Source organism: Nicotiana tomentosiformis, chromosome 1 (assembly GCF_000390325.3).
Source record: "Nicotiana tomentosiformis chromosome 1, ASM39032v3, whole genome shotgun sequence".
In the NCBI taxonomy this organism is placed as follows: domain Eukaryota; kingdom Viridiplantae; phylum Streptophyta; class Magnoliopsida; order Solanales; family Solanaceae; genus Nicotiana; species Nicotiana tomentosiformis.
The window spans coordinates 115833112-115905200 of record NC_090812.1 but is presented as its reverse complement, the minus strand read 5'-3'; the positions used below and the strand labels follow the sequence as shown (position 1 = coordinate 115905200).

Sequence of the window (72089 nt, the reverse complement as noted above, 5' to 3'; positions counted from 1 at the left end):
GTAGGAGAGTTAGAGAGCATGAATAGAGATTTTGGTACTCTAGTAGTTTGGAGATTATATTGCAAAATATCCCCCTTGTTGCGGACAGTGGAAGTATCTTTAGGATATAACCCTGAGGCTTGGACCTTATTTGTCTAATTGTGATATTTGTGATACGACGTATATGCGAGGTGACAAGCATATATGCGGGTTCTATTCATGAAAAATGACCGGATTAGACTGTAGGTTTCTACTATGCCTTGATTTAATTGTGTTCTCTCTTTGATACATGTTGGGCAGATTAATTGGGTGTTGGAATGGGATCTTTACCGTGCGATCGTGATTATTATTATGCACATGTGGCAAAATAAGGGTGGCTATTCTTGATTATGCACATGTGGTGGAATAAGGGTAGTTATTCTTGACAATGTACATGTGACAAAATAAGGGTGGCGTTCTTGTGATAAATGTGAATTAAAGGGGTGACATTTTGACTTAAGCAAGTGAATTATTTATGTCTTGCTATGTGCTTTACATGGTCTCCTATTGCTTTTAACATGCTACTCTATGCCTTTATTATTGACTGATGTTTATTTTGTCAAAGATGATATACTTATGTTGGGTTGATAACTCTTGTTTCACTGTGTTGATAGTGCTACATCTCATTATATTCTTGTTGCCAGTTATTTGGGATATTGCACGGGTACTTTGACTAGTAAGTATTACATGATTTGAACCTCGTCACTACTTCATCGAGGGTAGTCTTGATACTTACTGGGTACTGATTATGATGTACTCATACTATACTTCTGCATATTTTATGCAGATCCAGGTACTGGAGGTAGCGGACCTCGTGAGTGAGCTCGTAATATCTTCGAGAGGATTCGAGGTAGTACTGCATGGATGCCGCAGACCCTTGGAGTCACCTTCTATTATTCTCAGGTTATTGTATTACTCTCAAATAGTATTGTACCTATTGAGACACGATATATTTTCTATTTAGAGCTCATGACTCAGTATTGCCGGGTTTTGGGAATTTGTCTTATGTACTGATATTTTGGTTTTGTTGCAGTGTCTATTCTGCAGTTTATGTTAGAATTTCAGAGTTATTATTTCTTCTATGTTTTGTATCATTGTGTTATTGGCTTACCAATCCTTAGAAGCTAGGTGCCATCACGACCCCTTTGGTATGATTTGGGTCATTACTAGTTTGTATTAGAGCTCTAGGTTCATGGGTTCTACGTGTCATGAGAAAATCTAGTAGAGTCATGCACATCGATATAGAGCCATCTATACTTATCTTTGAGAGGCTACCGGTCTATTACGAAACTTCACAATCTTTCATTCCTTATCATGCGGATTTGTTATTCCAAAATTTGAATCTTTACTCTTCTACTCTCTTACACATGGTAAAGGCACATACTTCAAGATTGACTGAACAGGCACCAGTGCCCCCAGTTAGAGCCGCAAGAGGTCGGGGTCGAGGTAAAGGACAAGGTGGGACACAGACCGCAGCTAGAGCCCCTGCTAGAGCAGTAATGGTGGAGCCATCAGTAGCTCTAGTTGATGAGTAGAAGCCTGACCATGTTAAGTAGGTGGGACCTGCTTATTGCTACCCCTAGACTTTAGGAGACCTTGGCTCATTTTATGTGTATGTTCGAGAGCTTGGCCCAGACAAAGTTAATTCCGGTTGCACCAGCTACTTCATAGGCTGAGGGAGGAGCCCAACCTCCCACTGCACATACACCAGAGCAGTTAGCTCATATTTATTAGATACATGGTGTTATTATGGTCTAGACAGATGTAGCCGTTCAATCTGAAGTAGGTCCAGTTTTGTCTGTTGAGGGCATAAGATGTTGGAGATGTTTTTGACACTTCGTCCTCCTCAGTTCGGTGGAGGGGTTTCTAAGATTAGTGTCATCTGATTCTGCGTACTTTGAGTTTGGTAGAGTCGAACGAGGTCAGCCTTATCACTTTTCAGTTGACGGGGTCGGCATTCAGATGGTGGAAGACTTACGAGACGAGTATGCCAGCTGGCGCATCACCACTTACATGGTCCGGTTCTCTGATCATTTCTTGGGGGAGTGTATTCCATTTACCCGTAGGGATGAGATGCACAATGAGTTTGAGCATTTGCACTAGGGGGTATGGCTATGTCCGAGTATGCTATGAGGTTTACATAGTTATCTCACCATGCAGCTCTTTTGGTTTCTGGTGAGAGAGAGAGAGTGAGAGTTTGTAGATTTGTTGAGGGACTCACCTACAACCTCAGATTTGGGGTGGCAGGGGAGATGGAGACTAAGACTGCATTTCATCAAGCTGTGTAGAATGCTTGAAGGTTAGAGCATATCCGCAGGCATAATATGAAGGATAAAGAGGCTAAGAAACCTCGTGGTTTTGGGGCATTTAGTGGCTCCTACTCTTGGAGGATATGTTGATGTCATGCACTGCTGATTTTGGAGGTCAATGGGACCAATTTATACCTTTAGCAGAGTTTTTCTACAACAATAACTACTAGTCGAGTATCTAGATGGGTCCATAATATGCCTTATATGAGAGCCAATATCGTTCTCCGATTGTTAGTTCGAGCCCGATGAGCTAGGCTATTGGCACAAACTTGTTTCGTGATGCATTGGAGAATGTAAAGTTGATTTAAGAGAGGCTTTGCACAGCGTAGTCTAGGTAGAAGGGTTATGTTGGTATAAGAGTCTGCGATGTGGCATTCATGGAGGGTGAAAAAGTTCTTATTTGAGTTTTGCGTATGAAGGGCGTGATGAGGTTCGGGAAGAAGGGAAACCTGAGCCTAAGGTACATTTCTCCTTTTGAGGTGATGGAGAGAGTTGGCGAGGTTGCTTACAGACTTGCCTTTCCTCCCAGTATTTTAGGAGTTCATCCGATGTTTCATGTTTCTATGCATCGGAAGTATCATGAAGATAAGTCACATAGCTCAGACTTCAGCACAATGTAGTTGGATGAAAATCTATATTATGAGGAGGTACTGTTGGCCATTTTGGATAGGCATGTTCGAAAGCTGATGTTGAAAGATATTGCATCGGTGAAGGTCCAGTGGAGAGGTCAACCAATCATGGAGGAGACTTGGGATACCGAGCATGATACGCGAAACAGATATCCTTATCTTTTTGGCACTCTAGGTATGATTCTAAACTCACTTGAGGATGAACGTTTGTTTAAGAGGGGGAGAATGTAATGACCCGACCAGTCATTTTATGTTTTGAAGCCTTGTTTCCCAATTTTATAATACTTATATGTTTAGTTGTTGTTTAGTGACTTGTGGGGGTTGTTGCTTTGGTTTCAAGAAGATTTTGGAGTGAATTGGAGCACTTAGTTCCTTTGTTGGAAGGTTAAGTTATAAGAGTTGATCAAGGTTTGAATTTTATGTAAACGACCTCGAATTAGTTATTTGATAATTCTAATAGCTTCATATGGTGAATTTGGACTTAGGCGTATGCCAAAATTTGAATTTGGAGGTTCCTAGGGTTTTTTGGCGATATTTGATGAAAGTTTGTAATTTCAAGGTTTAGAGAGTTCCTAAATTTGACCAGGGTTGACTTTGGTGATATATTATTCAAATTTTAGTTTTGGAAGTTGGAATATACTCATTTTATTATTTTAAACTTGTGTGCAAAGTTTGGGTCTATTCCGGATTGGTTAGGCTTGAAACAGACACTTGATTTGAATTTTGAATGTTCATGAACTTAAGAGAAGTTCAATTAACGTTTGGGCATTTGATTCATTGTTTTGATATTATCATATATGTTTGGAGACTTTGTAAAGGTCTGTGTAGTGTTTATGGACTTGTTGGTTTAATTGAACGGGATCTCAGGTGGCTCGGGTGAGTTTCGGACCACCCGGAGCAATTTGAAAGTTACAAGTTTTTGTTGGTGTCTAGCCCTTCTTCGTGATATTGGAGTCCCATTCGTGAAGGGTTGTCGCTGATTAGCCTTCGCGTTCGCGCTAAGGAGGCCTCATTCGCGTAAGAGGATGACAGGTTGGGTGATGGCTGGAGCTAAGCCTTCGCGTTCGCGGGAGGCTGATCGCATTTGTGTATGCCAATGTAACTTGTACATCACATTTGTGGTCTGGGTTCCTCATTCACGAAGAGTTATTTTGGGGCAGTGTATTTTTGTGCTTCGTGAATGGAAGGCAGTATATAATGACCCAGCCAGTTATTTTGAGTGTTGTAGCCATGTTCCCCTATTTACTACTTATTATGTGCTCAATATTTGTTATGTGACTTACCGGGGTGGTTGGCTTAGTTCCGGGGATGTTTTAGAATGAATTGGGACACTTAGTCCCAAGGTTAGAAGCCTTAGTTGAAAGAGTTGACCGGATGTTAACTTATGTGTAAATGGCTCCGGAATGGAGTTTTGACGGTTCCGATAGCTCTGTAGGCTGATTTTGGACTTAGGAGTGTGTCCGGATAGTGATTTGGAGGTCCGTAGGTGATTTTGGCTTGAAATGACGAAAGTTGGAAAATTAGAAGTTTGAAGAGTTGAGAAGTTTGACCGAGAGTTGACTTTGTGGTAACCGGACTTGGATATCGGTTCCGGAAGTTGGAATAAGTTTGTTGTGTCATTTATGACTTGTGTGCAAAATTTGAGTTCAATCGGAGTTGATTTGATAGGTTTCGGAATCGAATATAGAAGTTAGAAGTTCATAAGTTCATTAGGCTTGAATTGGGGTGCAATTCGTGTTTCTGATGTTGTTTGATGTGATTTGAGGCCTCAACTAAGTGTGTATCGTGTTTTGGGATATGTTGGTATGTTTGGACGGGGTCCCGAGGGCCTCGGGGATGATTTGGATGGGAATCAGATTGGGATTGGGATATAAGAGAATTCTGATGCTGCTGATATCTGGTGCCACCGCACCTACCTGGATTTGATCGTAGGTGCGGAGCCAGAAAATCGGCCAAGTAGTCGTAGATGCGGTATGGGTGAGCTGGGGAATTTGCGCAGGTGCAAGGAGTATTCCGCACCTGCGAGCTCGCAGATGCAGAAGGAGGGTCGTAGAAGCGGAAGGGGGCTGGAGAGGCAGGTCCGCATAAGTGGAAGTTTTCTCACAGAAGCGCACCCGCATATGCGGGCTTGGGACCGTAGGTGAGCGAAGTCGGGCGTCCAGCATTTTTCCGTAGAAGCGTCATCGTAGGAGCGGAGAAATAGGGCGTAGGTGCGAGCCTTCTGGGCAGAATTTAATTCGAAGGGTTTGAGGCTTTTTCTCATTTTTACACTTTTGAAGCTCGGTTGGAGGCGATTTTTGAGAGGGGTTTCATGCGATTTCTTGTGGTAAGCCACTTTTGATCATTTTTAGCCATTAATATTGAATACCCATTGAATTTCCCACCTAGTTTATGTGTTTTTAAGGTGAAATTTTGGGAGTTTTGGGATAGGGATTGGAGAGTAAGAGTTGGCTATTTGACTGGCGATTTGTGTCAGATTCCAGTAATTTTGGTATGGTTGGACTCGTGGTTGAATGTGTGATCGAATTTTGTAACTTTTGTTGGATTCCGAGATGTGAGCCCGGTGTTGACTTTTTGAGTTGACTTTGTGAATTTTGTTTAAGAACTTAGCTTTATCATCTGGAACTGATTCCTATAGCTTGTGTTGATTGTATTGAGTTTTTGGTGGCTACATTCGAGTCGTTTGGAGGTTGATTCGCAAGGCAAGGGATTATTGGAGTAGAAATTCGCACGGTTTGAGGTAAGTAACACTTCTGTACTTGGTTCTGAGGGTATTAATCCTTGAATTACGTATTATGTGGTTGGGATTGAGGTGACGCACATGGTAGGTGACGGGCATGTGGGCGTGCACCATAGAAATTATGATCCGGCCAATTCTGTGGTACTGTGTCGTCATCAAACCTTGTAGCTAGTCATGTGATCTCTATGTGTTAGAGTAATTGAGCTGCAAATTCATGTTAGATTGCCATATTGGCTTATTATTAGCAATTGGGTAGGATCCGCCCCTCCGGAGTCTGACATACCAGTAGTGAGCACAGGTACTGTAAAATGCTGATTGACTGAGTGTGATGAGCGAGAATTGAGATGGTCAGATTGAGTACTCAGAGAGTGAGAGTACGTGAGGTTTTCATTGTGTTACATCACATGTGATATGCACATGGGCATGTAGATATAGAGATGTAGTATTCCTTATATCAGTCATACTAGGCATATTTTATCTATATTGAGCTTAACTGTTAAACTTGGAAGCATGTCTACATTCCGGTACTGTGTACCAACAGAATATGAGTTTCTCTGAGATATTATTGTCATTTTCATACTGTTATACTCTGTATTTGGACTATATTTGTTGAACTCGTCATTGCTTTCAGCCCAAAGGTTAGTCTCGTTACTTATTGAGTTGGTGTTGATACCTAATTTTTCTCTCATATTTTTAAAATATATATAGTTTCAAAAATAGTATATTTGCATCATCATTTAGTATATAAACCTATACAAGCTTGTTTTTCATAATTTTCCATAATTTTTAAAAGCTTTAAATTAATTTCTTTTGCATTCTATTGTATAAATATCCAATAATTATCTTTAAAATTATTTTTATGATGATTTAATCATCCAAACTTATTGTTTACACCAACATGTATGTTTATAACATTTTACTCCATTTGTTTATAATTACATTTGCATTTTTAAGCTAATTGCACATTTTGCAATAATAGCCTATATTAATGTATAATTACATTATTTGTGCAAAAATAATTTTTTATATTTTTATAATGCCAAGTTATTATTTTCAATCATTTTAGTACACAAATAATATTTTTGTTATTTATTAATTACTTTTATAAATTATTTGTTTGATAAATATTAGGTATTTAAAAACAAGCCCCAATTTCTAAACAATTTCGGACCAAATAAATAGCCCAAAAATCCCAATACCCTAGCCCAATAACCCCAGCCTAAACCAACAACCCCTTAACCCAAAAACCCGATCGGTACCCGTTAATTGACCCGCCCCACTCACTTTTTTAATCCTGGCCGTTGATCTCTCAAGATCAACTGCCCTTGTTATTTCTCTCCCTTTTAATTACCATCCCAGAAACCCTAACCCATAATCCCATAACCCCCCGCCCTCATATTCTATCAACCTCCCCTCCCTCTCTGAAGAACCCTAAACTCGTCGCCCTTAAAATCTTCTCCTAATCCCACTGAATATGGGATTTGATTATCACTTCTTGCCATATTCGACTCTTTTTTTAGTACTGGCTGTTCTCCTGTAGTGCTTGCCTAAACATGGCAAGCAGATCTCTTCAAATCGAACCAAAATTTGTTCAAACCTATGATTTTGAGTATTATTCTGTCAATATTCATCCTATGCTACTGTGAGTCCGATTATTTGTTTATATTCTATTGATTTTCACTTTCACTAAAAACTAGGGTTTACAGATCCCTTAAATTAATTTTTTGAGTGATTTGCATGTTTATTTACCTTATTTGTTGCTTAAATCACTCTGTCTACCTTGTTTGATGTTCGATTTTACTACTATATAAACCCTTCCCCCATTCCCTTCTAAGAAGGACTTCAATCGCTAAAATCACTACTGAAAAATTAGGGCTTTACTATGTGTTCTTTCATTCTCTTGTTTTTGGTTCTTGGCCGGCTGAAAGCCAAGGCCACCGGATTTCCTTCTTTTCCGACCTTTCTTGGGTGTGAGCACTGCCGTGGGTTCTTTGAAACCCTGGGGAACTTGACACATCTAGGATTCTGGGTCATATTGCTGTTGTTTTCTTGTTTGTTGAGCAATAACTAGTTAGTTTCTCAACCTTCGCAATGTTTATTCCATTATGTTCTAATTAGCATATCTAAGTTTTCTGAAATTGCATGACTTGATATAATCCCTTGACTCTCTTCATGGATGATTCTTCCCATAGAATAAACTTCTCTAGCATTGTCTCACCCCTAAATTGTTGGTTCTAAAAAATGTCTTTGGATCTAACTTAGGCAATTTGGAACGTTTGAAGCATGTTTAGCTCAATGTGTTGACAATCTGAGTGTTTGCATTGGCTGTGTGACCTAATCCTGTTTCCTGCCTGATTCTGAATTTCTTAGTGATTGATTGATGTTATTACTATGCTCTAATCTATTAAAGCCTTCACTCTAGTTGTAATTTGCTCCTATGACTATGTTTGTCACTTAGTATGTTCTCACTCTGCTCAATTCTGTACCCCTAGCAATTAAGTGGAACCTCTCAGACAAGTTTTGCCTAACTTATGACTCTGCTTGCCTCATTAGTATAAGTTGTATTGTTTAAGCCCTAGTATATAACATAACTTGATCCTTAGGTTTGAACTTGTTGATTTAATGATAATTGTTTGTCTGGCTGGCCTAATGCCTCTTTGCTCATTAACTTTGTAATCCCAGAAGTTTAAGACTCCTTGCCTCTTACAAATATACCCTTCCCCAATGTGTTATGTGACAACTTGCAGCATCAACTAGTTTCTTGAACTCATGCACCCTCTGTGTTGATATGTCCATTATGTGGTCACTTTGTAGTGTTTGACTCCAAAAAAATGTATATGCACTTTTCTAAACCTTGTTACTTTGCTACTATTTTCATTGGTTGTTTCCCTGTTCTGAGTCCCTAATTCTTGTTTGACTGAAAGCCAAGGCTTCCTAACACCTCTCTATTAACCTCCCTAGTGTGAGCACTGCTCGAGGTCCACTTTGAGACCCTTGTGAACTCTGACACACTAGGGCCTAAGGTTCTTGGCCACTTTCTTCTTGACTGCTCAATTCTGTCCCTCTCTATGCCTACTGAATAAGCTAATTGGCTTGTGTAAATGACTGTTTTCTGAATCTTTTGATCAACTATGGTTGTAGGATATCATCCAAGTTCTCTTGTGGTTTCTGGGCTGTGTTGAAACCTGTATGGATACAAAACTGAAAGTCTGGCTGGGCTGGGTACACTTTGGGCCTGTCTTAGTCCCACTATAGTTATTTGTATCATTTGTTTTGTAATTTTATTCAGTATTGGGCCTGTAATAATTTTGTAATAACAATTCGGGTATTAGTAAAAATTGGACAAATGGGTCTATTCTAGTGTTTGCATGAAAAAGGTAGAAATTCTGCCTATAGGATCTGAGTGTTTAATTTGTTCAACATGCTTTGCTTCTATGTGTTTTGTTAGATAATATGACTATAGGACATAAATAATCTCACATGTTCTCATGTTCCACTCTCACATTATTATGTTCCTACTATACTGCAACACAGTAATTATTCGTTCAAATTTCTTCATGTTAGATATCATGCCTATAGGATTACGTTAAGTAATACATACCTGCTCTTTATAATATTCACATAGATGTCATGCCTATAGGACTGTAATCGAATTAGCTACTATTACTGCCATTCCCACTAAATTGCTCGCCTAGAAAGCATGCCTATAGGAATGAAAGGATAAATAACTAGTTTCAATTGCCAATTCCTAGAAATTTTGCCTATAGGATCCTACTGCTTGCCTAAAAGCGTGTTGACAAAAACAAACGCTGGCAATTTTGAACTACCAACTGTCTCATTGCTTTACTGCACAAACAATTTAGAAAGCATGCTTATAGGATTTGTAATACTCGCGTTATGCAAAGCTACATTGCCTGTACATTTAAAATCCAGAATCACCTAGAAGCCATGACTATAGGATTTAAGACTCTATTAATTCTAAAATTGTCACCCACCTAATTTGTTTGCGTGCATTTATTGTCTAAGTGTGGAGGCTAACTTGAGCCCTTAATTGCTTTTACATGAAGTCCAACTTATTTTGTATGTCGCCTAGTTTTATCATTTCTGAGCAGCCTAAGCTAAGTCTAGAAACCATCCAAAATAGAGCTCCAAACGCCTTCTGGGCCATAGGCATGGGACGGGTAGTGTACGCATAGGGCATGGTTTAGAATCAAGTAGTGCGCTTTAGGTAAAAATTTAAAGATAGTAATCGGGTAGCAGGAGATGATAGTCTATGCCCGCTGAATAATACGAGTAACACCCCACCTCGAGGGAGTTATGAAGTATTATTTATGTTGCACGGGGGTGATCTTTTATGCTAAAAACCTTAGGACCCCCCATCTTGTCTTTAAACCAATTATCTGTGTTTACTCAAGGACTTTCTAATAATGATTTTTTTCAAACTTCTTATTTTTTTTCTCTCTGACTATTTGAATAATTATATAATTCAAGTTCGGCTAGGACTTATAGTTGTGGACCTCGAAGAGTGCCTAACACCTTCTCTTCGAGGTAATTTGAGCCCTTACCCGATCTTTGGTGACGCAAACTGGTTAAACCAGAGTTATTTGCAAATAGGTGCCCTAACGCACCTCAAACCCATTAGGTGGCAACTCTCTCTTTTAACACCTTCCTTTAAAAGAGTTGTAACGTGTCGAAACCCGATTTCGCGAGAAAGAAGGGGCGCGACAGCATGGCGACTCTGCTGGGGATTTGTTTTAGGCTCTTACCATAGGGAACTTGGTCTATATGAATTAGTCTTCTTTGATGAATGTGTTTCCTTGTTATTTATCGTTACATGAACATCCTGCTTCCATATTCCCTTTTTATGGCTACATGCACACCCTTTCCCTTATTTCCCTCTATTTTGAATTTGTATTAATATGCAAATCTTTGCTAAATTTGGTTACGATGTGCGTTTTCCTTTATTTTCTAGTCATGTTCACTTGCTCCGAATCATTTTAAAATTTCTACATCATGTCTCTCCCTACCCCTACCCCTTGCTTTTTTATTGCAATTCTTTCACATTGCGCGAACTAACTTCTTCCTTGTTTTCCTTTCTTTTTATGTCTTTATGCTCCATTTAATACTGCATTTATTGTCTTCATCATGCAAAATACTTGACAACGTGTTGTTTTATATTTACATAAAGTATGCTCCACATCATATTTCACTCGTGCATAATTAATACCATAGCGGCGCTTGATGAGTATCCACGCTCTTCCTAAATCACTCTTTTAAATTTGGAAAGGCTTATTTGCGGTAAAACTAGTCGATCAGCGGTGCAATCGACGGTTCCGTGCCTTACCCTCTCAAGTTTTCCACTTGAGAGTACCGGTCTAGACTCTTCTAGAAACCCCCACTCTAATATTAATTGTGCATGCATCATGTCTAAACCTAGTATGGGTTAGAACGTTGTCCGTGTAATCATGATATGTGCATTATTTGGAGAAAACGTATCGATATGCTAATCATTAATGTGTAAATATTCGAATCCGGAGGGGGGAAGGGCTAACTTTATTTGTTTTACAGAAATGAGGCACGAAGTCCCCAGGTTCGGCATAGTTCGAAGTATCCCTCCTTTGTTGCTGGATTGGTGGGAAATTCTCTCGCCAAGTGACAAAAACCATGTGAAAAGAGTTCTCGGGAATTTACCTTATTTGTTAGATATTCAGCCGAACAATGTGTTAATTGAGGTTGCCACCATGTTCTGGGATGAGAAGAGGGTCGTTTTCCGTTTTGGTGATATAGAAATGACTCCCCTTCTAGAGGAAATAGGAGGCTTTGCTGGGCTCCCATGGGATAGCCCTGGATTGTTGGTGCCGAAACATCGTACTACTCGAGGTTTTTTAAAAATCATGGGTTTCAAGAAAAATGATGAGTTAGTCTGTCTGAAATAATCTTACATACCATTCGGCTTCCTTTACGAGTGTTATGGTCATAGCAAGTCATATCATCTTTACCATGATGAATTTGCCATCACTTCTTTGGGTTGGACTCACCACCGGGTTTTTGTATTCATTGTCTGTTTTCTGGGGATGCTGATATTCCCGATACAAGTAGAAAGGATCCATAGTCACCTAGCTATGGTTACTAAGACCCTAATGGAAGGAATTGAGGGGCAAACTTACACTATTTTCCCAATGATCGGGGTTGAGATGTACCGAGCCTTAGACCGTTGCAAAAAAGGATATAGGCATTTCGAGGGTTGCAATCTGTTGCTACAAATATGGTTGTTGAAACACCTTCAGAGAGGACAATACCGTCAAGAATTTATGGGATGACCATGGAATGACCACATAGCTTATCACCATCCAAAGAGAATGACTTTTATCCCAGACAGGTTTGCACAACCGGGAAACGTTGTGAACTGGGTACATTTCTTTAGCAATTTGACTGATGACAAGGTATATTGGATGTTCGAGTGGTTCCCTAGCAGTGAATTCATCATCAGGTCGAGAGATGTTCCTCATCTAGTGCTAATAGGATTAAGAGGAATCTATCCTTATGCTCCTATCAGAGTCATGAGGCAAGCTGGGAGAGAACAGGTTATACCACGAGTTTCCAAAATGGTTAATTACAAAGCAGGCTTCCAAGGGAATCTCACTCCACTCAAGTTCGAGGCACAATACATGTGGCATCAAAAGATTATTGTGGAGAAAGATACCATCGAGCCAGACAGGTATCATGCCGGCGATGTGTACTTCTACCCATCATGGTTGGTCGATGACATAGCAGGAGAGGTCAAGCCAGGGGTTGTTTTGAGAAATAGGCTCATAAACGACGCTGCTGAAGCACAAGTCAAATACAGGAGGTTACGCAAAAGGGTCTTTAAATCTGAGGCCAGGCATTTGGAACAACATAAAGTGGACATCGAAGCAATCAATAAATGGAGGGGAATCGCTACTAAATCAATAGAAAGGTTGGAGTATTTTGAGCAGGGCTTGATGGAACTTGAGGGAAAGATGAGGAAAAGGGTCTCGGATTGTCAGAACGCAGAGGGCAATGAAGGAGGACATCTAGCAAGGGCGTATCTGCTGTTGGACACGCGCAACCTGGGAATCTGATTGACGGGGCTAAGAATGGCAAGCTTGGAGAAGGTCCCTCCGGTACCGAATATATTAGGAATGATGTTTTCTAGATTCGTTTTAGAATTTGATTGTAATAAGGCAAATGCCACTAGTGACTCTTAATAATTATTGTCGTTTTAGTAGAGATTTGGTCTATTTATCATATTAATGATATGACGCAGTTATCGGCATTGAGTTTCCTCTAAATCTATATGTCGCTAGGCCTACCTCGGGCACGATGAGGTCCCCAAATTAGGACGCGAATTTATAATTCCGCAATACATGTTTAAATATTGTAAATATCTTTTTAATACTCCTTTTTGACTTTTTTACCTTTTGTTTTTCTTCTTTTCTTTGTTTATTCCCATCCCCTAAGGTTGGTTCGTGCATACTGGCATCATCATCATATCATACTAGATCTAGAGGTCCTCCACCTCCTCCTTCTCCAAGTGATCCTAAGAACAAAGGAAAAGCTAAGATGGACGATATGAGTATTATCAGGAAAGACAACGCTACGCACGCCGAGAGTGTCGAAACTTCGGATGGTCGGAGTATTCCGGAGCAGAATGACTTGGTTTTACGGATAGAATAGAAGATATTGGAGTTACAAGGGGAACTTGAGTAGGTCCGTAACTTGGCAAGCCTTTCCCTTACCCTGAATGTTCCCGATATCAACCAACAAAACGCCCAAAACCCAACACCTCCTCAAAACACACAAAACCAGCACCCACAAAATCCTCCCGCACCTCATCAATACGCCACACCTCCCCAAAATCCTAATCCTCCACCAGTACCAACCCCTACACGGTATCACCATCATCCAACCCAATATTCACATACTACCACCTACCACACTCCTCAAAATGCTCCACAACCTACCCCTGATCCCCAAAACTCAACCAATGATCACCATTACGCCCAAATCACCGGAGTCCACCAAAGTAACCCCATATACGTGGAAACCTCACCCCATACTTCACATCAAACCTTGTATACACTGTAATCCTCCGAGAAGGACATGATCATTAAGAACATGGTAGAAGAACTTAAGAAGCTTACAAGTCGAGTCCAAGGTGTTGAAGGTGGTAAAGGCATCGAAGTTTTAAATTATGAGGATTTGTGTATTTAGCCGGACATAGAACTGCTAGAGGGTTACAAATCTCCTAAGTTCAAAATGTTCGACGGGACAGGTGATCCAAAGGTACATCTGAGGACGTATTGCGATAAGTTCGTAGGGGTTGGTAAAGATGAAAGAATCCGCATGAAGCTATTCATGAGGAGCCTCACTGGAGACGCCCTATCCTAGTACATTAGTCAAAATCTAAAGAAATGGGTTAATTGGGTAAGCATGGCGTCAGATTTTATGGATCGGTTCAGATTCAATATAGAGAATGCACCAGACGTCTTCTATTTCCAGAATCTTAAGAAGAAACCAACAGAAACTTTTCGCGAGTATGCTACTTGGTGGAGATTAGAAGTTGCAAAAGTAAGGCCGGCACTAGAAGAAGGGAAAATGAACAAGTTCTTTTTCCGAACTCAGGATCCGCAGTATTAAAAGAGGTTGATGGTTATTGAAAACCATAAGTTTTCCGACATCATCAAATTGGGAGAAAGAATAGAAGAGGGAATTAGAAGCAGAATGGTAACCAATTTCGAGGCACTCTAGGCTACGAACAAAGCCTTGCAGTCGGGCGGTATATCTAAAACGAATGAAGTAGGGACAATGATGGCAGCCCAAGGCCCAAAGTCTCCTCTCATATACCAAACACCTCCACCCACATATCAACCTTCACCTCATAGATATCAACAACCCGCTACCGCCTACCACACTTACAACACTCAGCCAGCATATTACCACTCACCACCAGCCCGCCAAAATTACCAAAACACCCAGGCCAAATTTTGACCGTAGGTCGCCCAGACAATACACTCATGTTGCTGAACCTATTGACTAGTTGTATGAGAGATTGAAAGTTGCCGATTATGTCACTCCCATTCCCGCTGTCGCCATGGAAAATTCCTCTCAATGGGTCAATCCAAATAAGACATGTGCCCACCATTCGGGCATGAAGGGTCACACTATTGATGAATGCCGCACTCTGAAGGATAAGATGCAGACAATGATTGATACCAAAGTTATACAGGCAAAGAAGACTGCACCTAATGTCCGTAATAATCCCCTCCCAGATCACAGGGGCGAGAGGGTAAATGTGATAGAAACAGATGAATAATGGGACCCGGAGGGGTCAATTGGGCTAATTCGAGAAGAGGATGATCCCAAAATACCTCCAGTCACTCTCACACCTATTTTGGTATAGATACAATCACCGATTGAAGTTAAGGTAGCCGTACCGACTCCGTTCGAGGATGAAGTAACAACGCCCTCAGCCACGCCAACTGCGTTTGAAGTAGAAGTGACCACACCATTCACCGTAACGGTAGCACCCACACCATCCTTTAATTCCAATGTTGTGCCCTGGGAGTATACTGTAGAAGCGAGAAGGGAAAGAAAGGGGAAAAAGGAAGAAACTGGTGCAGCACAAGGTATGACCAGAACTGGTAAGGTTTACACGCTCGAGCATTTAGGGGGGACAAGTAAAGAAGCCGCTTCCAGGCAGCCTATCATTGAAACCGACCCAGATTATCTTTGGAGAAAGGTGAAAGCAAGGGAGTACTTTGTGATTGATCATTTGAACAAAACCCCTGCTCATATATCCATTCTATCACTACTACAGAATTATGAGGCACATAGGAATGCGTTGATGAAAGTGATGAATGAGGCTTATGTACCTAACAACATTACCAGTGGAGAGATGGCCAACATGGTAGGAGAAGAATTGGAAATTCATAAGATCACTTTCCATGAAGATGAATTGCCACCAGAAGGGTTGAGCCATAACAGGGCGTTGCATATCATAGTATAGTGTGAAGATAAATTCATTGCCAGGGTCTTGATAGATGGGGGTTCAAGTCTCAACATCTGCCCGTTGACTACTTTGAAGAGGTTAGGTAAAGGTTTTCATGAGATACCAGCAATAATTCTGAACATAAAAGCGTTCGATGGGTCTCAAAGGTCCACAATCGGAGAAACCAACCACTGCTTAAAAATGGGTCCAACTTGGTTTGATGTTGAATTCCATGTGCTCGACATATCCGCCTCATACAATCTGCTATTGCGATGACCTTGGATACACGCCGTTGGGGCTGTAGCGTCTACTCTGCATCAGGCTGTGAAGTTCGAATGGAATCATCAGGAGATGATCATTCATGGAGACGGGAGTAACCCTATTTACACCAACCAGACTATCCCATTTGTGGAGAATAGGAGAAAGTTAGGGGGAGAGATGTACCATCGCATTGAGCATGTTAACGCAATCGAGAAGGACAAATGGTGGAGCAGCAAAATAGAAAGCATATTGGCATGGACAGGGTATGAACCCGGCAAGGGTCTCGGCAAGAATCTCCAAGGGATCACCAAATTAATACAGTTAAAACATCACGGCACGACCTTTGGACTGGGATATCAATACACCTGGGATGAGTATCAGAATTGGTCACCACCATGGTGTGGTCCTTATTACCCTATCTAGCAGCCGATAGCATATTTGAGCCAATCCTTCCATCAGGCTGATATGATGTGGGGATCCGAAGAAGATGAAGCGCTAGCTGGTTTAAGGAATCTATTATTCGAAGATGAAGACATGGACTGTAGTGTAATAGTTGAGGAGGAGGATAAAGAAGGCCTCGTCATCCCGACAGTGGGGAAGGGAGCTATTCCTAGGAACTGGACTGCCACACCATCAAGGGCCCGCCGAGCTCCGGGTAGCCTGGCTGCTAGTGTCATTTATTTTGAAAATAATTCTTATGAGGATTTTTAAAAACATTTTCAGTATTTTGTTTTGAAACATTTATTTGAATCATTGAAAATCGCTTTTGTTTGACATCTTGATAATTATCAATGATTTTCTATTTTATTATTTATTACTATTCTCTACATTTTTCCCTCTACAGCATTACTATTTCTTATCATGATGAGCCAACAACTGTGACATGTAATGAGACAACGCAACATAAGGATAGTGACTCGAAAGAAATAGAAGAATATGATATACTACTTGAGGAAATTCCGAAACAGTCAAAGAAACTCGCATAAGCATTCACCTGTCACCATCAGAGAAACATGAATACACTTGTTTCCTGAAAGAATATGAAGACATTTTCGCATGGTTTTATGATGATATGACTGGTTTGAGCACGTCCATGGTGGCTCATAAACTACCCACCAACCCAATGTGTCCGCCAGTAAAGCAGAAGCTCAGAAAGTTCAAGCCAGATATGAGTCTAAAAATCAAAAAAGAAGTCACCAAGCATATCAAAGCTAAGGTTCTTAGAGTGGTTGAATATCCAACTTGGTTGGCTAACATTGTGCCAGTTCTGAAGAAGGATGGGAAAGTCAGAGTATGCGTCGATTATTAGGAACTATACAGAGCAAGTCCCAAAAATGATTTCCCGTTACCCAACATACACATACTGATCGACAACTATGCCAAGCATGAACTCCAATCCTTTGTGGATTGCTTCGTGGGATATCATCAGATCTGGATGGATGAAGAGAATGTCGAAAAGACAGCTTTTATTACACTGTAAGGGGTGTACTGCTATAAAATGATTTTGTTTGGTCTGAAGAATGCTGGGGACACTTATATGAGGGCCATGACAACTATTATCCACGACATGATAGAAAAGGAGATAGAGGTATATGTGGATGACATCATTATAAAATCCAAGAAGAGTACAGATCACATAGCTGACTTGAGGAAATTCTTTGATCGGCTTCGGAGGTACAATTTGAAATTGAATCCCGCAAAATGTGCCTTCGGGGTCCCCGTAAGAAAGTTTTTAGGATTCATCGTCAGCCACCGAGGAATTGAGCTAGACCCATCAAAGGTCAAGGCTATCCAAGATTTGCCACCTCCAAAGAACAAGAAAGACGTGATAAGTTTCTTAGGACGTCTTAATTACATCATACTCTTCATAGCACAATCAACCATGATCTGTGAGCCGATCTTCAAAATGTTAAATAAGGATGCCGCAATCAGTTGGACTTAAGACTGCCAGAAAGCTTTTGACAGAATCAAAGAATATTTGTCCACACCGCCAGTCCTGGTCCCGCCAGAACCTGGTAGACCACTGCTACTCTATCTCTCCGTATTAGATGAGGCTTTCGGTTGTGTCTTGGGAAAACACGATAAGACGGGAAGGAAAGAACATGCCATATACTATCTGAGTAAGAAGTTCACACCCTACGAAGCACGGTATTCTTTGCCGGAATGCACCTGATGTGCTTTGACCTGGATAGCCCAAAAACTGAAGCACTACTTCTGTGCCTATACCACATATCTCATATCAAGGATGGATCCTCTAAAGTACATCTTCCAGAAACCCATGCCTACAGGGAAGCTGGCAAAATGGCAGATATTGTTGACTGAATTCGACATCGTCTATGTGACTCAGAAGGTAGTTAAGGGACAAGAATTAGCGGATCATCAGGCAGAAAATCCTGTAGGAGGAGAATACGAACCACTAAAAATTTATTTTTCTTGATGAAGAAGTATCATTCGTAGGAGAATATATCGTCAAAGCCTACGATGGATGGAGAATGTTTTTCGATGGAGCCGCAAACTTCAAAGGAGTAGGTATTGGAGTCGTTTTGGTATCAGAAACAGGTCAACATTATTCGGTATCCGCAAACTCTGATTTTCGTGCACCAATAATATGGCAGAATATGAGGCTTGCATATTAGGGCTCAATTTGGCTGTTATTCCAGATCTTCTAGTTCATCAGGTGCAGGGAGAATGGGCTACAAAGAATACCAAGATATTACCATATCTATATCACGTGAAAGAGATAATGAAGAGGTTCACAAATATAGAGTTTAGACATGTCCCGAGAATCCAGAATGAGTTCGCAGACGCATTGGCCACTATGTCCTCCATGATAGAACATCGGACAAGAATTTCATCGGCCCCATTCCGGTAAGGATTCATAATCAGCAGCTTACTGCGCTTATGTTGAAGAAGAAGCAGACGGGAATCCATGGTTCCATGTTATCAAGGAGTACTTGGCAAAAGGAGAGTACCCGGAGTATACAAATCATACTAAAAAATGCACGCTCCAAAGACTGTCCAACCATTTCTTCAAAAATGGAGGAATTCTGTACAGAAGGACTCCAGACCTAGGTTTATTACGGTGTGTTGACGCCAAGAAAGCTTCCAAGCTGCTCAAAGAGATACACTCTATAACTTGCGGACCACACATGAATGGTTTCGTTTTAGCCAAGAAGATACTGAGGGCAGGTTAGTTTTGGATGACTATGGAAACATACTACATCAGGTATGTCCAAAATGTCATCAGTACCAAATGCATGCAGATATAATACGGGTGCAGCCAAATTAACTTAATGCAATGAGTGCACCTTGGCCTTTTGCTGCTTGGGGAATGAACATCATTGGACCAATCAAGCCCGCCGCTTCAAACAGACATAGGTTCATTTTAGTGGCCATAGACTACTTCACAAAATGGGTCGAAGCTGCATCCTACAAAGTTGTAGCTAAGAAAGTCATCGCAGATTTTGTCAGAGATCGTATTGTTTGCCGATTCGGGGTTCCACAGTCCATCATCACCGACAACGCCGCCAATCTCAACAATGACCTAATGAATGCTATGTGTGAGACCTTCAAAATCAAGTACAAAAATTCCACATCATGCAGGCCTCAAATGAATGAAGTCGTGGAGGCCGCAAACAAGAATATAAAGAAAATACTGAGGAAGATGGTAGACAACCACAAGCAATGGCACGAGAAGTTACCATTTGCCTTATTGGGGTACCGTACCACAATGCACATCAACCGGGGCAACTCCCTATTTGCTTGTCTACGGTACTGAATCTATCATTCGTGCCGAGGTTGAAATTCCTTCTTTAAGAATTATACAAGAAGCTGAACTCAGTGATACAGAATGGATAAGAAACCGCTATGAACAATTAGCTCTCATTGACTAGAAAAGAATGAATGCAGTGTGTCATGGTCAACTCTATCAGAATAGAATGTCTAGAGCCTTCAACAAAAGGGTCAAACCTAGACAGTTCGCACCGGGGCAGTTGGTACTGAAGCAGATCTTCCCGCATCAAGATGAAGCCAAAGGGAAATTTTTGCCCAATTGGCAAGGGCCCTACATGGTTTAGAGAGTACTAACAGGAGGAGCACTCATACTCGCAAAAATGGACGGAGAGGTTTGGCCAAAGCCTATCAATTCAGACACAGTCAAAAGATATTATGTTTAGAATGTTCGCATTTCTTCATCTCATATAATTGAACTACGCTCAACCTGATTTCCGTTTAAGAGGGGATACGTAGGCAGCCCTGTGGTTTCGGTCACAATTCAATAAAAAATTTATTTTCCCCACAAACAGAAATTGGGGCAGAATTTTAAGGAGGGCCCTCAAAATTCCAGAGCAAGTCCAGCCAGCGTCATCATATGCAGAACGGTCAGAGAATCGCCTAAGTAAACTGGGGCAGAATTTTGAGGACGACCCTCAAAGTTCTAAGGAAGTCGCAATGTCTCTATAGTGTCACAGTCATTGGTTCATCTAATTTATCCGATATTGCATACTAATGTAATTTAAATAACTACATTCATCATATGCACGCATATTTTTTGAAAAACTTTATTTTTATGAAACAGCCAGATGCTACCTATGGTAACTCAAGCAGGACTTCGATATAGAGCAAAGCAAAGCAGGCAGGCGGAGGCACGAACCAACCTTCCCCCATAAAACTCACGATTGCCCTTTGGATGTGGGAACAAGAAATATTCTCAAATTTAGGCACACCTCAGAATCACTGTCTTCATAACGACAAAGATTCCAAGCGCAAACACATTCCCAACTAAGAAATACTCTACTACTACCTATTATCTGTTCATTGCATGAGACTAAGCATTGTCTCTATGTTGCATGAGGATAAGCCCCGCCTCCTTAATTGCATAAGGCTAAGCACTGCCTTCCCCTGCAGGAAACTAAGCATTGTCTCCACCTTTCAATGAGGTTAAGCCCTGCCTTCTCAATTGCATAAGGCTAAGCACTGCCTTCCCCTGCATGAGACTAAGCATTGTCTCCATTTTTGCATGAGGCAAAGCCATGCCTCCTTAATCGCATAAAGCTAAGCACTGCCTTTCCTTGGACGAGACTAAGTATTGTCTCCCATCCTGCATGAGGAAAAGCCCCGCCTCCTCAATTGCATGAGACCAATCATCGTCTACCACTTCGCATGATGCTAAGCATTGCCTCCCTAATTGCATAAGGATAAGCACTGCCTTTCACTACATGATACTAAGCATTGTGTCCATTTTGCATGAGGCTAAGCCCTGCCTCCATCTTGCACAAGGCTAAGCACTACCTTTCTTTAGAGGAGACTAAGCATTGTCTCCCATCCTGCCTGAGGCTAAGCCCTGCCTCCTTAATTGCATAAGACCAGTCATCGTCTCCCACTTCGCATGAGGCTAAGCATTACCTCCCTAGTTGCATAAGGCTAAGCTCTGCCTTTCCTTGCATAACTCCAAATGCTATGCTACTTGAAATCTGACACTATTCTCCACCTCGGGCTAAGCTCTGCCCCCGATCTTACACAAGACTAAGCTCTGTCTTGTTTCGCTTCGCATAACCAAACATCATATCTTTGCATCTCATGGGCTGAAATACCGATATTTTTGTCCGAAGGCATCATAGTCTCATTGCATCATCCTCATAGCCACAAGACACCATGCCATGGCCTGAGGATCTCTCAATATCGCACATCATTATTCAAAGGCGTCTTAGTTTAGAGGCACTATTTTCATGGCCCGAGAACAACATTTCATAGCCTGCGAATCCCTTATCACGCAATTCATGGCCGAGGACATCATGGTCTAAGGACTCATCCCCATCGTCCAAAGACAGCTTTTATGGTCAAAAGGGAATTTGCATCAAGTTTAAATTATCGCAATATACACCTACATGCATTATATTTAAGTTTTACAGGTAATCCAGGAGGTAATCGTTGTCCCAACGGGAGCAATCTTCGCTCCAGGTTTCGTTCAATATTCACACCTTGTAACTACGTCAAATACAACCAACCACCATATGTTACCTATTTCCACTTGATGACCGTTCAAATACCCATAACCGTTCCAAGGTAAATCCATTCACAATTCCGATATCATCCTATCCATAAGAGCTTGTCCGTTCCTATAATAACTCCATTGGCTTATTCCACTATTGGATCCAGAACTACACACGACCTGATTCCTATAAAACCAGGGATATGTGGGCAACTAAGAAATCGAAGTTCGGCCTCTATTTTTCAAATCACCCCATTCGGTCAAAATCGGTCATCATTTCTTTACCCGACAACTCTTTCATCATTCCCGGGTAAAGAGGGGCAGCTCTTGATACCCAATTTTTCCCTCATATTTTTAAAATATATATAGTTTCAAAAATAATATAATTGCATCATCATTTAGTTTATAAACCTATACAAGCATGTTTTTTTCATAATTGTCCATAATTTGTAAAAGCTTTAAATTAATTTCTTTCTGCATTCTATTGTATAAATATGCAATAATTATCCTTAAAATTATTTTTATGATGATTTAATCATCCAAACTTTTTTTTACACCAACATGTATGTTTTATAACATTTTACTCCATTTTTTGTATAACTACATTTGCATTTTTAAGCTAATTGCACATTTTGCAATAATAGCCTATGTTCATGTATAATTACATTATTTGTGCCAAAATAATTTTTTTTATTTTTATAATGCAAAGTTATTATTTTAAATCATTTTAGTGCACAGATAATATTTTTTTTATTTATTAATTAGATTTATAAATTATGTTTTTGATAATTATTGGGTATTTAAAAACTAGCCCCAATTTCTAGACAATTTCGGCCAAATAAATGGCCCAAAAACCACAATACCCTAGCCCAATAACCCCAACCGAAACCAACAACCCCTTAACCAAAAATCCTGGTCGGTAACCGTTAATTGACCCGCCCCACTAACGTTTTTTAATCCTGGCCGTTGATCTCTCAAAATCAACCGCCCTTGTTTTTTCTCTCCCTTTTAATTACTCTCCCAGAAACTCTAATTCGTAATCCCATAACCCACCGCCCTCATATTCTCTCAACCTCCCCTCCCTCTCTGAAGAACCCTAAACCCGTCGCCCTTAAAATCTTCTCCTAATCCCACTAAATATGGGATTTGATTATCACTTCTTGCCATATTCGACCCCGTTTTGGTACTGGTTGTTCTCTTATAGTGCTTGCCTAAACATGGCAAGCAGATCTCTTCAAAATAGAAACAAAATTGGTTCAAACCCCTGATTTTGAGTATTATTCTGTCTATATACGTGCTATGCTACTGTGAATTCAATTATTTGTTTATATTTTGTTGATTTTTACTTTCCCTAAAAACTAGGGTTTACAAATCCCTTAAATTGATTTTTTGACTGATTTGCATGTTTATTTACCTTATTTGTTGCTTAAATCACTCTGCCTCCCTTGTTTGATGTCTGATTTTACTACTATATTAACCCCTCCCCCATTCCCTCCTAAAAAGAACTTCAATCGCTAAAATTACTACTAAAAAATTAGGGCTTTACTATGTGTTCATTCATTTACTTGTTTTTGGCTCTTGGCCGGCTGAAAGCCAAGGCCACTAGATTTCGTACTTTTCCGACCTTTCTTGGGTGTGAGCACTACCCTGGGATCTTTGAAACCCTTGGAAACTTGACGCATCTAGGATTCTGGGTCATATTGATGTTCTTTTCTTGTTTGTTGAGCAATAACTGGTTAGTTTCTCAACCTTCGCAATGTTTATTCCATTATGTTCTAATTAGCATATCTAAGTTTTTTGAAATTGCATGACTTGATATAATCCCTTGACTCTCTTCATGTATGATTCTGCCTATAGCATGAACTTCTCTAGCATTGTCTCACGCCTAAACTGTTGGTTCTAAAAAATGTCTTTGTATCTAACTTAGGCAATTTGGACAGTTTGAAGCATGTTTAGCTTAATGTGTTGACAATCTGTGTGTTTGCATTGGCTGTGTGACCTAATCATGTTTTCTGTCTGATTCTGAATTTCTTAGTGATTGATTGATGTTATTAGTATGCCCTAATCTATTAAAGCCTTCACTATAGTTGTAATTTGCTCCTATAACTATGTTTGTCACTCAGTATGTTCTCACTCTGCTCAATTCTGTACCCCTAGCAATTAAGTGGAACCTCTCGGACTAGTTTTGCCTAAATTATGACTCTACTTGGCTCATTAGTATAAGTTGTACTGTTTAAGCCCTAGTGTTTAGCATAACTTGATCCTTAGGTTTGAACTTATTGATTTAATGATAAATGTTTGTCTTGATGGCCTAATGTCTCTTTGCTCATTAACTTTGGAATCCCAGAAGTTTAAGACTCCTTGCCTCTTACAAATATACCCTGCCCCAATGTGTTATGTGACAACTTGCAGCATCAACTAGTTTCTTGAACTCATGCACCCTCTGTGTTGATATGTCTATTATGTGATCACTTTGTAGTGTTTGACTCCAAAAAAATATAAATGCACTTTTCTAAACCTTGTTACTTGCTACTAATTTCATTGGTTGCTTCCCTGTTCCGAGTCCCTAATTCTTGGACGGCTGAAAGCCAAGGCCTCCTAAAACCTCTCCATTAATCTCCCAGGGGTGAGCATTGCTCGGGGTCCACTTTGAGACCCTTGTGAACTCTGACACACTAGGGCCTAAGGTTCTTGGCCACTTTTTTCTTGACTGCTCAATTATGTCCCTCTCTATGCCTACTGAATAAGCTAATTGGCTTGTGTAAATGACTGTTTTCTGAATCTTTTGATCAACTATGGTTGTTGGGTATCATCCAAGTTCTCTTGTGGTTTCTAGGCTGTGTTGAAACCTGTATGGATACAAAAATAAAAGCCTGGCTGGGCTGGGTACACTTTGGGCCTGTCTTAGTCCCAATATAGTTATTTGTATCATTTGTTTTGTAATTTTATTCAGTATTGGGCCTGTAATAACAATTGGGGTATTAGTAAAAATTGGACAAATGGGTCTGTTCTAGTGTTTGCATGAAAAGGGTAGAAATTCTGCCTATAGGATCTGAGTGTTTTATTTGTTCAACATGCTTTGCTTCTATGTGTTTTGTTAGATAACATACCTTTAGGACATAAATAATCTCACATGTTCTCAAGTTCCACTCTCACGTTATTATGTTCCTACTAAACTGCAACACAGTAATTATTCGTTCAAATTGCTTCATGTTAGATATCATGCCTATAGGATTACGTTAAGTAATAAATACCTACTCTTTATAATATTCACATAGATGTCATGCCTATAGGACTGTAATCGAATTAGCTACTATTACTGCCATTCCCACTAAATTGCTCGCCTAGAAAGCATGCCTATAGGAATGAAAGGATAAATAACTAGTTTCAATTGCCAATTCCTAGAAATCCTACCTATAGGATCCTACTGCTCGCCTAAAAGCGTGTTGACACAAACAAACGCTGGCAATTTTGAACTACCAACTGACTCACTGCTTTACTCCACAAACAATTTAGAAAGCATGCTTATAGGATTTGTAATACTCGCGATATACAAAGCGACATTGCCTGTACGTTAAAAATCTAAAATCACCTAGAAGCCATGACTATAGGATTTAAGACTCTATTAATTCTAAAATTGTCACCCGCCTTATTTGTTTGCGTGCATTTGTTGTCTAAGTATGGAGGCTAACTTGAGCCCTTAATTGCTTTTACATGAAGTCCAACATATTTTGTATGTCGCCTAATTTTATCATTTATGAGCACCCTAAGAAAGTCTAGAAACCATCCAAAATAGAGGTCCAAACGCCTCCTGGGCCATAGGCATGGGACGGGTACTGCACGCATAGGGCACGATTTAGAATCAACTAGTGCGCTTTAGGAAAACATTTAAAGATAGTAATCGGGTAGCAGGAGATGATAGTCTCTGCCCGCTGAATAATACGAATAACACCCCACCTCGAGGGAGTTATGAAGTATTATTTATGTTGCACGGGGTGATCTTTTAGGCTAAAAACCTTAGGACCCCCCATCTTGTCTTTAAACCAATTATCTGTGTTTACTCAAGGACTTTCTAATCATGATTTTTTTCAAACTTCTTATTTTTTTTCTCTCTAAGTATTTGACTAATTCATATAATTCATGTTCGGTCGGTACCCACAGTTTTGGACCTCGAAGAGTTCCTAACACCTTCTCTTCGAGGTAATTTGAGCCCTTACCTGATCTTTGGTGACGCAAACTGGTTAAACCAGAGTTATTTGCAAATAGGCGCCCTAACGCACATCAAACTCGTTAGGTGGAGACTCTCTCTTTTAAAACCTTCCTTTAAAAGAGTTGTCACATGTCGAAGCCCAATTAGGACGCGACAGTTGGTTGTACTCATACTACACTCTGCACTTCGTGTGTAGATCCAGGTACTTCCGGGAACAGAGGTTGCTAGTGTTGGCATCCACAGACCTTGACTCTCCTCATTAATCTCTTAGTTTTATTTATATTGTTCTACCTTTCTAGACAGTGTTTCAATTTTCAGACCATGTTATTGTATAGACACTCATGTACTCAATGACACCTAGATTTTGGGAAATTCTTTATTGAGTTGCGGTGTTTTCACCCAATTATTATGTGATTTTATTTACTTAAACCTATTTCAATTTTTTTTGAATTAAAGATGCCTGTATTTCAAGAATTGTCGGCTTGCCTAGTATCGCGATAGGCGCCATCACGACACATGTGATTTTGGGTTGTGACAAGTTAGTATCAGGTCCTAGGTTACATAGGTCTCGTGAGTCATGAGTAGGTTTAGTAGAGTCTTGCAGATCTGTACGAAGACGTATGTACTTATCTTCGAGAGGCTGTCGAACCCTTAGGAAAACTTTACTTTCTTATATTCTTGTCGTGTGAATTTGTTGATTCCGGAAACTAAACTTCTATCATTCTATTCTCTTACAAATGTTGAGAACGCGTGCTACCGGATCGGGTAAACAACCACCAGTACCACCAGCTTGGACCACGAGAGGCCGAGGCCACAGTAAAGGCCGAGGTGCACCTCGTACAACAGCTAGAGCAGCACTTGTAGACCCACTAGTTGCTCTAGATCATGAGCAGATTCCAGATGTGGTTAAGCCGGTGGGGCCATCTCAGGCACCAACTGTGCCTATTGTGATTCCAGGCCTTCAGAAAGCTTTGGCTGAGATATTGACTGTTTGCACTAGCCTTGCACATGTGGTTTCAGTTCATGCCGCTCCAGCCACTTCTCAGGTCGGGGGAGGTGCTAAGACTCCCGCCGCTCGCACTCTAGAGCAGGTGGTTCAGAGATTTCAGACACCGAGGGTACTACCAGCCTAGCCGGTTGCAATTGCTCAGGCCCAGGTGGGTCCCGTTGTGAGTGATGAGGAGCATAAGAGACTAGAGAGATTTGGGAGGCTCAAGCCTCCATTGTTTAGTGGGGTTGAGTCAGAAGATGCTCAGGACTTCTTGGTTAGGTGCCAGCGGATTCTTTACACGGTGGGTATTCTGGAGACTAGTGGGGTCTTATTTACTACTTTTCAGCTAACAGGGGCAGCCTTCAGATAGTGGGAGACCAATAAGTGGAGCAGGCCAGCCGGTGTTGTACCACTTTCATGGCACGCGTTCTCCGTTCTCTTCTTAGAGAAATTTGTGTCACTGACCCACATGGAAGAGTTGCATAGGTTGTTTGAGCAGCTATGCTAGGAGGGTATGTTTGTGACCCAGTACGAGATGAGATTTTCAAAGTTGGCTTGTCACACGGTCTAGTTGGATCCCACAGAAAGGGAGAGGATTAGGAGGTTCATTGATGGCCTCAACTATGGATTGTACTTTGTTATGACTCAATAGAATGTATTAGGTTCTATGTTCGACGAGGTTGTTGATATTGCTAGGCAGCTAGAGCTGCTCTGTAGTCAGAAGAGTGAGGAGAGGGAGGCCAAGAGGACTCATGGATCAGGTGGTTTTAGTGGTGTTCTTCTAAGGGTCAGTCCCACCACAACAGGGGTTGTCCTTATAGGCCCCGCTCAGATGGCTCATCTGGTTTATTGTGGCATATTAGCTAGCCATAGGTCATATATTGCTCGTCCGGGTCAGTCATCTGTTAGTGACCTCCTAGCTCAAAGTTCATCTCGTGCTCCATCAATTTAGGGTTCATATGTGCTGGGTTCTTCTAGCAGTTATTCTATTTCTCAAGGTCCAATACAGTCCCCACCACCATTGACAGATTGTAAGTCCCCGTAAAATTTTACTGAAACATGGGGTTTCGTGGTGCTGAGGTAGGCTAATGTGTTTGATGATTGTAGAAATTCTTCGTAGCGAGCAAGCTCGCCGCGGTACGGACTCTTTGGGCCGCCCCTAGTCTTTAATTTCAAGTTTGGGTAGAAGATGGGTAATGGGGAGTGTGATTCTTGAGTAATAGAGTGTTACTTATGCATGCTTGTACCAACAAGGTTTGTGGGAAAGTTGTTTAGCTCAAGTGGGTAAATATTGGATTGTGGGATGAAGAAATACACCATAGAGGAATCTTGAGATCATAATGCATACATAGTGTTTGACGAAATGCTCAAATGAGTTAGAACCCATGAACTTCTTCTTAATTATGGTCCAATTTTGTTATGCTTTTAAATAGATTGAAGTTTTTTGGATTTTTGGAACATTGCAGTAATTTAAGGAGAGCTTAATGTGAGGTATGTTGGCTAAACTTTTCTTGTAGAATCGAATTCCATGTTGTACTCGTAAGTCTCAAGTGTAGACCATGACGTTGGCGATGCTGGGATTGCTGAGGATGGAGTGCCGATGTTCTCTAGATTATGTTCCTAACAGGGTGATTTCTTATCTGAAGGCCTAACGGATGGTTGGGAAGGGGTGTCTGTCATATTTGGCCTTTATGAGGGACGTTGGTGCTGATACTCCTACTATTGATTCTTTTCTAATAGTGCAATACTTTCCGGATGTGCAATCCAAATCTTGAAAATCCCCTCTAAACTCTCTCAAATCCGAGCTTTATAACTCAAAATGTGATAAAATAACAAAAGCCCTCGAAATAGAGTATTAAATAGGCCGGCCCAGGCATACTCATCGCGAACGCAGGATCCTCATCGCATTTGCGGAGACCAAAAATCATCTTCCCGAAAAAGGCCTTCATGATCGCGTTCACACCATCACGAACGAGATGAAGAAAACACCGAAGCCTTTCAAACACGGTATGACCCTCACGAATGCGTAGGCCAAACTCCTCCCAGCACCCGGCTGCTTCGCAAACGTGAAGCTCGATCGTGAACATGAAGAAGGGTGCCTGCCCAACCCTCTCTATGTAACGATCCGGCTGGTTGTTGTGAGAGTTGTAGCCCTGTTCTCCTATTTACTTGCATTTTATGGCTAATAGTTGCTATGTGACTTGTCGGGGTAGTTGGTTAGATTTCAAAGATTTTTCGGAACAAGTTGAGACACTTAGTCTCAAGGTTGGGAGCTTTTGTTGAAAAGGTTGATCGGATGTTGACTTATGTGTGAACGACTATAGAATGGAGTTTTGATGGTTCCGATAACTTTTTTGGTTAATTTTGGACATATGAGTATGTCCGGATAGTGATTTGGAGGTTCGTAGTTGAATTAGGCTTGAAATGGCGAAAGTTGGAAAATTAGAGGCTTTGAAAGTTTAGAAATTTGACCGAGAGTTGACTTTGTGGTTATCGGGCTTGAATTATGGTTATGGGAGTTGGAGTAGGTCTGTTGTGTCATTTATGACTTGTGTGCAAAATTTGAGGTCAATCGGACTTGATTTGATAGGTTTCGGCATCAATTGTAGAAGTTAGAATTATTTAGTTTTTGTTAGGCTTGAATTGGGGAGTGATCATGTTTTTGACCTTGTTTGATGTGAATTGAGGGCTCTACTAAGTTCGCATCGTGTTTTAGGACTTGTTGGTATGTTTGGTTGAGGTTCTGAGGGCCTTAGAAGTGATTCGGCTCGAAATCGGATTGGATATTTGGAATTTTTGAAGGCTGGTGTGTTCTGGTCTAGTGCGACCGCATCTGCGAGGGAATGGACGCAGGTGAAAAGCCACAGAAAGTGACCCTAGGATCGCAGATCCAGTTCTAGGTGAAGTGAAGGTTTGCACAGGTGTGAGGGAAATTTCCGCACCTGCGATCTCACAGATACTGAGGCTGGTCGCAGAAGCGGAGATGGGCTTAGAGTCACTGGTCCGCAGAAGCGGATGGACTTACGCAGATAAGAGCTTAGCATTTTTATATGGAATCGATTCATATAGCTTGAGTTGATCGTATCGAATTATTTGTGGCTAGATTCGAGGCATTCAGAGGCTGTTTCGTGAGGCATGGGCTTGTTGGAGTAGAGTTTTACATATTTTGAGGCAAGTAAAACTTTCTAAACTTAGTTTCGAGGGCATGAAACCATGAATTATGTGTTGTGCGATTGTTGTTAAGGTGACACACTTGCTAGGTGACGGGCGTGTGGGCGTGCACCGTAAGAATTGTGACTTAGTCAATTCCGTGAAATTGTATAGTTGAATAATCTTGATATTACCCATATTTTTCACCATGTGTTAGAGCAATTGAGCTGCCATCCATGTTAGAAATCATGCTTAGGCTACGTGTTGGTACTGTTGGGACCCACATAGGTCATGTTACATGTGCAATTATTTTCTTAATTTGCCATATTATACTCAGTCACAACTATTATTTGCATATTACATCTCAGTCTATGATGTCCTTTATTAACACATCAAATCATCATTGTTTTGGCTGATTATCATAATTTTTGTGAGCAAGAGATATTGGAGAGATTAATGACTAAGTAAGGCTGAAGGTCTATTGTAAGTGATAATCATGGGATTTGGCTGCATGCCGCATCAGACTTTATTGATTCATGCTATGATTTGGCTTATTATAGCTCTTGGGTTAGATCGGCCCCTCCCGAGTCTGCATATCCACTGTGGGCGCAATGCTAGTCGTTATTTACATTTGGGATGGATCTGCCCTGTTCTGTGTAAAGTTTTATTGCAAAACCTGAAAGCATGTCTAAAGTCTTATACCTTTACTCATAGAATATGAATTTCTGAGATATCACTGTCATATTTTTCATAATTTCCATACTGTTAATAATGCATGTGGACTGTAATACTTTAACTCGTCACTGCTTTCAGTCCAAAGGTTAGATTTTTTACTTATTGAGTTGGTTGTACTCACGCTACACCGTGCACCTCATGTGCAGATCCAGGTTTTTCCGGTCACGGCAGTTGCTGATTCACATAGTTCAAACATCCGGAGATCATCGAGCTAGCTACTTGGCCTCCGCAGACATTGACTCTCCCCTCCTATCTTTCAAATTATTTATTCAGTTCTACTTTCTAGACAATGTACTAGACTATATCATTATGTAGATGCTTATGTATTTAGTGACACCCCCGGTTTTTGGAAAAACTTATGTATTGAGTTATGATATTCTAGACTGTTTTATGAGATTTTTATTTATTTAAATTGTTCTAGTGTATTTTAAAATCGAAAATGTTGGGAATGTTTGAGTAGTCGGCTTGCCTAGTACCATGATAGGAGCCATCACGACAGGTTGGATTTTGGGTCGTGATAAGTTGGTATCAGAGCCTAGGTTACATACGTCTCATGAGTCATGAGCAGGTTTAGTGGAGTCTTGCAGATTGGTACGGATATGTCTGTACTTATCTTCGAGAGGCTACCGAACCCTGGGAAACTTCACATTATTGTATTCTTGTCATGCGAATTTGTTGATTTCGGGAACTAAACTTTTGTTATTCTATTCTCTCACAGATGGTGAGGACATGTGCTACCGGGCAGAACGGTCAGCCACCAGTACCACCAGGTAGGGCCATGAGAAGACGGGGTCACGTTAGGGGCCGCGGTAGGGGCAGAGGTACAGCTCGTACAACAGCTAGAGCAGCACCTGCAGATCCACTAGTTGCACCAGCTCAGGAGCAGGTTCTAGATATGGTTGAGCTAATAGGGTTATCTCGGGCACCAGTTGTGCCCTTTGTGATTTCATGCCTTCAGGACGCTTTTGGCTTAGATTTTGACTGTGTGCACTAGCCTTGCTTAACCGGTTTCTGTTCAGACCGCGCCAGCCACTTCTCAGGCCGGGGGAGGTACTCAGGCTCCAGCCTCTATCATTTAGTGGGGCTCAGTCAGAGGATGCCCAGGACTTCTTGGATAGGTGCCAGTGGATCCTTCGCATAATGGGTATATTAGAGACCAGTGGGGTCTCGTTCACTACTTTTCAGTTTACTGGTGCTGCCTTTAGATGGTGGGAGTTCTATGAGAGGCGCAGGCTAGTCTGTGCAGCACCACTTACATGGCATGAATTCTCTGTTCTCTTCTTGGAGAAGTTTGTTCCACAGACCCGCAGGGAGGAGCTGTCTAGGCATTTCGAGTAGCTACGTCAGGATGACATGTATGGGACCCAGTATGATATGAGGTTTTCTGAGTTAGCTTGTCACGCAGTTTGGTTGGTTCCTACTAAGAGGGAGAGGATTAGGAGGTTCATCGATGGCGTATACTATCAGTACCATTTTGTTATGACTCGGGAGAGTGTATCAGGTTCTACGTTCGGCCAGATGGTTGATATTGCTCAGCTACTGGAGACGGTTCGTAGTTAGGAGTGTGAGGAGATGGAGGCCAAGAGGCCTCGTAGTTCGGGTGATTTTAGTGGTGTTCCTTATGAGGGACAATCCTACCGCAATAGGGGTCGTCTTTATAGGCCCTCTCAAATTTCTCATCCAGTTCATCATAGTGCATCATCTAGCCATGGTTCGTTCAGTGCTAGATCGGGTCAGTCATCTCTCAGTGCTCTCCCAGCTCAAAGTTCATCTCGTGCACCTTCAGTTCGGGGTTCATCTGCACCATGTTCCTCTGGTAGCTATTCTGGTTCTCGAGGTCTGCCTCAGTATTTGCCACCATTTTCTGAGAGGGGATGTTTCTAGTGTGGAGAGTTGGGTCATGTGTAGAAGTTTTTCCCCCGCCTTATGGGAGGTCCAGCTCAGCAGAGGAGTCAGTCCACAACTTCAACACCAGTTATTTCACCACCCGCCCAGCCAGCTCGGGGTAGGTCTTAGGCAGCTAGGGGTCGCCCTAGAGAGGGAGGCCGATCAGGTGGCGGTCAGGCCATATTCTATGTTATTCCTGCCAGGCCAGATATTGTCGCTTCAGACACAGTGATCATATGTATTGTCCCAGTATGCCACAGGGATGCTTCTGTATTATTTGACCCTGGTTCCAGTTATTGGTATGTATCATCGTATTTTGCTCGTTATCTGGATATCTCTCATGAGTCCTTAGTTTCGTATGTTCATGTGTCTACGCCAGTGGGCGATACTATTGTTGTGGAATGTGTATATCAGTCGTGTGTAGTGGCTATTGGGGTATTGGAGACTAGAGTTGATCTCCTATTCTGGATTATCACGCTAAGACCATGACGTTGATGATGCCGGGATTGCCGAGGATCAAGTGGATAGGTTCTATAGATTATGTTCCCAGCGGGGTGATTTCTTATATGAAGGCCCAACGGATGGTTGGGAAAGGGTGTCTTTCATATTTGGCCTTTGTGAGGGACGTTGGTGCTCATACTCCTACTATTGACTTTTCGAATGTGTTTCCAGTAGACCTTATGGGCATGCTATGCGACAGGAATATTGATTTGGTATTGACTTGGTGCCGGACACTCAACCCCTTTCTATTCCTTTGTATCGTATGTCACCAGCTAAATTGAAGGAATTAAAAGAGCAACTTTAGGAGCTTCTTGATAAGGGGTTTATTAGGCCTAATATGTCGCCTTGGGGTGCACCGGTCCTGTTTGTGAAGAAGAAGGATAGTACTATGCATATGTGCATCGACTATAGGCAGTTGAGCAAAGTTACAATCAAGAACAAGTATCATTTGGCCACGCATTGATGAACTATTTGAGTAGCTTTAGTGAGCGTATCAGTCGTGATTTGAGGTTTAGGTATCAGCAGTTGAAGATTCGGGACTCAGATATTCTAAAAACTGTATTGAGGATCTGTTATGGTCACTATGCGTTCCTTGTAATGTCTTTTGGGCTGACCAATGCCCCAGCAGCATTCATGCATCTGATGAACAGTGTATTTCAACCATATCGCGACTCATTTGTCATAGTTTTCATTGATGATATCCTGGTGTACTCACGTAGCCAGGAGGAGCATGCCTAGCATTTGAGGATTGTGTTGCAGCGGCTAAGGGAGGAGAAAATTTATGCCATGTTCTCCAAGTTTGATTTTTGGCTTATTTCAGTGGTGTTCCTGTGGCACGTGGTGTCCAGTGAGGGGATTAAGGTGGATCCAAAGATGATAGAGGCAGTTTAGAGTTGGCCCAGACCGTCCTCAACTACTGAAGCTTTAGCGGCCTGGCCGGTTATTATCTTCGTTTTGTGGAGGGCTTCTCGACTATTGCATCGCCTTTGACCAAATTGACCTAGAAGGGTTCTCCTTTCAGGTGGAGGAATGAATGTGAGGAGAGCTTTCAGAAGCTCAAGACTGCCTTGACCACAGCTGCAGTTCTAGTTTTGCCTTAAGAGACAAACTATTATACAATGTATTATAATGCATCTCGGATTGACATTGGGTGTGTATTAATCCAGGGGGTAGAGTGATTGTTTATACTTTGTGTCTCTTGAAACCTCATAAGAAGAACTACCATGTTCATGATTTGGAATTGGCTGCCACCGTTCATGCGTTGAAGATTTGGAGGTATTATCTCTACGGTGTGTCTTGTGAGGTATTTATGGATCATTGGAGTCTCAAGCAATTGTTCAAACAAAAGGATCTAAATTTGAGGTAGCAGAGATGGTTGGAACTGCTTAAGGACTATGATATCACCATTCTGTATCATCTTGGGAAGGTCAATGTGGTGGCTGACCCCTTGAGTAGTAAGGCAGTGAGTATGGGTAGCCTTACATTTATTCTTGTTGGTGAGAGACCACTTGCAATTGATGTTCAGGCCTTGGCCAACCACTTTGTGAGATTAGATGTTTCAGAGCCCAGTCGGGTTCTAGCTTGTGTGGTTTCTCGATCTTCCTTATATGATCGCATCAGAGAGCGCCAGTATGATGATCCCCATTTGCTTGTCCTTAAGGACACTATTTAGCACAGTGATGCCAAGGATGTTACTATTGGGGATTATGCGGTGTTGAGGATGCTGGGTCGGATTTGTATACAATAACAACAATAACAACCTAGTATAATCCCACTAGTGTGGTCTGGGGAGGGTAGTGTGTACGCAAACCTTACCCCTACCATAAGGTAGAGAGGTTGTTTCCAATAGACCCTCGGCATCCTTCCCTCCAAGAACTCCCCACTTTGCTCTTGGGGTGACTCGAACTCACCACCTCTTGGTTGGAAGTGGAGGTTGCTTACAATCAGTGTATGCCTAATGTAAATGGGTTACGTGAGTTGATTCTCGAGGAGACCCACAATTCGCGGTATTTCATTCACCCGGTGCCGCGAAAGATGTACCAGGACTTGAGGCAGTAGTATTGGTAGAGGAGGATGAAGAAGGATATAGTGGGGTTTGTAGCTTGGTGCCTAAATTGTCAGCAAGTGAAGTATGAGATTCAGAGACCGGGCGAATTACTTCAGAGGTTTGAGATTTCGGAGTAGAAATGGGAGCGTATCACCATTGATTTTGTAGTTGGACTCCTACGAACTTCGAGGAAGTTTGATGCTATTTGGGTGATTGTGGATTAGTTGACCAAGTCCGCGCACTTCATTCCAGTTGGGACTACTTATTCTTCTGAGCGGTTGGCTGGGATCTACATCCGCGAGATTGTTCGCCTTCATGGTGTGCTGGTGTCCATCATTTCAGATCGGGGCACGAAGTTTGAATTGCAGTTTTGGAGAGCCGTGCAGTGAGAGTTGGGCACACAGATTGAGCTGAGTACAACATTTCACCCTTAGACGAATGGACAGTCCGAGCGCACTATTCAGATATTGGAGGATATGCTACACTCTTGTGTCATAGATTTCGAGGGTTCATGGGATCAATTTATGCCACTCGTAGAGTTTGCCTATAACAACAACTACCAATCGAGCATTCAGATGGCTCCGTATGAGGCTTTGTATGGAAGACGATGTCGGTCTTCAGTGGGTTGGCTTGAGCCATGTGAGGCTAGGTTATTGGGTACTGACTTGATTCAGGATGCTATGTACAAGGTTAAATTGATTCGGGATCTACTTCGCACGATGCAGTCTAGACAGAAGAGTTACGCCGATCAGAAGGTTCGTGATGTTGCTTACATGATTGGGGAAAAGGTATTGCTCAAGGTTTCACCCATGAAGGGTGTTATGAGGTTCGGGAAGAAGGGAAAGTTAAGCCCTCAGTATATTGGGCCGTTTGAGGTTCTTCAGAGGATTGGAGAGGTGGCTTACAAGCTTGTCTTGCCACCTAGTCTGTCGTGTGTGCATCCAGTATTTGATGTTTCTATGATCTGGAAGTATGTCGGCGATCCGTCTCATGTTTGGGATTTCAGCATGGTTCAATTGGATGGTGATTTGTCTTATGATGTGTAGCCGATGGCCATTTTGGATCGGCAGGTTCGAAAGTTGAGGTCAAAAGACATAGCTTCAGTGAAGGTGCAGTTGAGAGGTAAGCCAGTTGAGTAGGATACTTGGGAGACAGAGTGGGAGTTGCGGAGCAGATATCCACGCCTATTTGAGACTCTAGATACATTTCTAGACCCGTTCAAGGATGAATGTTTGTTTAAGAGGAGGAGGATGTAATGACCCGGCCGGTCTTTTTGAGAGTTGTAGCCATATTCCCCCATACACTACTCATTTTATGCTTAATAGTTGCTATGTGACTTGCCGGTGTAGTTGGTTCTATTCCAGGGATGTTTCAGAGTGAGTTGAGACACTTAGTCTCAAGGTTGGGAGCTTTAGTTGAAAAGGTTGACTGGATGTTGACTTATGTGTGAACGACTCCAGAATGGAGTTTTGATGGTTCCTATAGCTTTATTGGGTGATTTTGAACTTAGTAGTATGCCCGGAAAGTGATTTGGAGGTCCGTAGTTGAATTAGTCTTGAAATAGCAAAAATTGAAAAATTAGAGGCTTTGAAAGTTTAGAAGTTTGATCGAGAGTTGACTTTGGGATTATCGGGCTCAGATTGTGGTTATGAGAGTTGGAGTAGGTCCATTGTGTCATTTATGACTTGTGTGCAAAGTTAAGGTCAATCGGACTTGGCTTGATAGGGTTCGGCATCGATTCTAGAAGTTGGAATATTTTAGTTTTTGTTAGTCTTGAATTGAGGCGCGATTCGTGATTTTGATATTGTTCGATGTGAATTGTGGGCTCGACTAACTTTGCATCGTGTGTTAGGACTTTTTGGTTTGTTTGGTTGAGGTCCCGCTGGCCTCGGAGGCGATTCTGCTCAAAATCGAATTCGATTTTTGGAAGTTTTGAAGGTTGGTGTGTTTTGGTCTGGTGCGACCGCATCTACAAAGGAATGGCTGCAGGTGCAGAGATGCAGAAGCGGCCCTAGGGTCGCAGATGCGGTTCTGGGTGAAGTTAGGGTTTGCTTGGGTACGAGGGAAAATTCCGCACCTGCGATCTCGCAGATGCGGAGGCTAGTCGCAAAAGCGGAGAGTGGTTTAGAGTCGCTAGTCCATAGAAGCTGATGGACTTGCGCAGATATGCACCCGCAGGAGCGGGATTTGGGACCGCAGAAGCGGTTAGTCGGCCCTTAAGTGACCTCCGCAGATGCGGATTTTTAACCGCAAAAGCGATACCGTAGAAGCGGAGTTTTGGATCGCATAAGGGGGATCTCTAGGCAGTGTTTAAATCCGAAGGGTTTCGTGATTTTTCTCATTTTGGACTTTGCAAACATGGACTAAGGTAATTTTTTAGAGGATATTCGAAGGGATTCTTGAGGTCAGTCACTTGTATTCATTTTTATTCAATAATCATGTTTCCCTATTGAATTTCCCACCTACTTTATGTGTTTTTGAGGTGGAATTTGGGAGTTTGAGGCTAGAGATTTGGAGAGTTTAATTCTTGAGTGGTGATTTGGTATTATAATTTGGTAAATTTAGTATGGATAGACTCGTGGTTGAATGGGCTTCCGGAATTTGTGACTTTTATTGGATTCTGAGATGTGGGCCCAGGAACCGATTTTTGAGTTGATTTTTTGACTTTTGATTAAGAACTTGGCATGTTTATATGGAATTGATCCCTATAGCTTGGGTTTCTAGTATCAAATTGTTTGTGGATAGATTCGAGGCATTCGTAGGCCTTTTCACGAGGCATGGGCTTGTTGGAGTAGAGTTTTACCCATTTAGAGGTAAGTAACACTTCTAAAGTTGGTTCCGAGGGTATGAAACCCTGAATTACGTGTTGTATGATTGTTGTTGAGGTGACGAACATGCTAGGTGACGGGCGCGTGGGCGTGTACCATAAGAATTGTGACTTAGTCAATTCCATGAAATTGTATACTTGAATAATCTTTGTTGTTACCCGTATGTTTCACCATGTGTTAGAGCAATTGAGCTGCCAGCCGTGTTATAAATCATGCTTAGGCTACGTGTTGGTACTGTTGGGACCCACAAAGGTCGTGTTACATGTGGAATTATTTGCTTAATTTTCCATTTTGTACTCAGTCACAGCTATTATTTGTATTTTACATCTCAGCCTTTGTTGTCCTTTATTAACACATCATATCATCATTGTTTGGGCTGATTATCACGATTCGTGTGGGCCCGGGAGATTAATGACTGAGTGAGGATGAGGGTCTATTGTGAGTGATAATCATGGGATATGATTGCACGCCGTATCATGCTTTATTGATTCATGCCAGAAGTTGGCTTATTATAGCACTTGGGCTGGATCGGCCACTCCGGAGTCTGCACATCCACAGTGGATGCAATGCAGCAGTTATTTACATTTGGGATGAATATGCCAGGGTTTATTTGCATTTGGGTTGGATCTGCCCTGGTGACGAGCTTGAAACACACCTAAATTATGCTCGCTAATAAAATATAGTACAGTATAGTATCGTATCCACAAGGATTAGATTTAAACAATATTAAACAAGTATAGTATAATATCATATCCACAATGATTGGATTCGAAGTCGCCTCCTCGACCAGTTGACCTCTCCACTGAACCTTCACCGATCCAATATTCTTTGACCTCAACTTCTGGACTATAACGATCCAGCCAGTTGTTTTGAGTATTTTGGCTTTGTTCCCCTATTTATTGCCTCCTTTATGTTATATTGTGGTTATGTGACTTGTCGGGGTGGTTGGTTTGGTTTTGGGTGAGTTTCGGAGTGGATGCGAGACTTAGTCCCAAGGTTGGAAGCTTAAGTTCAAAGGGTTGGCAGGAGTTTGACTTTGTGTAGACGACTCAAAAATGGAGTTTTGATGATTTTGACGGCTCTGTATGGTGATTTTGGCTTGAATTGGCAAAGTTAGAAAGTTGAAGGTTTGAAAGGTTAAGAAGTTTGACCGAGGGTTGACTTTCCTGATATCTTATCCGAACTTTGGTTCCAATAGCTGGAATAGGTCTGTTGTGTCATTTATGACTTGTGCGCAAAATTTAAGTTCAATTAGAGTTGGTTTAGTATGAATCGGCGTTAGTTTTGGGATTTGAATGTTCATAGATTCAATAGGTTTGAAATGGGATGCGATTCGTAGATTTAATATTGTTTGATGTGATTTTAGGCTTCTAGTAGGTTCGTTATGTAATTTGGAACATGATGGTATGTTCGGATGGAATTCCGGGGCCCCGGGTGTAATTCAGATTGAAATCTGGCTCATTTGGACTTAGGTTGATTGCTAAAGAACTGCCAAGTCTGGTGCAATTGCACATGCACACTTTGTGACATAGGTGTGGCACTGTAGAAGCGGCCTCTGAGCCACAGGTGCAAAGAGGATCTGGGTTGAGCTGGTATCACCGGTGCGGACACCTGAGCGCAAGTGTGCCCCCGCATAAGCGATTATCTTTCCGCAGAAGCGGACCTTGGTCAGCTGTTTAAGGACGGTAGGTATGGTTGAGCGTCCATAGAAGTGAGCAATAATCTACAGAAGCGGGACCGCGAAAGCGGTTTTTATCCATGGAGGCAGAAATTCCTGGGTTTAATGCAAAGCCGCACCTGCAATGGATTTTCTGCATGTTCGGAGCCGCAAAAGCGGAATAACTGGGCTGGATCGAGGGTTTTGTTCCATTTTTCATCTATTGAGTTAGAGAACTCGGTTTTGGGCGATTTTGGAAAGGATCTTTAAGGAGTTTATCAGGGTAAGTATTTTTTACTCGGATTTGATTATTATTCATGAATCCCTCATTGTTTTTATCATTTAATTAGTATTTTGAGTTGGAAAATTTGGGGAATTTTGTGAAAACTTCCTAAACTATAAATTGAGGATTTGAAGGCTGATTCGAGGTCGAAATTGGAAAATTTTAGTATGGTTGGACTCGTTATTGAATGGTTGTTAGGATTTTGTAAGTTTGAGCATATGCGCCAGTGTACTATGACAGTGTCAGAGTATGCTATCAGATTCTGTGAGTTGTCCAAACATGCACCTGCCTTGGTTTCTACAGTCAGACGGCAATTTCGTCGATACATCGAGGGGTTCAACTATGCTATTAGATTCAACATGGCTCTAGAGTTAGAGACATATACCCAATATCAACAGGTGGTAGAGATCGTGCAGAGGTTGGAGGGTATGGGGGGTCATGAGATAGAGGATAGGGAGGCCAAAAGGCATCAAAGTACTGGAGGATTTAGTGGTTGCCACATTGTAGCTACATCCCGTCATGGAAGGGGCTATGTGAGCCTTCCAGTTCATTCAGCACTTCCAGCCTATAATGGTGCTCCAGCTACTTTCAGGTCTCATGTTGCCCATTATGCACCGCCACTATCTAGTGAACCTCCTGCACAGGGTGCTTGAAGCGGTCAGTCTAACCGACCAGATCACGGCCAGTTTCAGCAGCTGCGCCCACCGAGAGCTTTCTTTGAGTGTGGTGATACCCGACATATGGTGAGGGATTGCCCTAGACTCAGGAGGGGTGCGCCTTCACATGCTACACAGGCTTCACATATTCCACCGGGTCGATAGAATTCTCAGGTCGTAGTTAGAGCTCCAGTTTCTGCTCCACCTGCATAGCCAGCTAGGGGTGGAGGTCAAACGGGTAGGGGTCGCCCTAAAAGGGAGGCCATGCCAGATTCTATGCTATTCCGGGTAGAATAGAGGTGATTGCATCAGACACAGTTATTACAGGTATTGTCCCGATTTGTCATAGAGATACATCAGTCTTATTTGATCCAAGCTCAGCTTACTCATATGTGTCATCTTACATTTCTCCGTATTTGGATATATCTCATGAATCTTTGAGTTCTCCCGTATATGTGTCCATGCTTGTGGGAGATTGTATTGTTGTGGACCGTGTGTATCAGTCTTGTTTAGTTGTTATTAGTGATTTTGAGACCAGGGTTAATCTATTGTTACTCAGTATGGTAGATTTTGATGTTATATGGGGCATGGACTGGTTGTCTCCCTATCATGCTATTTTGAATTGTCACACCAAGACTATCACACTGGCTATGCAAGGTTTTTCGCAGTTAGAGTGGAGGGGTACATTGGATTATATTTCTAGCAAGGTTGTGTCCTTCCTTAAGGCACAAAGGATGGTTGAGAAGGAGTGTGATGCATATCAAGCCTTTGTGAGAGATGTTAGTGTTGATGCTCCTAACATTGAGTCACTTCTGATAGTGAGAGACTTCCTAGATGTATTTCCAGCAGATATTTCGGGCATGCCGCCTGATAGAGATATCGATTTTGATATTGACTTGTTATTGGGCACTCATCCCATTTCTATTCCACTATATCGTATGGTACCGACAGAGTTGAAGGACCAGCTGCAAGAACTGCTTGATAAGGGTTTCATCCAGCCTAGTGTGTCACCTTGGGGTGCTCCGATTCTGTTTGTGAAGAAGAAGGATGGTTCTATGCGCATGTGTATTGATTATTAGCATTTTAACAAGGTTACAGTGAAGAACAAGTACCTATTGCCACAAATTGATGACTTATTTGATCAGCTACAGGGTGCCAAAGTGTTCTAAAAGATTGATTTGCGGTCAGGGTATCATCGGCTGAAGATCTGAGATATGGATATCCCAAAGACTGCCTTTAGGACTCGATATGGTCACTATGAGTTCCTTGTGATGCCTTTAGGACTCGGTGGTTAGAGTTTAGAACATCACTAGAAACTCATAATGGTCATATCTAGTTCGAAAAGCCATCTTCAAAACATCCGAATCATGAATCTTCAGCTGATGATACACCGATCTCAAGCCGATCTTAAAGAACACCCTAGCACCCTGCAACTGGTCAAACAAATCATTAATAGGCGGCAACTGGTACTTGTTCTTAATGGTAACTTTGTTCAAGTGTCGGTAATCAATGCACATCCACATAGTCCCATTTTTCTTCTTCACGAACAACACCGGTGCACCCCAAGGCGACACACTCGGTCTGACGAACCCATTTGCTAGAAACTACTCAAGTTGTTCTTTCAACTCTTTCAGAGCCATGGAATATGGTGGAATAGAGATAGGCTGGGTAGCTGGAGCCAAATCAATACAGAAATTGATATCACAATCTGGTGGCATGCCTGGTAGATAAGAAGGAAACATATCAAAGAACTCCCGGACCACGAGCACTGAATCAATTGCCGGAGTCTCTGTAGTAGTATCCCGAACATAAGCTAGATAAGCCAAACAACCCTTCTTGACCATGTGTCGAGCCTTCATAAAAGAGATAACCTGACTACATGCACTGATAAATGAACCCTTCCACTCCAATCTAGGCAACTTTGGCATAGCCAAGGTAACAGTCTTGGCATGGCAATCAAGGACGACATGATTTGGAGACAACCAGTCCATGCCCAAGTTCCCTGAAAGTTGGTCATATCAAGCAATAGAAGATCCGCTTTGGTCTTATCAAGCAACTGAAGCATCCCTACCGCAGTCAGAAATAATACCTGTGATCACGGCATCTATGGCTACTGCATCTGGTATGGCTGGAAAAGCATAGAACCTAGCCGGAGCACCACCTAATTGGCCTCTACCTCTAGGACGGCCCCTACCCACATGCCCTCCGCCTTTGGGCGGCCGGACGGCTGGTGCGGAAGCTGGTGCTGTAATCATAGGCTGATGACCCTGCTGTATTGCCTTACCCCGAATTCTGTGGAAAAATCTATTTATGTGGCCAGGATCCTCGCACTCAAAACAACCTCTCGGAATGGTAGACTGCTGACCTTAGGTCTGACCCTAATGGACTGAATACTCACTGGAGGAACCATGAATAGCTGGCAGGCGGTAGGAGCTCTCTGGAATAGCGTCGAAATAGGGCCGTACTAGAGCACCCCGAGGAGGAGGCAATGCTGGATATGTGGGCCTGGTAGACTGACCCCTCACAAACTGACCTCTGCCCCCAGACGTAGCACCACTGAACCCTCCAGATAACCGAAACTACTTGTCCCTCGACATCTGCTCTCGGCTCCACTGACAAACACCCTCGATCCTCCGAGCTATCTCCACAACCAGCTCGTAAGAAGTCCCCATCTCAACCTCTCGGGCCATAGTGGCATGGATACCAGAGTGCAAATCCGCAACAAACCTCCGCACTCTCTCTGCATCAGTGGGAAGTATCATAAATGCATGGCGAGAACCCTTAGAGAATCTCGCTTCATAGTCGGTCACCTACATCTGACCATGCTGAAGCTGCTCGAACTGAAATCATAGCTCTTTCCTCTAAGAGGGTAGAGTATATCTATCCAGAAAGAGGCGTGTGAACTGGTCCCAAGTCAGGGGAGGAGAACCTGCTAGCTTGCCGAGAAGATAGGACTGCCACCATCTACGGGCCCTGCCCTCGAGCTGAAAGGTGGTAAAGTCCACCCCGTGGGACTCCAATAGCGTCATGTTGTGTAGTATGTCCCTGCAACGATCAATAAAGTCATGGGGGTCCTCATCTCGCCTACCTCCAAAGATAGGAGGATGTATCCTGGTCTATCTATCCAATAGATTTTGCGGTTCGCCGGCCGCAGCTGGTCTGGGCTCAGGTATAGGTGCTGTAATTGGCTGAGCTCCGCCCATGGGTAGTGCACCCGTGGTCTGATACACATCAGCTGCATGCCTTGGAGCCTGCCTGAGATGTGGCTGGGTCTGCTGGAAATAGACATTCCTGAGTCATAGAATCCATGAACCGCAACATACAGCCCATGAACTCCTGGAATCCTGGCGTGAACATGAAATCCACTAGGTCCGACTCCGCTGCGGGCACCTCGCCCTACTCCTCAATAACAAGATCCTCTACTGGATCCACTGGTGGCACAACTGGAGCAACTCTAGGATGCCCTTGTCCTCTATCACGAGTTGGAGCAACTCATCCACGGTTGAGTACATCTGCCGCGCATGTTCTCACCATCTGTGAGAGAATAAGAGAAAGATACTTAGCACAACATCAACTGCATGATAGGAGATGAAAGAAGAGTAGTTTCCTAACACCCTATAGCCTCTCAAAGATAAGTACGGATGTCTCCGCACCGATCCGCAAGACTGTATGAGTCCTGCTCATGACATGTGAGACCTACGTAAAACTAGTGCTCTGATACCATGTTGTCACGACCCAATTCCTCCTATAAGTCGTGATGGCGCCCAACGTCGCTGCTAGGCAAGCCATCGGTGAACGAGGCATATATTTATTCGTTTTAATAATTTCAAAGTAGTTGATTTTTATTTATTAAGTAAATAAAAAGTGGAAAATTTAATAAAGTAAAGAGTAAACTCATAAAAGAGTAAATGTGATGAAATAAATACTCAAAAGTCATAAAGTGTCTACTAGCATGTTCCCAAAGCCCGGTGCCACAAGTGTATGAGCAGCTAGTAGAATATACAAACCACCTATGCTACTCTTTGAAAGTGAGATAGACAAAAAGTAAATACAAAAGAGAGAGATTGCGGGTGCTGCAGAACGGACTCAGAGAGCAGCTCACTACTAAGCCTCCTGATAACAAGGATGCGCGCCTGAACGGACATCAGATGCACCTGCCTCAGATCCTTCACGATTAGTGCAGAAGTGTAGCGTGAGTACATAAACAACATCTACCCAGTAAGTATCCAGTCTAACTTCGAAGAAGTAGTGACAAGGGGTCGACATCGACACTTACTATAGGCCAACAAATAAAATGCATAAATTCGAAATAGGCATGGAATATGTGAATAATAATAATAACACAATAGCAAGCACTAAATAAATGATTCTTTAACTGATAGTACATTCCAAAGTCTCTAACTAACTCTTACTAGTTCCAAATCAATTTCGATCATTAAATAGATTATAACCTCTCAAGCCATAAAATAATGTGAAGTGTAATCAGGCTTCGGCATTTTATCACACACGATTTATGCCGAGGTCATACGGCCCGATCCAAAATACTGTGTGCACTGCCGAGGGTCGAACGACATGAACCATAGATGAATCTATTATACTGTTGAGACGAACAACCCACTCCCATGAGATTAGAGAAGTATACCTCGCTCGCGGAAGTACTTGCGACGCGAGAGGACATGGATTTCTCAGAGTTATTATGTATTTCCTCAATTCTTCCCAAAAATGAGAAATCTAAATTTAATATCTGCGACTTTAAAATCCCTAGCCTCAACTCTATTCAAAACAATTAATATGCATAATAAACACAATGGTACAATTAAGGCATGATGTGGATCTAAGACTACCTGAACATATCATGGAATATATCCACACATGGACTCTCATCACCTAGTGCGTGCGTAGCTCCCCACACAAGTAATACACAACAAGATACACCTAAGGGGATGAGTTCCCTCTTACAAGGTTAGGCAAGAGACTTACCTCATTCTCAAGCTCACTTCCGATCCACAAATCCGCTCTAAAGCCTCAACATGGTGCCAAACAACCCGAAACTAGCAAAATATTATATAGATTAATCGATATACGTTCACAAGTTCATAATTTAGCTATTAGAGAAATTACCCAACCCAAATTGGAAGATCCCTAAATTTTACCCTCGAGTCCATGTGCCCAGATTCAGAAAATGTTCGAAGATAACTGTTACCCATAACCTCACGAACTCAAATATATAATTTTCACCCCATTCCATAATCACTTTCGTGATTAAATTCATTTTTTATCAAAATATAGGTTTTTCAACTAAACCCATAGTTTTCATAATTTTTCATGTTAAAATCTACCCACAATCTATGTATTAAACTTACATTGGGTAGGAATTACTTACCTTCAATAGCTAGGTGAAAGACCTTCTTCAAAGAGCTCTAAAATCGCCCAACAAGTCAATGAAAATGATCCAAAAAGCCCAAGTCCCGACATTAAATGAACTTCACTGCCCTAACGATTTTCGCTTTTGCGGACATTGGTGCGCTCCTGCAACGCCGCACCTGCGGAAAAATCTATCGCAGGAGTGGTCCCCGCCCAGTTTGGCCAAGTTCGCTTCTGCGGAGAAGAATCCGCGCCTGCACTTCCGCTTCTGTGGAGCTGGTCCGCATATGCACACACGCGCCTGCAACAGGTCGCCCGCACCTGCGAATCCAGGCTTCCTTGGCCTAGACCACACCTACGACCATTTTCCTCGCACCTGTGAGATCGCAAATGCAGTAAGGCCTCCGCTTCTACGACCACTGGACAACCTGCTCTAGGTCGCTTCTGCGAAGCCGTACCTGCAGCCAAAACCTTGCAGGTGCGAACGCACCAGAACTGGGGCACCAACACTTCCCAATTTCAAAGTTCCAATCCGTTTTTTATCTGAATTCCTCCCGAGGCCCCCGTGGAACCCCGTCCAAGCGTACCAACAAGTTTGTAAACATAATACGGACGTGATCAAACTCTTGAAATATGAAAAACACATTAAAACTAAGAATCACACCCCAAAACCTAATCGAACAAACTTATGAACTTAAAGTTCTTCCAACTTACTCCGAACATGCCGAATCATACTTAAACCACTCGAAATGACACCAAATTTTGCGTGCAAGTTACAAATCACCATACGAAACTATTCCCTGGCTTGGAAACCCAATCGGACCTCGATAACACCAAATCCTACCTTAAACCAAATTTAAAGAACTTGAAAACCTTCAATGCGCCAACTTCCAATATTAAGCGCCAAAATGCTCCCGGATCATCCGAAACCCGATACGAACATACGCCCAAGTAAAAAAATCATCATACGAACCTATTGGGACCGTCAAATCCCGGTTCCGAGGTTGTTTACTCAAAATGTTGACTCAAGTCAAACTTAACCAATTTAAGCCAATATTAGGGAGCTAAGTGTTCCGATTTTAACCCGAACCCTACCAAACCCGAACTAACCATCCCCACAAGTCATAAAATACTAAAAGCACATACGAGGAGTCTTAATTAGGGAAACGGGGATATAGAAAGCAAAATGACCGGTCAGGTCGTTACAACCATTAGGCAAGCCCACAATTGAACTTACAATTTAGTTATCTCTTTTTTACTTTTAGAACAAAAGTTTCCTTTTTTTAAAACAACAAAGTAAGTAAGATCTCATGCAACCGTAGTGATAGTAATGATAAGTACAACATTACAAGAATGCTAAAAGCCCCCAAAATTCGGTGTCACAAGTGCATAATAAATAATAAACAACTACTGTCTGAAAGGTAACAAAGATAAATAATAAACAAGGTAGAGGGAGACTTCGGTTCTGTAGTTCAAATCAAGGCAAGAAGCTCAACACTAAGTCTCCATAGAACTGCGACTATGCGCCCGTGTGACCACTGGTAGTACCTGTCTCAGTACCTGCAAATTTAGTGCAACGTGAGTACAGAAAACAAGGCGTACCCAGTAAGTATCTAGTCTAACCTTGTAGAAGTAGTGACGAGGGGTCGACTTGACACTTACTAGTAGTCAAATAGAGAAATACATAAAGTAGACATGGTGAATGTACAATAAGTAGCAGCGAAGAAAATAAAAGTAATTATAGTAATTCCACACATGAGTCTATATCAAATTACTAAACATTTCATAATCGGCCTTGAAGGTGCTAACTCAACTGTTACCAAACCATATCCACTCTCAAGTATTAAGCACAAAGCTGGCGAGGCGAACGGCCCGATCCCATAAGAATAGTGGTACTCAGTACCTACCGAGGCGAACGGCCCGATCCGATAGAAATAGTGGTACTCAGTACCTGCCGAGGTGAACGGTCCGATCCCATAAAATTATTATTACTATATTACTGAGGCAAACGACCCGATCCCATAACAGTAATTTATTACACTGGCCGAGGCGAACGACCTGATACCATAAGAGTAGAGAAATTTACCTCGCTCGCGGGAGCACATGCGAGTCGAGAAGACATGGATCCATAGTTTATCAAATATTTCCCAATTTTTCCAAAATAAGATGCTAAGTCGGTATCTTTATTCAAATCCTCAATCTCAGTCATTATCAAGGAAATTAATACACATGGTCGGTATAAATAGCACAATGAAAGGCATGATGTGAATCTAAGTTTATCCGGACATATCATAAATATAGCTACGTACGAACTCTAGTCACCTCGTGCGTACGTAGCTCCCCACAACAAGTAGCACACAATAATTAATAAACCAAAGGGGATAAGTTGCCTCTTACAAGGTTAGGCAATAGACTTACCTTGATTCCAAGTCCTCAATCCGGCTCTTCAACCTCACTAGTACTCCTCAAACGATGTCGAGGACTCCGAAACTAACCAAAAGACGTATAAACTAATAAATATATGTGCAAAAGTTCATAATTTAGCTATTAAACTAATTTCCCAACCAAATCCACGAAGTCAATAAAATCACCCCGAGCCCATGTGCACGGATTCTGAAAATTTCCAAAGATAAATGTTATCCATGACTTCACGAACTCAAATATATAATTCATTCCTAATTCCATAATCAATTTTGTGGTCAAATATCATTTTTATCAAACCCTAGGTTCCAACAAAATCCCATAATTTTTCCCTTAATGTCATGTTAAATCTACTCATAAAGTGTATTTAACTCGAGAATTGATAGGGATCACTTACCACTTGATGTTGATGAAAATCTCCCACAACATCGTCCAAGACCAAGTGGAAAATGAGAGAAAATAGACTAAGTCCCGTATTATATTCAAGTATGCCGAGTGATCCCTTCTTCGCGGTAGCGCAAAATGCCTCGTGATCGCGAAGGCCAAAATTCCCACTGCCCAAAAACCTTCTTTGTGTTCGTGGCTGGGCGGTCACATTCGCGATGAACCACTGCCCAGCCTTTCGCGTTCGCAATCCCCAAGTCACGTTCATGAAGGCCAAAAGCCTCCCTGCCCAGCTCCTACGTTTTGTCTTCTCTATCGCGGTTGGGCTTCCGCGTTCGCGAAGCACTGCGAGGCCAACCTTCATGATCACGTTCCCTTCTTCGCGATCACGCAGGGAAATCAGCTGCCCCTTCAGTTTTCCTTCTTCACGATCGCGGAACCATCTTTGCGATCGCGAAGCACACCAACAGTTTTCAGCCAAGTTCAAACATGCTCCGGGTGGTCCGAAACACACCCGAGTCACCTGAGACCCCATCCAAATGCACTGCTAAGTCCAAAAACACATTGCGGACTTACGCAATGCCCCGGAACACATAAAAAAAATACCGAAATCAAGAATCGTACCTCAAAACCTCATTAATCAATTTCTAAGCTTCAAACTCATTTCAACCACTTAGACAACTCGGAATGACGCCAAATTTTATACACAAGTCATAAATCACCATACAGACCTATTCCCAGGCTCGGAATCCTAAACGGACCTTGATTACACTAAAGTCTATTTCAAACCAAATTTAAAGAACTTTAAAGCCTTCAATGCGTCAACGTTTAACATTAAGCGCTGAAACGCACCCGGGTTACCCGAAATTCGATCCGAAGACACGCCTAAGTTCAAAATTATCATACGAACCTATTGGAACCACCAAATCCCAATTCCGAGGTCGTTTTCTCTAAATATTGAGCCAAGTCAAACTTGGCCATCTTAGGCCACTATTATGGAATTAAGTGTTCCGATTTTAACCCGAACCCTTCCAAACCCGAACCAACCATCCCCGCAAGTCGTAAAATAGTAAAAGCACACACGAGGAGTATTAATTAGGAAAACGAGGATCTAGAAAGCAAAACGACTGGTCAAGTCATTACATTCTCCACCTGTTAAACAAGCATTCGTCCTCGAATGGGTCTAGAATCATTCCTAGAGCGCTTAATAAGTGTGGCTATCTGCTCCGCATGTCCTTCTCAGCCTCCCAAGTCGCCTCCTCGACTGGTTGACTCCTCCATTGGACCTTTACCGCAGAAATCTTCTTAGACCTCAACTAGCAAACCTGCCTGTCAACAATGGCAACTGGCTCCTCCTCATAACCCAAACTCTCATCTAGTTGAACTGTGCTGTAATCTAACACATTCGACCTATCGGCATGGTACTTTCGGAGCATAGACATATGGAAGACCGGATGAACTCTCGATAGACTCGAGGTAAAGCAAGCTCATAAGAAACCTCCCCAACTCACCTCAACACCTCGAATGGGCCAATAAACCTCGGACTTAACTTGCCCTTCTTTCCAAACCTCATGATACCCTTCATCGACTAGATTTTCAAGAGAACCTACCCGCCCATCATAAATGATATATCGCGTGCCTTCTGATCTGCGTAACTCTTTTGTCTGGATTGTGCTATATGAAGTCGCTCCTGAATCAACTTTACCTTCTCCAAGGCATCCTTCACTAAATCTGTGCCATATAATCTAGCCTCGCTGGGCTCAAACCATCCGATGGGCGAATGACTTCGCCGACCATATAATGCATGAAATGGAGCCATCTTGATGCTGTACTGATAAGTGTTCTTATAAGAAATCTCGTCCAAGGGCAAGAATCTATCCCACTGCCCTCCGAAGTCAATAGCACATGCCCTGAGCATGTCCTCTAGAATCTGAACTATCCGCTCCTACTGTCCGTCGGTCTGCGGATGAAGGGTTATGCTGTGCTCTACTTAGGGAACCTAACCCGCTCTATACTGCTCTTCAAAAATGTGAAGTAAACTGAGGGCCTCTATATGAAATGATGGAAACAGGCACACCATGCGACCGGACAATCTCCTGAATGTAAATTTGGGGCAACCTCTCTGAAGAGTAAGTAGTCACTACCGAAATAAAGTGTGCCGACTTGGTCAGCCTGTCGACAATGACCCAAACGATCAAACTTCCTCAACGTCTGCAATAACCCAAATACGAAGTCCACAGTGATGTGATCCCATTTTCACTCCGATATAACCATCTACTGGATTAGGCCACGTGGCCTCTGGTGCTCATACTTAACCAACGGACATTTAGACATCTAGCTACATACTCAACAATGTCCTTCTTCATCCGCCGCCACCAATAATGCTGCTTCAGGTCACGATACATCTTCGTAGCACCTAGATGAATAAAATACCGATAACTGTGTGCCTCCTCTAGAATCTTCTCCCACAAGCCATCCACATTAGGAACACATAGGTAACCCTGGAGTCGAAGCACACCATCCTCACCGATAGTTACCTCCTTGGCACCACCCTGTAGTACCGTCTCTCTAAGAAGTAACAAATGTGGATCACTGTACTGATGAGCTTTGATCTGCTTAAGTAATGAAGACTGAGCCACAACACATGCAAGAACTCGACTGGGCTTTGAAATATCGAACCTCACAATTTTTTTAGCTAAGGAATGAATGTCCAAAGCCAATGTCCTCTCCTCTGCCAAAATGAATACCAAACTACCCATACTCTCGGACTTTCTGCTCAAGGCATTCACAACCACATTTGTCTTGCCCGGATTGTAAAGTGATGGTAATATCATAATCCTTCAGTAACTCAAGCCACCTGCACTACCTCAAATTAAGGTCCCTCTGCTTAAACAAATGCTGCAAGCTGCGATGATCGGTGTAAACCTCACAGAACACCCCATAAAGATAATGCATCTAGATCTTGAGAGCATGAACTATCGCAGCCAACTCCAAATCATGTAGGGGTAATTCTTCTTGTGGGGCTTTAGCTAACATGAAACATATGCAATAACTTTGCCCCTCCTGCAACATTACACAACCCAAGCCAATGCGTGAAGCATCATAATACACGGTATACATCCCTGAGTCGGAAAGCAACACTAACACCGGTGCTAGAGTCAAAGCGGTCTTGAGCTTCTAAAAGCTCGTCTCGCAATCATCGGACCATCTCAACGGAGCATCAATCTAGTCAAAGGTGGTGCAATAGATGAGAAGCCCTCCACAAACCGATGATAATAATCTACAAACCCTAAGAAACTCCTAATCTCGGTCGCTGAGGTAGGACGAGGCCAACTCTGGACTACTTCGATCTTCTTGGGATCCACCTTAATACCCTCACCTGATACAACATGCCCCAAGATAGCCACGTAATCTAACTAGAACTCGCACTTGGGGAACTTAGCATATAGCTTCTGTTCGCGCAATGTCTAAAGCACTAACCTCAAATGCTACTCGTTCTCCCCCATACTACGCGAGTATAACAATATGTCATCAATGAAGACAATGACAAATGAGTCAAGATACGGACTAAACACCGACTCAACAAATTCATAAATGTCGTCGGGGCGTTAGTCAAGATGAAGGACATCACTAAAAACTCATAGTGCCCATACCTGGTCTGGAAAGCCGTCTTCGGTACATTCAAAGCATGAATCTTCAGCTGATGATACCTAGATCTCAAGTCTATCTAAGAGAACACGCTGGCACCCTGTAATTGGTCAAACAAGTCATCAATGTGCGACACCGAGTACTTATTCTTGATTGTGGCTTTGCTTAACTGGCGGTAATCAATGCACATGCGCATACTCCCATCCCTCTTCTTCACAAATAACACCGGTGAGCCTTAAGGCGACACAGTAGGTTTGATGAACCCCTTCTCAAGAAAATCTTGAAGCTGCTCCTTTAACTCACTCAGCTCATTTGGAGCCATGCGATAAGTCGAAGTAGAAATAGGCTGGGTTCCTGGCACCAAATCAATGCCGAAATCGATATCCGGATCCGGTGGCATACTTGGTAGATCAGCAAAAATTACGTCAAAAACCTCTCGTACCATCGACAATGAATCTAATGCGGGAGACTCTGCAGTAGTATCTCGAACAAAGGACAAATAGGCCACACAACCCTTCTCGACCATATTCGAGCCTTCAAGAAAGAAATAACCTGCCTAGAAGTACTAACAGATGAACCCTTCCACTCTAATCTAGGCAACTCAAGCATCGCCAAGGTAACAGTCTTGGCATAGCAATCAATAATGGCATGGTACAGAGACAACCGGTCTATGCCTAGGATAATCTCAAAATCAACCATATCGAGCAATAGAAGCTCTACTATGGTCTCATATCCACTGAAAGTCACCACACAGGACCAATAGACCCAATCCACAACTACAAAATCACCCACAGGTATGGACACATATACAGGAATGCCCAAGGAGTCACGAGACACATCCAAATATGGAGAAAATAGAGAAGAAACATATGAATAAGTAGACCCTGGATCAATTAATACCGAGGCATCCCTATGGCAGACAAAAATAGTACTTGTGTTCACTGCATCAGAGGTGACTGTCTCTAGCCTGGTGGGGAAAGCATAGAATCTAGCTGGAGCACCACCTAACTAGTCTCCACCTCTAGGGCGACCCCTACCCACCTGCCCTCAGCCTCAGGCCGGGCGGGCGGGCGGTGTGGTAGCTGGTGCGGTAATCATGGTCCAATAGTCCTGCTGCTCGGCCTTGCCCCAAAGTCTGGGACAAAACCTCTTCACATGGCCAAACTCCCCGCACTCAAAACAATCCCTCAGAGTAGTGGACTGCTGACTTGAAGTCTAACCCTGATGGCCTGAATACCCACTGGAGGAACCCTAAATAGCTGGCAGACAGTAAGTACTCTCTAGAATGGCATTGAAGTACGGTCGTGCTGGAGCACTCCGAGCAGGTGATGGTGTTGGCTGCATGGGCCTGCTAGACTGACCCCTCATGAACTGACCTATGCCCCCAGATGGGGCGCCACTGACTCCTCCAAACTGCCAAGGCCGCTTGTCCCTCAGTGCAAACTCTTCACTGTGGTTGCGAATACACTCGATCCTCCGAGCTATATCCACAACCTAATGAAAGGGAGTCCCCAATATCTACCTCATGGGCCGTAGAAACCTGATTCTAAGGGTGTAGACCTGCAATAAACCTCCACACCCTCTCTATGTATGTGGAGAGTATAATAGCTTCATGGCGAGACAAGTCAGTGAATCTTGCCTCATAGTCGGTCATAGACATATGACCCTAATTGAGTCACTCAAACTGACCCTGAAGCTCCTCTCTCTCCGAAAGTGGTATGTACTTCTCCAAGAACAGATATGTAAACTGATCCCATGTTAAGGGAGGTGAACCTACTGGCCTGTTAAGGAGGTAATCCTACCACTATCTGCGGGCCTTTCCCTCAAGCTGAAAGGTGGTGAAGTAACCCCGTTGAACTCCAATATCCCCATGTTACGTAACCTATCCTTGCACCGGTCAACGAAATCCTGGGGGTCCTCTAACCGCTCACCCCCAAAGTTAGGGGGACGAAGCCTAGTCTATCTGTCCAGCCACTTTTGCTGATCAACGGTCACGATTGGTAAGGACTCTGGCATAGCCACTAAACCTGACTGGGCCCTGCCAGCAGGTAGTGCACCTAGGGTCTAATAAATTATAGCAGTGTGCCCTGGAGCCTGAGATGTGTTGGGTCCATTGGAAATAAACCAGCTTACACCATATAGTCCATGAACTGCAGCATACGGCCCATGACCTCCTGAAATCACGGTGAAGTCATGAAATCTACTGGGGTTGGCTCAGCTGCAGGCGCCTCATCCTGCTCCTCAATAACAGGATCCTCCACTAGATCCACTGGTGCTACAATAGGAGCAACTCTAGGACTCCCTCGCCCTCTGACAGGAGCTGGAGCCCTCCCTCGGCCTCTAGCAAAAGGGGGAGAAGATCCTCTATTGCCTGGTACATCCGCCGTGCACGTTTTTACCATTTGTGAGAGATCAATAGAAATATACTTAGCACAATATCAACTGCACGATAGGAGATAGGAAGAGAGGTTTCCTAACACTCTGTAGCCTCTCGAAGATAAGTACGGACATCTCCGCACTGATCCGCAAGACTCTACTAGGCCTGTTAATGACTCGTGAGACTTATGTAAATGTAAAGCTCTGATACCAAGCTGTCATGACCCAAAACCCATGATATTTATCCATGGCACCTAACGCTGCCATTAGGCAAGCCCACAAGTGAACTTACAATTTATTATCCCTTTTTAACTTTTAAAACAAAAGTTTCCCTTTTTTTTGAAAGAACAAAATAAGTAAGATCTCATGCAACCGTAGTGACAATAATGATAAGTACAACAATACATGAATGCTAAAAGCCCCCAAAACCCAGTGCCACAAGTGCATGAGCAATCTAGAGAATATACGAAACTAATATAACTACTGTCTGAAACTTAATAGACATAAATAATAAACAAGGTAGAGGGAGACTCCATTGCTCACCACTAAGTCTCCGTAGAAGTGCGGTTATGTGCCCGTGTGACCACTGGTAGTACATGTCTCAGTACCTGCACATTCAATGTAGAAGTGTAGCGTGAGTACGAAAAATAACACGTACCCAGTAAGTATCTAGTCTAACCTTGAAGAAGTAGTGATGAGGGGTCGATTTGACACTTAATAGTGGTCAAACAGTAATAAAAATACATAAAGTAGACATGGTGAATGTATAACAAGTAGCAACGAAGCAAATAAAAGTAATTACAGTAACTCCACACATGAGTCTATATAATATCACTAAACATGTCATAACCGGCTTTGAAGGCACTAACTCAACTGTTACCAAACCAAATCTAGTCTCAAGTATTAAGCACGAAGCTGCCGATGCGAACGACCCAATCCTATAGGAATAGTGGTACTTTGTACCTGCCGAGGCGAATGACCTGATCCCATAAGAATAGTGTTACCATACTGCCGAGGCGAACGACCAGATCCCATAAGAGTAATTTATTACACTGGCCGAAACGAACGACCCGATCCCATAAGAGTAGAGAAATTTACCTCGCTCACGGGAGCACATGCGAGTCGAGAAGACATGGATCCATAGTTTAACAAATATTTCCCAATTTTTCCAAAGTAAGAGGCTAAGTCAATATTTTTATTCAAATCCTCAATCTCAGTCATAATCAAGGAAATCAATACACATGATCGGTACAAATAGCACAATTAAAGGCATGATGTGAATCTAAGTCTACCCGGACCTATCATGAATATAGCTACGCACAGACTCTCATCACCTCGTGCGTACGTAGATCCCCACAACAATTAATAAACCTAAGGGGATAAGTTCCCTCTTACAAGGTTAGTCAAGAGACTTACCTCGATTCCAAGTCCTCAATCCGGCTCTTCAACCTCACTAGAATTACTCAAATGACGCCGAAGGCTCCGAAACTAACCGAAAGCCCTATAAACTAATAAATATATGCTCAAAAGTGAATAATTTAGCTATTAAACTAATTTCCCAAAAAAAATTGGGAAGTCCATAAAAATCATCCCTGGGCCCACGTGCTTGGATTTCAAAAATTTCTGAAGATAAATGTGACCCATCACTTCACAAATTTAAATATATAATTTTTATTCCCAATTCCATAATCAATTTCGTGGTCAAATCTTATTTTTACCAAACCCTAGGTTCCAACAAAATCTGACAAAGTTTCCCTTAATTTCATGTTAAATCTACTCAAAATCCGTGTATTTAACTCAATAATTGAGAGGGATCACTTACCACTTGATCTTGATGACAATATCCCACAAAATGCTCTCAAAATCGTCCAAGACCAAGTGTAAAATGAGAGAAAAGAGACTAAGTCTCGTATTAAATTCAAGTCTACCCAATGATCCCTTCTTCAGGATCGCGCAAAATACCCCGCGATCGCGAAGGACAAAATTGCCACTGCCCAAAAACTTTCTTCACGATCGCGGCTAGTAGGTCGCATTCGCGATGAACCATTTCCCAGCCTTCCGCGTTTGTGATCCCCAAGTTACGTTCGCAAAGGCCAAAGGCCTCCCTGCCCAACTCCTATATTTCGTCTTCGCGATCGTGAAGCACTTCCAGACAAACCTTTGCAATTGCATTCCCTTCTTTGTGATCGCGTAGGGCTATCAACTTCCCATTTAATTCTCCTTCTTCGCCATCGTGGAATCATCTTCGCGATCGTGAAGCACACCAGCAGTTTTCAACCAATTTCAAACATGCTCCTGGAGGTCCGAAACATACCCGAGCCACCTGGGACCCCGTCTAAATGCACCGCTAATTCTATAAACACATTGCGGACTTACTCGAAGCCTCAGAACACATAAAACAACATTGGAATCAAGAATCATAGCTTGAAACCTCATTAATCAACTTCTAAGCTTCATAGTTACTTCAACCAACTCCGAACGCGTCGAAGCATACTTAGACAACTTGTAATGACCTCAAATTTTACGCACAAGTCATAATCACCATACATACCTATTCCCAGGCTCGGAATCCCAAACAGACCTCAATTATACCAAAGTCCACTTCAAACCAAATTTAAAGAACTTGAAAACTTTCAATGCACCAAATTTCAACATTAAGCGTCGAAACGTTCTCGAGTTACCCGAAACTTGATCCGAAGACACGCCCAAGTACAAAATTTTCATACGAACCTATTGTAACCATCAAATCTTGGTTCCAAGGTTGTTTACTCAAATATTGACCCAAGTCAAACTTGGCCATCCTAGGCCACTATTAAGGAACTAAGTGTTCCGATTTCAACCCGAACCCTTCCAAACTCGAACAAACCATCCCCGCAAGTCATAAAACAGTAAAAGCACATACATGGAGTCTTAATTAGGGGAAGGAGGATCTAGAAAAAAATGACTAGTCGGATCGTTACAATGGTAGCACTAGTAAAATTGTTGTTCTAGTGAATGGCTCAAGAACAAAATATCTCAATCCTAGCAAGGGCATTAGGCAAGGAGATCCTATGTCCCCTTATCTCTTTATAATTTTCATGGAGCTCTTGTCTACATTAATTGATCGTAAAGTTGGCATAAGAAGCTAGGATCTCATTAAGATTGGTAGTAAATGTCCAGACATGTCTCACCTAATCTTTATTGATGGTCAAACCCTAATTAGGGCTATCTAAGGGAAAGGTACTGGATTCTTAAGGGTTAAGGGTACGGGGAGGGTTCCTTAAGGGTACTATTTTTAAGGGGATTTAAGGGTACGAGGTAAGGGTACTTTTACTGGTACCCTACCAGTACCCCTACCGGTCCTAAGGGTGCGGTACTTAAGGGTACGGTACCGGTACTTAGGGGTAATTTTAAATTAGAAATAAAAAAACTATATTTAAATACAAACAAACATTAATGGACGAAAAAAATCCAAGCCTATGAAGTGCCTTTTATTTTTTTTAATTCAATGTAAACATTAGATTTCTAATACAAGTTACAAGTATTTATTTGTATTTCAACACTTGTAAAAATAAAATTACATATTTCTTTTGAACGATTTACGTAATTGTTCAATAATATTTCGTGGTTCTTTGCTTGGAATTGGTAGACTTGTTCGTCTGTGTCCCCTCCATCTCTGGTAGATAGTATTTCATTATATGCATCGTCATCTTCTTGAATTATTTCTGGAAGGACAAAGTTTCTTCTCTCCGCTTTAATCCAATCTCTGAATAAAACAATAGTCTCCAAGTTGTCTTCTGCCAATGAGTGTCGGTGGTCTCCAAGTTGAAATTATGCTGCACTGAAAGCGCTTTCGGAAGATACTGATGAAGCTTGAATAGTTAGCACATCTCGGGCCATTCTTGAAAGAATCTAAAATATTTGTTCGTTCATTCTCCAATATTTCAGCAAGTCTTCATTCCCTTCATCATCACAAATATCGATAATTCCTGCAAGTAAATAAACATCAAGCTCGTTAATTTGTGAAGATTGTGATTGACTAATCATTTCCCGAATAGCACCAAAAGTTCTATTTGTAGCAGTCTTTTTAAGAGGTTGAGATGATGAAGAAGAAGAGGCACCACTAGTTGGTGCAATAGAGTTCATTTGTCTTTGGTAATAGTCATACACAACTTTAGCATTTTGTTGAATTCTAGCCAAAAAAGTAGAAATAGATGGTCTTTGAGTTGGTTCTATTTCTAAATTATGGTAAATCATTTCAATAAGTATTTTTGCACCAATAACTTTGATGATGTAAAACAACGACAACAATGCAAATAACAGGACTGGGAAATTTTTCTGTTTAAAAGTTTTCAACCATTATTTTAATAGCATCTTTATAGTCTTCTTTTTCTTTATATTCAAAAAATAACATCGAAACTCTAGCTATATAAACTAACATGCTAGAAATAGTTGGATAATATACCCCAAAAAATTCTTTAGTAGCATAAAATAATTTCTAAAAAATGAATAAGATGAAAAGCAGTATCCCAATCATCATCTAATATCATATCGTGAATAGATGAAACTTGGGCACTAAACATGCATGTAATAGGAAATCAATATTCATAAGCAACAGACAACATATCATATACTGAATTCCATCTACTTGCAACTTCTTTAGGAATTTTTCTAAAGGGTAATTCACAACATTCACAGTACATCTTAAGTTCCTTACGTCTAACAGGTATTTGACAGCAAAAAATATAACCAACTACAAATCTAATTTTGTCAAGAGTAGTTGTCACGACCCCAAAATCCATCTAGTAGTGATGGCACCTAACCCAATCAGCTAGGTAAGCCAACTAACAGTCAACACAATACAAATGAGAATAATACGAAATGAATAATAAATTAACTGATGTTTTTATACATTAACCCACGAACTGGCAATACAAGTCACGAGCCACTAAGACTTAGATTTACAAAGCTGGGATAAAATAAATACAATATCTGTTTGGAATGTACATAAATAGAATTCAAATCTAAAACTACCAAGGACAAGTGGTAGCTATATCCGGAAGGTAGATACATCCTCAGTGCTAGCTCCCATCATCCACAACATCTCAACTCCAAAATCTGCACAAGGTGTAAAAGTGTAGTATGAGTACAACATACCTCATATACTCAACAAGTATCATAACTAACCTCAACGAGGTAATAGAAGAAATTATAAATGATACTCGCCAATCACCTGTACAAGTTCATAAATTCTAATAAGTATAGAACAAATATATGATCAAATCATGAAATCACAGATAAAGCCACCTTGGAGCTCACAATGACTCAACGTACTCTGCTCAGTCAACAATCCAGCATATAAAGAAGATATGCAAATAAAACAGGTAGAGAACCATGAAATTGCAAGTAAAGATGAAATGCAATAACCAAGTCAAACAACCTGTTGCGGTGTGCAACCCAATCCAATAGAAATCACATTACGCCTCTCAGGCCCATATCAGAATCTTAGTAACCAGACCAAACCAACAACCAGCTCTCCCAGAGCTCACATCAACCAAAACCCTGTCGGTTTCTCACAATATGTGTGTACACCATCAAGAAGGCACATGAGATGGTGGCCCTAAGGGGATGGATCCATATCCACACACTGCACGATGTAGACACGTGCAATAATCATAATCCGCCCGACGCGGTCACATGCTCAATATCATAATCCGCCCAGCGTGGTCACTGGCACAATATCATGGATCCGCCCGGCGTGGTCACCTGCACAATATCATTTTTAGCCCGACGTGGTCACATGCATAATATCACAATCCGCCCGGCATGATCATAAGCATAATATCATAATCCGCTTGGTGTGGTCACATGTCATGACCCAACTTCCACCGGAGCCCCAATGACGCCTAACACTACTTGCTAGGCAAGCCAACAGTCACGCAATAACAACAAAACGGAATAAACATGGTTTAATAAACTTAATAGCAAAAAATATCATAATTATCTAATGAAAAAAAATAACAATACTGCTACCACCATCCCCAAAATCTGGTGTTAACGAGTACATAAGCATTATTGAATATCAAATATAAACAAAATCCTTAGTAAAACTGTCTGAACAATAAAACTGTAATAAGGGAAATAAAAGAAAGAGAGTCAAGGTATGCGAACGTAATAACAGCTGCCTCGAAGTCTCCAAATACCGGTGCCAATACGACTCTAACAATCACCACGTCCAGATGTACCTGGATCTACACACGAAGTGCAGAGTGTAGTATAAGTACAACCGACCCCATGTACTCAATAAATAACAGAAATAACCTTGGGCTGAAAGCAGTGACGAGCTTAGAAGAAGACAGTCAGAAAGCAATATTAAGAACAACACAGATATAATATTGTCAGTAACAATAAGTAATTTAATGAAATTATCATAGTCAGGTCGTTCACATTAAAGGAATTTAGACATGCTTTCAAGTTTAATATTTATAGTCCAACACTGATAAGAACATTTTAGTTAATAGCTAGAAGGAGGAATGTTACATCTCTATGCCTATGTGTCAAGTATGCATGTCAAATGAATGATTTCACGGTGGTATCCCCAGGTGCTCTCACTCTCAACATACTTAAGTTGTCTATCTCAAATGTCTGCCTCATCACACACACACAATCACTCAATACTGTACGGGTGCCTAGCATCAATTCCCCTCACCAAAACACATGTATGTACATCACTGTGCATGCGCTCACTGCTGGTATGTCAGGCTCCGGAGGGGCGGATGCTGCCAAAGCGCTAATCAAAAGCCAATAAGGCCTGCTGCGGCATGCAACCCAATCCACATAATAATAAAGACAATATGGCCTGTTGCGGCGTGCATCCCGATCCAAATAACACTCTCAACACGGCTCTAAGGCCCCCCTCAGTCATCAACCTCTCAAGTCTCAAGGGCTCACAATCTCATATCGCTCAGCCCAATAGCACCACATATGGAAAACAATAACAAAATGCGATATAACAATGAATGAAGAGCTAAGACTGAGATATGATATGAAAATAAAGAATCATGACTGAGTGTATAATTACAATTAAGTCAGATAACCCAAAACAATAGAAATAGCCTCATTATGTCTTAAACAAAAAACCACATAGTCTAAATATGATTTCTAACATGAATCATAGCTTATTAATCTAACAAGTAGGGAAAAATACGAATAAAATAAGGTATGATAGCAACATAGTCCAAAATTCAACTCGGATCATGAATACCCCAGTGCACGCCCACACCCTCGTCACCTAGCGTGTGGGTCACCCAAAAAATCACAAATAACATGGTTCCCAGGGATAATTACCCTCAATTCCAAGTTTAGAAATGTTACTTACCTCAAAACGCGCAGGTCAATACTCCAAAAATCCCTTCCCAAGCGAATCGGCCTCCAAAATCGCCCAACACCGAGCTCTCTAACTCAAAATGTGATATAATAAATCTAACCCTTGAAATAGAGTTATAAACAATCTACCGAGGCATTACTCTTCGCGACCGCGAAGAACAAAATTCTCCAGCTGCTTAATCCTCTTACACAAATGAGATACCTTAGTCGCAAATGCGATGACCAAACGACCAACAACTATGCGATTGCGGACCAGACCACGCAATCGCGATGAACAACCACGTGCCATCCTCAGGCCTTACCTCCCTTCTACGCGAGCGCGTCCCCTCTCTCACGTTCGCGATGAACAGCCACCCTAAACCTTCACAAACGCATCCTTTACTTTACGAACGCGAATAACAAAACCCATCTATCACCACTAACACTTTGCGATCGCGTCTACCTCTTCGCGATTGCAAAGAAGGAAACCAGAAGCACTGGACCAGCAGTGCAAAAATGATGGAAATAGCCCGAAACCCATCCGAATCACACCTGAGGCTCCTGGGACCCCGTCCAATTGCACCAACCAATCCCATAACACCACATGAACCTATTCGAATCCTCAAATCACACAAAACAACATCAAAACCATGAATCACACTCCAGTTCAACCCTAATGAACTAATGAACTTTCAACTTCCAAAACTCATGCCGAACCATATCAAATCAACTCTGAATGACCTCAAATTTTGCATGAAAGTCCCAAATGACACGACGAACATATTCCAACTCTCAAAACTAAAATACGAATCTGATATCAATAAAGTCAACTCTTAGTCAAACCTATCAGCCTTCCAGACCTTCAACTTTCCAACTTTCGCCAATTCAAGCCAAAATAACCTACGGACCTCCAAATGCAAATACGGACATATGCCTAAGTCCAAAATCACCATACAAAGCTACTGAAACCATCAAAACTCTATTCCGGAGTCGTCTACACAAAAGTCAAACTCCGATAAACTCTTTCAACTTAATCTTTCAACTTGGGACTAAGTGTCCCAATTCATCCTTAAATATTTCCAAAACCAATCCAACCACCCCGGCAAGTCACGTAACAACAAATTAACATAGAAGAGGCAATAAATAGGGGAACATGGCTACAATACACAAAATGACTGGCCGAGTCGTTACATTCCCCCCTCTTAAATAAATGTTCGTCCTTGAACGGGTCTAGAATCATACCTGGAGTCTCAAATAGGTCTGGACATCTGCTCTGCAATTCCTGCTCGATCTCCCAAGTAGCCTCCTCAACTGGCTGACCTCTCCACTGAACCTTCATCGAATCTATATTCTTCGACCTCAACTTTCGAATCTGCCGACCTAAAATAGCCACCGGATCTACATAATAAGTCAAATCCCCATCTTACTGTACCGTTTTGAAGTCCAAAGTATGTGACATAACACCATAATACTCCCGAAGCATAGAAACATGAAGTGTTAGGTGAACAACCGATAGACTAGGTGGCAAGGCAATTCAGTACGCCACCTCTCCAATCCTCTCAAGCACCTCAAAAGGCCCAATATACCTAGGGCTCAAATTTACCTTCTCCCCGAACCTCATTACACCCTTCATGTGCGGTAGTAGGTACTTGTTCTTTATTGTAACTTTGTTCAACTTCCTGTAATCAATACACATCCTCATAGTACCATCCTGCTTCTTCACAAATAGAACTGGTGCACCCCAACGCGACAAACTAGGCCCTATGACGCCCTTATCAAGTAATTCCTACAACTGTTTTCAACTCCTTCAACTTAATAGGTGCCATGTGATGCAGTGAAATAGAGATGGGTTGAGTGCCCCATACCAAGTCAATGCCAAAATTAATGTCCCTGTCAGGTGGCATGCCCGACATGTCTATTAGAAATACATCTCGGAAATGTTTCACTACTAGAACTAACTCAATGGTGGGAGTATCAACACTAACATCCCTCATGAAGGCCAAATATGCCAAACATCCCTTCTCAACCATCCGTTGAGCCTTCAAATGTGAAATAACTCTACTAGGAACATAATCCAAGGGGCCTCTCCACTCCAACCTCGGTACCCCAGCAATGCCAACATCACCGTCTTAGCATGAAGATCCAGAATAGCGTGACATGGTGACAACTAATCCATGCCCAGTATCACGTCAAAATCAACCATGCTAAGTAGTAAAATATCAACTCTGGTCTCATAGCCCCCAATAGTTACCACACACGACCGGTACACTCTATCCACAATAAGAGAATCACCTACTGACATAGATACATGAGCAGGCATAACTAAAGAATCACGGGGCATAACCAAATAATGAGCAAAGTATGATGACACATATGAATAAGTGGAACAAGGATCAAATAATACTGAAGCATCACTGTGGCACACTGAAACAATACCTGTGATCACAGCATCAGAAGAAACTGCCTCTGGCCTGACGGGAAAAGCATAGCATCGAGCCTGACCACCACCTGATCGACCTCCCCTATAGGGCGATCTCGAACTGCCTGAGTTCCACCCCGAGCTGGCTGAGCGGGTGGTGTAGTAACTGGTGCAAAAGTCCTAGCTTGTCCTCTCTGCTACACATGACCTCCAATAAAATGGGGGCAAAATCTCCTTACATTCCCCAACTCCCCAAACTCGTAGCAACCTTGATCTAGGGATGACTGTCGGGCTTGAACTGGACCCCGAGAACTAGAATAGCCACTAGAGGTCCGATACTGATAAACCCTGAACTGATGGAGCACAGTACGAACTCTGAACTGAGATTTCACTTAAAGATGACTGAGTCAGACATGTACTGCAAAAAACATGGCTAGCTGATGCATCACGATGAACTGGACGAGCCAACGGGTCTGAAAGGATGACCTTTGCTGTGATATGATTGACATACAGATGAGGTACCACTGAAACCACCTGAACCATGGGGACTCTTTCCCTCCCACTCCTCGCGCTCAAGTCCTGCAAACTTGTTCCAAGCGCCTAGCAATCTCGACCACCTGGTCAAACCTAATATCTGTCTTGGCCTTTCTAGCTAAACTAAAACGTAGGCCATAGTTGAGGCCATCAGTGAACCTTCTGATCCTCTCTCTCTTAGTAGGAACCAACCATACCTCATGACAAGCCAAATCTGCAAATCTTATCTCATATTGAGTCACTATCAAACCCTCCTGGTGTAGGTGCTCAAACTGCCTGCGCAACTCTTCTCTTCGAGTCTGGGGAACAAACTTCTCTAAGGAGAGAACTGAGAACCACGCCGTCTGGCATGCTCAACTCATAAGCCATCCATAATAAGTAGGCTACACCTATCAGCTAAAATGTAGTAAATACAACCCCACTGGTGTCCAAAAGACCTGCTCTGCGAAGAGTTCGCTGACACCTATCTAAAAAATCTTGAGCATCCTCTGACTTAGCTCCACTGAACTCTTGAAGATTAAGCCTCCCAAGCCACTCCAATCTCTTCTGCTCCTCATCACTCATATATGGATTATTTTAGGCTATAATCTCATGTTTTAGTCGATTATTACATTCCAATTTACTGCACTTTAGTTGAGTTTGAGCTTTAATCGCTAATATTTTGCACTAATTGTGTGTTTTATGCCTTGTAGGAGTGATTCCAAGCTATGTAGATGTTATGGAATGAATTCAAGTGATTTGGAGCTTTGAAGTATGATTAAAATCCCAAGGAATTAATCCAGGATCGTGTTCAGGGATCAACGGATGATAGTTAAGAACGAACGAAGAATGTATTAGCTATATTGCGTAGTGTCTACTAAAATACACATAATGTTTCTCTCGGAACATAGTTTGGGCTCCACAATATATTGTTGGAAAGCTAATTCAAAGGGCTACAACTTTCATGTTTTACGTTTCTTCCAATTCCCAACAAAACAGGGTGAAACATGTGTGGCAAGTGCGCGGCCGTGCACTGACCGGGCACTGACTGTGCATATGGGTAGAACAGTGTGAAAAGTATGCGGCCAAGTGCACGGGCACACTTCCAGGTGCGCGGCCCCGTACGTCCTTCTCCGGAAAAGTGTCCTTTTTTGCTTAGGAGAAGGTGTATTTGTTTGGGCATGACCCTACTTGGTATATATTCATAGAAAAATGGTATTTTGAGGACTTTTGACATAATTTAGACCTAAGGAAGCTAAGGAGAAGAGGGAGAAGCAAGAGCATAAGGATTTCACCATTTATCCTCACTCAAGACAAGGGTTTGGATGTTTTATGTTTTCCTTTAACTTAAACTTAATTGTGATGAATATTTCCATATCCATGGAGTAATTCTTCCTTAGGGATTGATGAATTTGGTGTTTTGAGAATTGTTTGTGAATATTAACTCTAGTTTTATGTATTAAATCATTTTGGGTGTTTTTATTATTGCATATATATTCTCTTGTCTATGTAATCGAAAGAGGCATAATTTGTGATGTTCTGCATTATCTTATTGGTTGAATTCATTGATTCTTGTTAGTAATGGAAAGAGGCTAGTTGAATTAATGTTTAGACCTAGTTAGGAGGATAATCGAAAGAGGTTCTCCTAAGTAAGAATCCACTACGCATTCTTGCATATCTTCACCAAGCTTAACTTAGTTCATATCGTAAGGTTGAGACTTAATCGAGAGAGGAGTTACTGCTGGATGTTTGAACATAATAGAGTGAATTCGAGAGACTCACTTGAACCATAGAAGTGAGTCGACTAGAGTTAATTCCCAAACAAGTATCTTGCACCTATCCAATCAATCCTATTTTCTCCCATTGATATCTTCTTTGCTTACTCTTGTTGCGATTGTCATTAGCCAATAGTTTAGACTTTTAGTTAATTTTAGTTTTAATTCACACAAATCTAAATTGTTGATCATCTTGGATATCAATTAAAACTAGAAGCTACAAAAATACTGTTTAAATCCAATCCATGTGGATACGATATTTTCTATAATATATTCGACTAGCGAGCATATTTAAGTATGTCTTTTTAGCTCATCAAATTTTGGCGCCGTTGTCGGGGATTGACAATCAGTGTTTGAAATAGTTTTTAGTGCTAATTCAGGAATTAGGTTTTAGTTTTTATTTTTTCTTTTATTTTCTATTTTATTTTCTTTATTAGTTAACTTCATTTCAAGATTTGTTTTGTAGTACCTAAAATGTTGGAGAAGATACTATAAATATTGAACTCTAAGTGTTGTGAAGATGGAGTACAACCAGCCTAAGAAAACAGTTGAAGAGTTAGCAATTGAATATTATCAGCGTTCTGCTATGTGTTTTAAATCCAGTGGAAATCATCTATGGGTTGATTGTCAAGCAGGTATGTATTCTTCCTATGGTTCGTATTTTGAACAGTCTCACTCTGTTTCTAGTCCGTACATGTATGAGGATTCATATGGGCACAATCTTAACTCTGGTTGGGATGAATACCCTTGTTATAACTTGAATGGAAGTGAAGTGAGACAACCACCTCAAGGGGAGAATGATAGTTTAGAAGAGCTTGTGTATAAGTTCATAAATAAGCCGGTAGAGGGATTTACACAAGATGATGAAGCCATTAACAACCAAACAATTCAAGTGAGGCAATTGGTAAGTACACAGTCAAGAAGCTCATTGTGTTGTGATGGTGAATATATGGAGGAGATAACTTGTGAGAATGAGCCTACCCAAGAGGATAAGCATCACAAAGAGAGATTTCCACGGTACAAGAAGACTCTGATTCAACCGAGATGATCGAGAATAAGGTTGTGGTTGAGTGTGAAGCAACAGCAGAATAGTTCAAACCCCCATCCACCTTTCCACATCTGCAACATGTAGTAGAAGAGAATGAGAAATAAATAGTCTTGGACATATTAGAGGAATATTCACTTGAACTTTCTTCTTTGTTTTCTTATTATAACCTTGATCATCTGGATTTTATTTTTGGGGATTTACAGGAATATGTATGGATTGATCCTGTGAAAGAATGCAGAAACAAGTTAAGGATCATCATGAACGAGCAATTCACCACTCAAGATGAGGACAAGAAAGAAAGAAATGAGCGGGTCTTGCAAGTATCATTAGAAGAATCGGGCTTAATGAGATCCATGAAGAATCCCAAGGAGTGAAAACAAGAAATGAATTCAGAATTAGGGTCAGAGTTCATAAATTCTAGGAAAATAAGAAAATTGAGGGAAGTTTCCTTTTCCTTACGCCTTTTAATTGTGTGTAATGGGGACATGCCACAACTTAAAATGTGGGGTAGGGGATATTTGTATGTTGTATGTATATGTATTTTAGTTGTTGTTAGTTTTAGTAGTTAGAGATAGAAAATATTGAAAAAAAACATAAAATATTTAAATTATTTGATTTTTCCCGGCGATGAATATCATTTGACAGGTTTCTTGAGGGAATTAAGTCGAAAGAAAAGGACAAAAATATTTTCTTTTTTGTAGTTATTGTATTAATTCCTCCTTGGTTTTGCTTTGTGCCGCGGTTCTTTTCCAAGGGCTTTGTTTGAACCAGGTGTAGTTAGTTTTTATTTTATTAGTAGTAGGAAACCTTGTGCTATGATTTGAATTGAAGCAATGCCTTTTGACTTTGTTATACCTTGAGAATAGTGAGTTCTTTAGTATGACGCTTAGACTCTGCTTTTGACTCTTGTATATGTACCTTAAATTGTATGATCTTAACTTTGCTTAACTGCTATGACTAGAGTGTCTCGATGAATCCAATCTTTAGTGAGTTATGTGCAATGTGTATGAGGTTTGTGTATTCTGTGCATTGCATTTGATGTCTAGAACTTGCCCCGTGTGTTTGCAAAGTGAAATAGTAGTTTTGTTCAGTCTTGGAAGTAATTTAGGCGTTTCTTTATTGAGCCAGTTATATTCTATTACCCACCTAATTGTTATGTATCGTACTTAACCCCTTTGAGCATGTAATCTTATTTTCTTTGGCAACCACATTACAAGCCTTACCTAATTGTTTGAATTGAAAATCTATTTGAACCTTGTACCTATCGTGAGCACTTGAAATTGTTATGAACTTTGTAAAAGATGAAGTGTGGGGTGGTTGGTTTGTCTTTTGAGTGGAACTATTGAAATAAGGAGGAAGGTGCATTGTTTTGAAAAACTAAGCGCAACTTGAATTGAAAAAGAAAGAAACATATGTTGTATTATTGTGAAAACTATTCTTTGATAGTGGTGACTCTTGATGTAAATGTGCTTAAATAATTTGGGAGTTAATGTATATTGATGTGAAGGTGGAGTATGGTTTGACATAAGTGTGGGGTTTTGAATGTTAAAGTGTATGTATTAAAGTGCTTAGGGAGGTGTAGTCACTCTTATATCTAAATGTATCCTACCCGTCCCGCAGCCTACATTACAACCAGTTAAAAGTCCTATTTGATCCTTGACTGAATGAGCTCAATTAGTAGAGTAGTACACTACGGGCAAGCCTATGGTTCATCTTTTGTGGCATATGAATGTTATTTCTGAGAGTGAGGGAATTCTTTCTATCTTGAGTTCTTAATTGTTATTAAATTCTATGGTGTGAGGAACTACTCTCTATTGTTGTGTGAGGGCACATGATTCATGAAGGAAAGGCAATGTCATTGACCTCTATGTTAGAGTTAGTGAGTAAGTTGTAAATAATGCGTGGTACTTGTGAGTCAAATCTTGAGGTGAAGATGTTACACTACTGTGCTTAGTCTATTTTAAATATTCTTGGTGTGATGAGTTAGGAGAGTTGCTTAGTATGGTTGTGTCTATATAAAGTGTGGTTTGATTGCTCGAGGACGAGCAATGGTTTAAGTGTGGGGTGTTGATGGTAGGCTATAATCTCATGTTTTAGTCGATTATTACATTTCAATTTACTGCACTTTAGTTGAGTTTGAGCTTTAATCCCTAATGTTTTGCACTAATTGTGTGGTTTATGCCATGTAGGAGTGATTCCGAGCTATGTATATGTTATGGAATGAATTCAAGTGATTTGGAGCTTTGAAGTCTAAGTAAAAGCCCAAGGAATTAAGCCAGGATCATGTTCACGGATCAACTGATGATAGTTAAGAACAAACGAAGAATCGAGCAGGCATATTGCGCAGTGTCTAGTAAAATGCACATAACCTTTCGCTCAAAACTTTGTTTGGGCTCCACATTATATTGTTGGAAAGTTAATTCAACGGGCTACAACTTTCATGTTTTTAAGATTTTTTCCTATTCCCAACATCACATGGTGAAAAGTGCGCGGCAAATGCGCAGCCACGCACTGACCGCGCATATGGGGCTGGACAGTGTGAAAAGTGCACGGCCAAGTGCGCGGGCACACTTCCAAGGGTTTGGTGCACTTTACACACTGTCCTGTGCACTGACCGCGTACATCCAAATCCTGAAAAGTCTACTTTTTTGTGTAGGAGAAGGTGTATTTTATTGTGCCCGAAACTAATTGGTATATATACATAGAAAAACGGTATTTTGAGGACTTTTAACATAATTTAGACCTAAGGAAGCTAAGGAGAAGAGGGAGAAACAAGAGCACAAGGATTTCGCCATTCATCCTCACTCAAGACAAGGGTTTGGATGTTTTATGTTTTCCTTTGACTTAAACTTAATTGTGATGAATATTTCCATATCCATGGAGTAATTCTTCCTTAGGGATTGATGGATTTGGTGTTTTGAGAATTGTTTGTGAATATTAACTCTAGTTTTATGTATTAAATCATTTTGGGTGTTTTTATTATTGCATATATGATCTTCATTATCTTATTGGTTGAATTCATTGATTCTTGTTAGTAATCAAAAGAGGCTAGTTGAATTAATGTTTAGACCTAGTTAGGAGGATAATCGAAAGAGGTTCTCCTAAGGATCAATCCACTATGAATTCTTGCATATATTCACCAAGCTTAACTTAGTTCATATCGTAAGGTTGAGACTTAATCGAGAGAGGAGTTTCTACTGGATGTTTGAACATAATAGAGTGAATTCGAGAGACTCACTTGAACCATAGAAGTGAGTCGACTAGAGTTAATTCCCAAACAAGTATCTTGCACCTATCCAATCAACCCTATTTTCTCCCATTGATATCTTCTTTGCTTACTCTTGTTGCGATTATCATTAGCCAATAGTTTAGACTTTTAGTTAATTTTAGTTTTAATTCACACAAATCCAAATTGTTGATCATCTTGGATATCAATTAAAACTAGAAGCTACAAAAATACTGTTTAAATCCAATCCATGTGGATACGATATTTTTTATACTATATTCGACTAGCGAGCATATTTAAGTATGTCTTTTTTGAAATTTTGTCAAAATTTGACAAGCGTAAAACCGACGTATAAACTTAGGCTCGCTAATCGAATATAGTATAGAAAATATCGTATCCACATGGATTGGAGTTAAACAATATTTTCGTAGTTTACAACTTTATTGTTATTCAAGATGATCAACAATTTAGATTTGTGTGAATTAAAACTAATATTAACTAAAAGCGTAACTATTGGCTAATGACAATTGCAACAAGAGTAAGCAAGAAGATATCAAAGGGAGAAAATAGGGTTTGATGGGATAGGTGTAAGATACTTGTTTAGGAATTAACTCTAGTTACTTCACTTCTATGGTTCAAGTGAGTCTCTCGAATTCACTCTATTATGT

General features: G+C 41.5%; 3 protein-coding genes across 3 annotated transcripts; 1 reads left to right on the top strand and 2 right to left on the bottom strand.

The window, feature by feature from the left end:
- The first annotated feature begins 41463 nt into the window (after positions 1–41463).
- LOC138908913 (uncharacterized) lies at positions 41464–41982 on the top strand. Its single transcript, XM_070199673.1, has one exon. The coding sequence runs from the start codon at positions 41464–41466 to the stop codon at positions 41980–41982; it is 519 nt and encodes a 172-aa protein (XP_070055774.1).
- Positions 41983–50388: 8406 nt separating this feature from the next.
- LOC138908911 (uncharacterized) lies at positions 50389–51831 on the bottom strand. Its single transcript, XM_070199671.1, has 2 exons — positions 51506–51831; positions 50389–50482 (listed from the first exon to the last, which is right to left on the bottom strand). Exons 1-2 carry the CDS (start codon positions 51829–51831, stop codon positions 50389–50391), a joined length of 420 nt encoding a protein of 139 aa, XP_070055772.1.
- Positions 51832–52955: 1124 nt separating this feature from the next.
- On the bottom strand, positions 52956–54592 carry LOC138908910 (uncharacterized). The gene is made up of 3 exons (XM_070199668.1): positions 54498–54592; positions 53287–53630; positions 52956–53191 (listed from the first exon to the last, which is right to left on the bottom strand). The coding sequence occupies exons 1-3, from the start codon at positions 54590–54592 to the stop codon at positions 52956–52958; spliced, it is 675 nt and encodes a 224-aa protein (XP_070055769.1).
- Positions 54593–72089: the final 17497 nt, after the last annotated feature.

Bases quoted from the DNA above. Each gene is read 5' to 3' on its own strand.
- LOC138908913 (XM_070199673.1), top strand. From the start codon at position 41,464: ATGGTAGATTTTGATGTTATATGGGGCATGGACTGGTTGTCTCCCTAT.
- LOC138908911 (XM_070199671.1), bottom strand. From the start codon at position 51,831: ATGGGTAGTTTGGTATTCATTTTGGCAGAGGAGAGGACATTGGCTTTG. The intron at 50,483-51,505 runs GTATTTTATTCA...CCATGCCGATAG, and splicing joins GAGGAGGCACACAGTTATCG to GTCGAATGTGTTAGATTACA.
- LOC138908910 (XM_070199668.1), bottom strand. From the start codon at position 54,592: ATGGGGATATTGGAGTTCAACGGGGTTACTTCACCACCTTTCAGCTTG. The intron at 53,631-54,497 runs GTAGGTTCACCT...TGTCTGCCATAG, and splicing joins ATTACCTCCTTAACAGGCCA to GGATGCCTCGGTATTAATTG. The intron at 53,192-53,286 runs GTACTTCTAGGC...ATACTACTGCAG, and splicing joins GTGGAAGGGTTCATCTGTTA to AGTCTCCCGCATTAGATTCA.